Raw genomic sequence first — 60,948 nt, 5'->3', positions numbered from 1 at the left:
TATATATAAAATTTAACATAGTTAGATGTAAATAAAAGAATCTTTCTGATATAGACAGCCTGATGCATTTCCTTTATTGAGGGGACTAACTGTACAGATGCTTCTATAACCAGAGATCATACATCAGTAATTCTTTTATCACTAGTCAGAAAAGTGCTAAAGCATCATAGTGCAAAAGAAGTCAGGGTTCTTGTGGGGATTTTGATTCTCAGCAGAAAAAATATATATATGGATGGTAAAACTTCAATGTAAAATGGTAGGCTTCATGCCCACAACTGCTTCACGGGGTCAACAGATTTATGACACCAAGTCAGAGTCTTTGAAAAATGAACTAAAAAACTTGTTCTCCATCTCACATAACATGTTTCTGAAGACTTAAAGGGATAGTTCACTCAGAGAAAGAAAAAAAAAAGTCCTTTACTGACCCTCATGTTGTTCCAAACCCATATGACTGTCTTTGTTCAGTGGAACACAAAAGGAGATGTATAAGAATGACAGCCTCAGTCACCATTCACTTTCATTATAGCCTATAGAGGGGGGAAAAGGATGAAAGTGAATGATGACTAAGGCTGCCAGTCCCTAATATTATAACATCTCTTATTTTAGAAAATAAGTCAGGTTTAAAATAACAGATAACAGGATTTTTTTTTTTTTTTTTAATTTTGAGAAATATCTATTTAAAAGCCAGATAAACGCAATTAACTTTCATAATTTATTTCATAAATAAAAATAATTTTTCCTCTACGGCCAAAAAAATGGATTCATGACAAACTGCATTAAAGTAGAGGTAATAGTATAGCTATAGTGACCCAAATCTCCAAACAGACGCGACGATATCAAATAACGCAGGCTTAATTTTCAAACTACTTTCGCATCCCTTAATGTTCATGATCCCTCTCAGTCACCGCGCTATGTGACAGCCAATCAGCGGCTCTGTCGCTTAGACCGCACGAGAGAGAGAGAGAGAGAGAGAGAGAGAGAGAGAGAGAGAGATGATCCACACAGTGGAGGGGAGAGGGAGACACAGGCAGTCCTGAGTGCACACAGTAGTGTCTTCACAGCGCTCAGAGGATACACATCGAAACCAGGACTACTGTCGACTCCTCAGCACTGAGGTGAGTGGAGGAAATTAACTGTAGCCTACTTACCTCTTTTTGCGTTTAATGTAACGGCTCTGCATTTAACATGCACGCGCTGTGTGACCTCAACAGTTAGACCTTTGCTTATGCCGTAGACTGACTTTCATGGATGCGCGTGGATGATGATGATGATGGCTGTCAAAATTTGCCGGGATACTTTTTTTTTTTTTTTGGAAACTACTAAGCTACTTATAAGTGATTTGTATCGCAGCGTGATATGTATCATAGCATCAAAACATTTGTACCATATTATTTCCTGGTCATTTTATTTCCAATTTCCTGTTTTTTGTTTTACACGCCCAGATATAATAGGCTACTGCACGCGATAGTTGTTGTCAGGGCCCGGACACTCATGTGCGAGGAGTTCTTTTGGAACTGCTGTTTATTTACTATTGTTTAATTTAAATGATTTAAATAACTTAATATTCTAATGGAAAATTCCAATATGATCTATTGAGGAAAGTTCGGACTATTGTAGTCTATAAGCTACAACCTACTGTAAAAATGTTGTCATCTTTGTTTCCATCTGTCCATTTAATTTGTCAAAATAATAACTTTTTCATAATTTTTAAGTAGCCTAGTTAAATTCAAAGTGGGGAAAGGTGCAATGAACGTATCACTGCATATTGTGACCTGATGCTTTTACTTAACAATTTAGCTATTAAACTTAATTTGTCAGTTTTAGTGGGTTGACATTTTGTACAGTTTATTCAGTGTCCATCTGTTGTGTGGCATGTCAGAAAGTAATGTCATTGGTTATTTTCGTGTCAATGCCTTTTTTTCAGAGGTGATAACTCCAAACAATAAGTATTTATTTGTAACCCTGTTCCAGCATTCATCGCATTTCAGTGTCAGGCCTGTTAAAACTGAGTTATTAATTTTGTTTTTTCAGTGTCAGGCCTGTTAAAACTGAGTTATTAATTTTGTTTTATTTGAAAATTGTAATTACAAGTCATATATATATATATATATATATATATATATATATATATATATATATATATATATATATATATATATATATATATACATTACTCTTTGCTAGTACAATCTCTATACACTTATTTTATAATCCTCATCCAGTAATTATGAATGACTGAAAAAGTAATGGAGAAGTCATGGGAATTCAATGATCAAAAGGTATGGGAACATGTTCAGACTGCAGCACTGTTCAAGGCCTTTTATGTCAGGCACCTGTAGATTTTTGGGTGGATTGATTAAAGTTGTTCTATATTATGTAAATTATTCATAAATTCCAGGACTTCTTCATATTTTATTCTGAGGAAGAACCACAGTAGTTTCAAAAATGTCTCTAAAATGTGTCAGATTTTTTATTTTTTTTGGCCAATGTTATTATTTTGTTGTACTTGTACAAAAATATATTAAGATTTGTGCTTTCCAGTCATTACAACTGACTGGAACAAGTGTTTTTTTTTTTTACACAACAACTGTGGTCTTCAGAAGATATGGTTGCTTCTAGGGTGTTCTACTCATACTTTGGTTTAATTTTAGGCCATTGTTGTACGTAACAAACAGCAGACCTCTAAAATATGAGAATTTTTGAGAAAGAATAAGGAAACTGATATGGGTTTATTCAAGTTGATGTTAGTTAATAGCATACCAGATGCAAAGATGTGCAAGTTTCAGTTCAGGTTTCCTTTTCCTTTTTTCGCTTTTTTTTTATTTTTTTTATTTTTTTATGTTAAACATGGGTCTTTTAAGAGATAATGGAAAACAATGTATACTTGCCTACAACATACAGAACAATAGCTTTTAAAAATACAAAGGTATCATTTGAATGTTGGCATATTGAGAAAGATGTCACTAATCAAAGTGTTCTGTTTGGGTTCATATATATTGCTAAATTGTAGATAGATAGTAAGGCCATATGACCTTTGACTTGCTGAAATTCTTTGACAACAAGCCACATTACAACTGGATGGAGAATCAAGTGCATATTAGTTGTTGTTTTTATCATGGCCATTTTAATTAAATCTGAGAGGTTTTTATTTATTTATTTAAAAACACAAAACAATAAAAGCATTTTAATGGCAATTGTCACAGTTGTCATGCTACATTCAAACAAACAGATTTTAAAATATGATGTTCTAACAAACGATAGAATTTCTTTTTTGATCAAAAGTTTCACACTTTGACAGTCTTAATAGTTTGAGAGTTGTGCGTTCTCAGATTGTGAGGAAGCCTGTATGCAAATGTTTCAGGAGTCTCTGTATGATAATTAGATCAGAGCTATCTGTCACCTGACATGACAATGGCCCAGTAAAAGCTGTGTTTGCGCGCAGGAGATGAAGCAGGATAACATTGATTAGCACATGCACATGATTAATTTCACCCAAGAGTGATTTATGAACCCCCATCATGCTTCTACCTCAATAATGGAATACCACATAAATACCTCCAAAAATTATACTTTCAGACAATTGAACTGAAGAAAAGAATGACTGGAGTTTAAGCCTATTTTTCCAAGATATGGGTAATTTGCTGTTCTGATGTGTAGAACACTTCCAAAATCAATAGAACAGTGTTTATCTACAGCCGCTTTAGTCCAATACGAGGCGATTGATTTTCTTTACCAATTCATCGTCCGCTATCTGTTTTCAGTTTCCTGGCTTGTTGTTTGCTAATTTGAACGGATGGGAACGGAGGGCCGGGCGACTGAAACCGTGTCTCAAGTGAATCTTTAAATGGGCCCGCAAAGGAAAATATTCTTCAACATTTTTGTCTATGATAATAAGTTTGCATCTTCCAGCAGGGTGTTGTTATTTTCTTTCATCCACATATCCCTATAGGAAATTGGGATATGAAAGCTCTGGACGTCCTCCATAGATAACTCAACACATCAGTCAGTGTGTAAGATGACAGGGCAGATCACAGAGAGTGCGAGTTGGAGGGAATTTGGGGGGGAAAAATAGCATTGATGATGAAAAACAAACTTGAAACAGAATTCGCTATGCACAATGAATATTTCTGCCATTCATGCTGGTGCTTAAGAATAAATAAGGATCGCTTGCTTGCTTTCTTTGTGCTGAGTGCAGTGTGAAATAAGAATGCAGATGACAGAGACACCATGCTGGCGGTCCTGCCATGGCTGCGTCTATGTAAGATGATTTATTCGGTCAGCGCATGACTGCTCTGAATGTGACCTGTGACTCTCCCCATCTTTATCACAGTGACCCTGGTGAATTAGCTAAACTTCAGTTCTGAATATGAAAGTGTGTGTACGGTTAATCAGAAGGTGGGGCGCTTTTTGAATTAAACGTTTGTATGTATCCTTCAGTCATCGACGTTAAGATTTCGAGATGGTTGCTTTGATAAAGTGGTATTAGTAGTTCAGCGCAAATTTGGTTTTGCGAGTCTGGAGATCCTTTAATAGTAAATCCTCCTCAAAGTTTTTTATTCGTGTTTGAAGTGACTTGATTCATGTTCGCAGTGACTTGCTCAGCTCGGCTGTCTCCGCTGATGTGATCTGCTCTGGCTGGTACATGTCGAAGCGGAGTTCTCCACCCATGTATGCAGAGAAACATGAGTCCGCTATATCAATTTTTTATAGTCATATACAAGACATCTCTAACTGTCTCCATATGTCCACCATTTTACACTAGGAGGGAACAAGTCCCATGTGCATGGAAATTTGCGTGTGGCTATTCATCTGGTGGCTGGTGTTTGAAATACAGCCCATTGAACTCTATAGCGCTCACTGTGTAGCGATACAGTACATCTCCTTCAGCATAGCTTGTAACACAGTCTAGATTTGCATAACTGAGAAGCTTCCTCCCTTTGGAAGTTGAAACTGTGTCCACAAAATGTGGCGGCACCTAATTACTCACCAGAGCTGAGTTGTCAAAAATAGGCTATCTGCGCAGGCAGCATCCAATCATGTAGTCCACTTTCAGGCACAATAATAGGCCTAATGTCATTAATGTTCTTCTCAGTTGTCATGGTTCTTTCAATTGATTGCTTTCTCTTATTACGTGCGAGTCAGTCCAAAATGAGGCAGAATGTATTACAGCTCTCCAATTTTCAAACCTGCCCTGGACGTGTGTGAAATGAATTACACCAGCACCCGAAAATGTCCATTCTGTTGAGGAATCACAGTTGTCTCAAACCTAGATTGGTCAGACAATCTAGCCTGGATATTTTCTGCCGGTGACATCTCACACCGAAACTGCGATACTGATATATTTACCCTTGGAAAAACAAACTGTCATACAAGCAGCATGGCCCAAAAGCAAATAGTTATTAACTGGAAGACGACACAGTCAGAGTGTGGTCACGGAAAGGGCACAGGACCCAAGAGCAAAGAGCAAGAAATACAAGCTAAGCTACATACAGATTGTATTGTATGTATTTAGTGGCAAATGAGGTACAATCTGTTATTGGAAGAATAAACTAAAATATCTAATCAGTGAAATGAGTGGATTTACAATTTATTTCTAGTATTCTATAATGAATTGGAAATCATAGTTTTCAAAAAAAAAAAAAAGGTATTTATGTTACAGGCAATATCTGTATTTGGTGTCAGAGAGGTGACTGAGGGCCTGATCCATTTCAAGAATACATTAACAGTGCTTGCTCATTTAGCCCGGCTTCCAGGGAATAAATATGTATTTGCTTTGTAATTAATTAATTTGATGATAGAACCAAACTAGCCAGGATTCATAATACAAGACAACTATATGTCTAAAGTCCTGCTGAGTGTCTAAGCTGGCTTCTGCTGAGGAAACTGCAAACTCTTCTTTTGAAGATTGCATCTTCTGACTCTTGGACTTCATTCATCATATCTGGGTCTGTAGCAGTAAAATCCCCTATATCAGTTATCGGCTCATTTTTATTTTATTTTATTTTTTGAATTATGAGCTTAGCAGTTACTTTTAAATGTATCGTTGTGTATGATATTTAATTGTGCATCTCCTATTTTCTTGTATACATTACATTTGGTCACTTGAAGTAATATTTAACAAATCTGTAAATGTATATAATTTTTTTTATAATTATTGTAATACACAATATTAACGAATTAACTTAAATTATATATATATATTATATTTTGTAGAATTTTCATATCCAATATTTATTGTTTATTGTCCATAACAAAAAAAATGATAGGCTTATCAGTTTGTTTTAAACTGGTTGCTATTGGATATTTAATTGTGCATACTAATTTCTCATATTTCTTCATTTAGATTACCTTTGCCATCATTTAACACTAACTTAAAGTTAACATTTAAAATGACTGTTAAATGTAACATTTCTCAAAATGTTTTAAAGACAGTTTGTTTTAATGTTTTAATGACATTTGTCATAGTAATTATAATATACAATATAACAATATTCACTTGTAGCACCTAGCAATAAAACACATTTTATGTTTTACTTATCTAGACTATAGTAGCATTTTTATATCAGTAATTTATTGTTTATTGTCCATACTAGCATACAAATCTTATTGTACAAGGCTTATCGTAACAGTATTGACAAATCCAGGGCCGGCAGAGTACAGCTTTTCCACCGTTAGCTTGTTCCAAAGAAAGAAAGTATTAAAGAAAAGAAGTCAGTTTAATCAACAGCCTTTAACCTTTGCTCTCTGCTTGCCTTCGGCATATATGGTGGCTTTTAATTCAAAGAATTTTCCAGTTGTCACTCACTGGGTTTATTTATTTGTGGTCACAGAGCATTGAGATTTTCAATTGTAGTGTTGCGCTTGTTAATGTCAATAAATGTCATTATTGATTATTTCTGTTGATATATATATTTTTCTTTCCTTGTCGTGTGGGGCCTGAACTATATCAACAAAGATGCAGAATCAAATGTCAAAGTATGTTGTGATTGCAATCACGATGACTTCTTGTGACCTTTTGAAATGGAAGCATTGTTACCTTGATTGTAAAAATCCTGTCTTTAAAACTTCTTCCTCAAAGCAAGGGTTAAAGGCATACAACAACACAATGAATTACGACCTAGTCAGGAACGGTTCCATTTAGATACCTTCATGAAAATCACGGCCATAAATTGAAACACAGTCTGGGGGTTAAACAACCACGTCTCAGTGTGTCTGAAACACAAGTCTCTTGTGTTTACCAAGGTAAAGGTGCCGCACTTACAAGATGTTGTGAGTCTGAGGATGAGTTAATGGCATTGTCAAGTTGTAAAAGGGCCTTCAGGGTAGAACACACAATAAATATAAACTATGATCCGAGAAAGAGTCTGTTTGACTTTGACAGCCTTTGCAACAAACTCTATTAGCACCATGTTTGTGATTTGCGTATTTGTCAGTCATGGAAGTGACAAGTAAACAAGCACGCATGTAAACGCGCACGCACAAAACAACCAGACGCGGATACATTTGCATTGCAATGGGAGCTGCATTCCAGGGCCGAATCACAATGCTGAAGGGAGGCTTCTGTCTCGTAGGCTCCCGCGGAGTTCTTTACGTACGCCGTAAAACTGCTGTTCCCACGGCTTCTCCTCTGCCTCATGAGGGGAACCCTAAACAAACACCCCACAATGCTGTTATGGGATTACAGGGAAACCTTTCCAGCTCCACTGTAAACGCCAGGGCCACACTGACACAAAGGTTAACAGGTGTTTTGTGCTATCTATTTGAACAGTCTGCACGAATTGACAAAGGAAGGACAAGCTGCAGTCTATCACGCGACGCTCTCGTGAGCAAATGAATGTTATGCGGCTAAATGGGGATTTGAGGCGCATTTGATTTTAGCAGGTTTGGCTAAATTGCTTTAATTCAGCCCAGAGTACGGTCTGCTCCAGGCAATTTGTGCCGCAAAAACACACGCTTTCACCGTCTTTATGGCCGACCAGGAAAAGCAGATTCTAAGTCAGTGGCACAACATTGCTTCCAGATCACATTATGGCCTCTCTCGTTACGTAATTAAGAGGACCCATCTGGTATGGGCAGCGCTCCCTGACACTAATTGTGTTGGTGTGCACATGGCCATCCCATTGAGCAAAAAAAGACCTCCAACATTTGAATCCATTATCTCCTACTGTTCAGATTAGGGCGCACATGTTTCCAGGGAGATTACGGTGGAGGCTCGGGGGACGCTTGTGTCTTGTAGGGTCGAGACTTGAGGATTAAGTCTATGGTGTGGTAGCCCTGTTGGTTAAGCACTTCCAGCAATCTAGTCACAAGTCATGCCGGGAGTATGTTACAATGTGCTGTTATATCAAGTGACTCCTTTTATGTGTGTGTACTAGAGATAATCGGTTTTGGCCGATGTTCATACTTTTCATACTATTTAACTTAATCAGTTAGGCGGTTCTTTAAATTCCCCCGGTGGTGAAAATCAAGCTTTTAATGTTGTTTATATGTCTATGTGGTGTTTTTAATATGCTTTAAAAACCATGTGCAAATTCATAAGTCAGCACCATTGCTGAGTATTTTCTCTTTAAAACTGCAGTGATCTAAAGACAGTCTCAAAAGCGCAGTTTGAAATCACTGACGTCACAAACTACCTTGTAACCAATTACGTCAACGTGTGATCGTCACGGGGCAAATTTGCATATTCATAGAACTGCGTATACTAAATGAGTCAAGGATGTAGAGTTACATTCAAGCTATTTTCAAGTATGACGTTTTTTATTTCCCAGGGGGAAATGTAATTTTGGTGATCAAATAGTTTTAAATTATTGACTACAGGGGGACTTTAGTATTGGGTTTCTTTGGCAAGTTTTCAAAGAATGGCACCCAACAATAGGTAATTTTATGTAAAATTTTATTTGGATAATGATTAATAATAATAATAATTATTATTAGTAGTAGTAGTAGCAGTAGTAATATTACAGCAAAAATATGACATTTCAGTTTTTTCATTATAATAATAACAATTATTATTATCATTATTATTTTTGTACTGTTATAGCTAAATAGTGTGCATTATATATTTTTATTAATATAACAATCATTCTTATTGCAAATTATAATGGAAATAAAAAAGTGATTAATAATAATTTATTTAATATTATTGTTATAATTAACGGCAAAATAGTCTGAATAATATTTTTACCATGATAATAAAAAAATAATAATGCATAGTTTTAGTTCATCTGCGTCAAATAGTACAAATACAATTGGCTATTTCAAATTTAGTTTGGAATATCGGTAATTGGATACTTAATTCTAAACATTAAAAAATCCATCAGTATCGATCATAAAAACAGTATATCAGTTGATTGTGTGTTGTGATATGATACGCACGCCAGTCCCTTTGGTTGTATCAGCTGCAAAAACAGCACAGTATATTTATCTGCTTACTATCACTGATTTATTTCACATCTTAGCCTTTTTGCCATCAGGTAAACGTGTTATTGCATTTAAACCTCAAGTGATGTGTATAAATAGCCCTGGCAAATGTAGGGTAGGTCAGATATGGGGAAAAAACGTATGTCTAAAATGAATAAATCAATCATCGCTTACAGCCGAGCTAGAGTGTTGCAGGATAAGTGATACCTTAGCATTCGAAAACCCAGCTGTCTAGACAGCCCTTTCTCCCCCCCCCCCCCCCCCCCCCCCCCCCCAAACAGACAAATCAATATATATTGATTACCCGCTATGCCCTGGGGAATGACACGGATACGCTGCTTGGCAGGCAAGTGCACCGAGCGGACCGAAGAGGAGCTCGAATCTGTTTAAGTGTGCCACCCTGACTGAATTTGTGTTCACCTGATCTCGACTTTGCCTCTCATGCACTGTTGCTCAGTGGTAGGAAGAGAACCACAATCAAACATGGCACATGTCTCCTACCATTTGCTCGAGAGAGATGAGTACTAGCTGGAGAGTTTTCTCTTAGTGTTTTCACTAAGATGTGATGTAGCCAGAAGCTACGTGAGAATTTCTTTGCAGAGGCCAAAAAAATAAAAATAAAATAAAAAATAACAGATTTGCACAGCTCAGAGAAATCAAACATGTATGCCACCGCTATCATGAGACGCTATATCATGTACCTTGGCTATGCAAACAAGAATGACCTATTTAAAAACCGTGGCGTCTAGTCTTTCTAGTTAATGGCTGGTGGTCCGGTGACTTATTCATTTTAATAGAGAGCCTGGAGACAGTGTGTGGCATTAGCTAGCTCTGTTTCTCTCTGCTCTGCTGGTCTGTGTTCCTGCGGCAAGAATTGTTACCTGTCGCCTCCCTTCTCGCTGCCCGTAGCTGACATTCTCCTTCTCTCACTCCTAATTGCCCCTGTGGGACTTATCAGGACTGCTGTGGCTGTCTGCAGCGTGGCAGAGCTTTCAGCGAGGGCCGCGCGAGGGCCCCCGCCTCTCTCTTTCTTTCTCTCTGGCACTTCCTGCCGCCTGACCGACTCCCCGCGTCCTCCACAGGTGTCGCCGGTCTTCCTCTTCCTCCCTCACCTGTCAGCCCCCACTTCGCTCGCGTTCCCAAAGGGCCTCTGAGGGTACGGTGTCTTTGAAAGAAAAATATAAAAAAAAAACATAGAAAAAAAATAGGACATGTGATGTCTCAAGGTCAGACTGCATGGTAAATTGCCTGATCTGAAAACAAAAGCAGATAACGTTCAGGCAGACGCGACTGAGGTGCCATTGAGGTTAATTTGTTTTGTCTGTGTTTTGGATAGCAGACAACCGTGGCGCAGTTTATGGCAGGCACCCCGAGAGTTAATTACTTTATCGTTGCATTAATTGAAACATGAAAAATGTAAACATGCTAGTGTAACGGAGTCAGTTTAAAGGTGATGTGTGTAATTTATTCCATGTGGTCTGATTTCTCAGAAAAGTGTGAAGTTGAACTGGTAACATCTGCATGGTTTTGAGATTCCACACCAGTTTGACACTGCAACATTGGCTTAACCAATTGCGTGAGTTTGGGGCGGGACTATTTGGTTTGCGACCAATAGCTGACAGGGGGAGCGTTTGTATAAACTGTTATTATTTTTGCAGTTCGATTTAGTGATGCAGTTTGATTTAGTGATGCTAGTCACACAAAAATATACACTACAGCTTTAAGTTAATTGTTAGTTTACTAAAATAATATATTATAATTTTATTTGGGCTTTGATAGTCATGTAATAATAATAATAGTATGACAGGGGCAACCAACATAGTTTTCTAAATCCATTAAACGATAATGACGATAATGACCTTGGTTTGGAACAACATTTGGGTAAATACTGTAGATGATGACTGTAGATTGTTTTAATTTTTGTGTGTATTATTCTTTTAAGGTACTCAATCATGACTTTCACAGTATAAGACTGATATATAGAGTCTGTAGTGATTGTAGTGACACATTGGTGAGGCTGTAAAATTAAGTGCTGTGTGAGACACTATGGTAAACCATAGTGTCCCATTGAGTTGTCTTAGGTTTGTGCTTATATTTAAAGACAGCAGGGGAATTTTCATCCTTCACTATCCATCTCCCTCCCAGCAGGATGGACTTGTAAATGAACGAGCAGACATTTTGTGCTGGAAACTGTGTCTGTTCACTCTGACACACCATGTAACAAAACCGCTTTAGATCCAGCTGAGTTCCCCCGGCAGGACTGTGTCAAGGGATTTGCCAGGTCACAGAGCTGAGCAAAATGGCTGCCTGAGTTTGACTAATGTGCTCCAGGAGCCCGTTCTCTTTGCCCAGGAGTTTTGGGTGGCTGAAATTCATTAAAGAGCACCATCCGTAAACTACAATTGTTGGACATAACAGCGCCCACATCTCCCATTTTGCATCCCTGTTTGTACTGAAATGCACTCATAGAATCATGCACACACAATACAGTATGTTTATACATACGACGAGACCCCATAATAATTTCTAGCTCATTGACTTTGACAGTAAATCAATATCCTGTGCTATCTATTGTTACCTAATTCAATTAGGCCAATTCATAAAGCAGAACATAATGGAGGTAATGGAAAATGCTATTAGGGGAATAGCTGCACCGTTTAAGTCATACACGGAACTATGAAAGTCAATTCGGCATCGCAATTGTGCATTTCCATCTGAATCGCTGGCCCTCAACAGTCGCTCTTCCCGGATGAAGGGTGATGTTGACCTGATGCATTTTTACACTGACGGAGAGAGGTGCGCCAATGTCGCAAGCAATATTGTAAATCAAAAAAAGCAGAGGTACTTAAATGCGATTCATTGAGAGGCCCACGTCTCCCCTTCACCACTTTGCGCAATCACATTTGCAATCTGCTTGATAAAGTGCGAGAGGGAGCGAGGGCAGGCGTTCAGTCGCAGACAAAGCCTCAGATTGATGTGGAAACAGGAAACGTGCTGATTGCTGATTATTATGTGGTGGCAGGAAGCTTTTGTCTATCAGACTGTCATTCCAGCAGGTCAGTTTAGAGCCAGCAGGCTATTGTGACCATGCATGCTGATAAAACCCAACACACATTGGTTGCTGTTGTTGTTGTTGTTTTTTTCCGAAGAAACTCTGAATTAATAGCGCTGTGAGTGGTTAGATCTTTAAAGCAGGGCATTTAGAGAGCATGCGTATTGATTCATTGATTACAGATTTGTGAGATCTCGCCCATTGGCCTGCTTTGCAGTATTTTAAAAGTCAGGGGTTAATGGCTAGGTGGGGGAAAAAGCCTTTCTGCCTTTTATCATTATGGCTGCAGCACTTCGAATGGCCTCTGCTTTTATACTTGGTGAATGTGGGACGCCAATTATATAGATATCAGAGCCTCGGCCACAAGACTTGCAGTGGAATTGGTATCTTATGGAGAATGTTTCAAAGATTTCTTTAATAAGGGGATGGCTGTCGTATGATACAGGAGCTGAAGTTGCCTTTAATTAGGAAGGGAAGCATTCCCAGCAGCCCTAGGATAACACTCTGAGACTTTGCCCAATACTGATTGTTTTTCAATTTCTTTCTATCTCTTATTACAGGTACTGTGTGGCTCGCTGGCAGCAGGAAGGACTATGAGGGTGGCTGCCGCCTGCACTGCAGAGCTCTGTAACTTTGGCAGATAGGATCATTATCCCCCTGTAAGACACCCTAAGAGCGGGAAAGATGAGGACTTGGATTGTACTTCTTCTGTGGGCATGTGCACATAAAACTGTGAATGCAGTTGCCCTTTCAAGAGGGCCGGTTCGAAGGAAAACCAAAGAAATTGAAGGACAGCAAGACAAAGAGTTGCTCAGACGTTCAAAGAGAGGATGGATGTGGAGACAGTTTTTTCTGCAAGAGGAATACACAGGAACGGAACACCAATATATTGGCAAGGTAAGAGATCATGTTTCTATTTCAGAGTATAAATGTGGTCTGAGCGATGCTGGAGTAATGCTGATAGAGTCGATTGCAGAGATAGATTTGGTTTCATCACTCTTTCTAATTCTGTCTTCTGAGGTTAATAAACAGAGAATGATCAAAACTGTGGCCAAGTCGTATGTAGGGATCTCCAGCATAGAGCCTGCTGGATTTGAGATAAGGAGCTGGGTGAAATCTGACCTCCCTGGTACCTCACACTTCATCTGAAGCTCAGAGCTGTAGAGGATCAAAGATTAAAATAAAGTATAACAGCTTGCTACTGTTTCTTATTGCAGAAGATCTCAAACTGTGGCCCTCAGGTGGTAGACGACACACCTCAGGATTTACACTAAATAAGGTTGTTAGTTTAACCTGTTAATCCATTAAAAAGTTCCTTTAAAAATAATTTAATTGCAAACAGAACATGTGGGTGCAAGACGCATCATATTTTTGTGGCAGTGTTTCGAATTTATATGAAATATCACACCAGTGTTCAAAATCTGAAGATATAATAAGTGGATCACATTTTTTCATTTTATGGCTGAAAACTGATAAATAGCCAATTAAAGCTCTGTACTACCATATCTAAATAAATAAAAATTAAAAGATGCAAAATGTTACAACGTTGTTACAGCTAAAAATGTACAACATGAAAAATGTATAATACATTTAACAGTGTTATTAAATTATTAGATTTATTAAAGATGATAAGATGATGTAAAGATAAAAGATGATCTAAATGTAATCTCAATGTAAAAATAGGGGAAATTAACATGTACAATTACATCAAATAATTGCCAAAAAAACATACAGTATACTGGCAAATATTTTATGTAATTGTATATGTTAATAGTACCGATACATTGTGCATCCCTAAATATACACTATCATTCAAAGGTTTGGGGTTAGTAAGATTTTTATATAATTCCCTTGTTCAGCAAGTACACACATTAAATTGATCAAAAGTGACAGTAAAGACATTTTACAAAAGATTTATATTTCAAAGTAATGCAGTTTTTTTTATACTCCTGAAAAAAATGGTATCATGTTTCCACAAAAATACAAAGCTGTTTTTAACATTGATAATAATACGAAATGGGATTTCTGAAGGATCTTGTTGAACTGAAGACTAAAGAAATGACTGCTGAAAATTCTGTTATTTTAAATTATAATAATATTTCACTATTACTGTTTTCACTGTATTTTTCATACATGAGACTTCTTTCAAAACATTTAAAAATCTTACCAACCCCAAACCTCTAAATGGTAGTGTATGCTATACAATATTTAATATTTATTAGTTTGAATTTGATTGTAAAATATGCATATTAACAAGTGCAATAGCATGTTATGCCGTGCTGTGTGTTTGTAGAGGCTGTTCTGCATGAGGCCAGTCAAGGAACTGATAGTGGTCTTTACATAAAAGATATCAACTTAAACTTGCACTGCAGAGAGGTGAATTAACTCGGTGGTTCTTGGATGTTCTGATTTGATCAGGTGGTACTTGGCCTGAAAAGTCTGAGAACCACTGGTTCAGAGACTCGAAAGCCTTACAAAGGATCACCAACCAGTGGATTATTCATGCGGGATGTTGCAAGCCTAGAATTCACAAAGCTCTCATTGTTGTTATGGACATTATGTGCCTGGATCATGTAGCAGTCAGTGTGGAGTAGAAGCAGCCATTTCTATAATGTTCAGAGGGAAAAATCATGTAGAGCATAAGAGCCATTGTGTTTGAATGGCCTTTTGTATTGTACTACCCTATTTTACTGTAACAAAGCGGCTTATTCAAGTGGAAAGAAGTGTCAAATCATTCTCTCGCTCCTCTATCAGATGTAATTGTCAAAGCTAATCACATCACACCTTCAGCTCTAAAATGTGTGGTTCCTATCAATCAATTGAATCATTATGTAACAATAGTGTATAACATAAATTCAAAAACTGCTTTATACACACATCAAATAGGGACGAGAAGTAAAAAAGTTTGATTACCTCATAAATATCTGACAAAAGTGGTTGCACCAAAAGATACCATGCAGCAGCGTCACTGTTCATAATAGACAGGCATTCACCTTGATTGCACATTCAGGGTGTTGTACTTTCATCTGATTTGCCATCAGAATTCAATTCCACAAGGACTCGTTTTCACATATTTGCCATGGAGTACCTGTCTATTGCTACATTCCCCCTGTAGTATTTCGTTATTGTTTTATTCCCTCAAAATCAACGGACATTGAATACATTCAGGATATCGAATGCAATACATATTCATGAGCCATATCAACGGCAGAATGAGCGGAGGTGCTGATGAAATGCTTGAATTGCTTCCTCTCAACAGCTTCACTCAGATATGGATAAAGGAGACGGCACAGTGATGTACGTTCTCTCAGGTGAAGGTGCGGGGACGATCTTTGTGATAGATGCCAACTCAGGAGATCTGCATGCTACCAGGAGCCTGGACAGAGAGGAGAAACCTCTCTACTCGCTCCGAGCTCAGGCTGTCAACAAGAAGACCGGCGTCCCACTGGAGCCAGAGACCGAGTTTATTGTGAAACTACACGACATCAATGACAATGAGCCCAAGTTTGACAAGGAGGTTTATACAGCGTCCGTACCTGAGAGGTCACACATTGGTAAGATTCGGCAGCTTCAAAAACAACCACTGAAAGTCTTGTGGGTGCATATGAAGTATAGCAATATTGTAGAAATAGGCTATTACAAAGCAATATATTGCTTAGTATAGTAATATAAAACAATATTTTAACTTGTCATATTTTATTATATATCTTCAATTTAAGTCTTATTATTTACTCTCCCACATCTGGCTCCAAACCTGTGTGAGTTTCTTTCATCTGTGAACACTTAAGGAGATATTTTGAAGAATGTGCAGGTCACTATTTTCCAGGCAGTTTAATAAATGGTGACTACAGCTTTCAAGCTTTAAAAAGGATCCAAATTTAGTCATTTTAGTCTTTATTCACTGATAATCTTCCCCTGGAGGACTATTAACTGCTGAAACTGGATCACTGAATCAGTAAGTTGAACTTGGGAACCAAAACAGCCCGATTCGTGAATGAGAAATTAAATTCCTTAGTCATTGACACGAGTGACAGGCACATTCTTCCTATGTGCCCTTCCTTTCCACAAAAGGACGAAAGTCATAACAAACATCATGAGAGCAAGTTCATAATGACTATAGGTGAACTCTTTCTTGAACTAATTTCTTGTTTTTCAGGCACCTATGTCACTCAAGTTACCGCCCAGGATGCAGACGATGAAATGTTTGGCCACAGTGCAAAGCTAGCCTACAGCATCAGCCAGGGTCATCCATACTTCTCAGTAGAGCCAAACACAGGTCAGTCCACGTTGAACTGTTATATCATAGACAGAAATGGCGAAATGGAAAGAGAGACTGTGTATCTGTATGATTTGAAATGGGGCAAGGGTTGCACTGCAGCTCTGTCGTTCAAGCAATTTAGCCGGGCAAATTCGCCCAGCGAGTTTAATCATTGCTAATGTGTGCCCTGGAACATTTCCCGCAGAGGTCTTTGTTTAAACAAAAGAGAAATAGAAACACAAAAGCTCCCATGGCAGATTAGTGTCCAGCTTAACACTGATATGCTTTAGCCCAGATGGGACACGAACGATGATGTCCATGAGCACATGAAATCCTGAGACTGAAAAAAAAGGGATATTCATTAGAGGTGGGGGTTAATCTGAGAACATTTGTGCCATTCAAAGAAGCAGCAGGGCTTGGATTCTTCTTTACGTGAATTACTGGATTTGTCTTTTGCCTTTTTTTTTGATCTAACCAGGACATCAGGCATACTTATGTTCAAAGTCAACGTGAATCATTGTTTGCAAGCTATTTTTCTTCTGCTATGTGATGTAACAGGAGGTTCAATAAGAAAAAAATGTAGGATGGGTCATGATAAGTGGGCGTTACATATCAGAAAGTTAGTTTGCTAATCAATCCCATTAAAGCTATTTGGCTATTGACTATAACATTATCCAGTAGCTTGCATTTCCTAACTGACATCAGAGGAAAAGTTGTTACTTTGATTAAAGAATATGAAGACAATAAAAAAATTATATATAAATATATATATATATGTATTAATTTTTATGCCTGGTTAACACTGAATTATGATTACTTGCTGTTAAAAATATATACATTTTATTTATTTCAAATGTTTACGTTTGCATACTTGTACATTATGTCTTGTATTATTTTAGAAGTCTTACTGTGAATATAAAATAATTATTGCAAAAAAATGACTGGTCCAACACTGTCAAGCAAATCCAACAGTGTCTTACTCTGAAATTGCTTGTCACCAAATTGGTTTAGCTTGTAAAACACCGGTTTTAATAATCCAAGGTCTTGTTTTTTCAGAACCTGCAGCGATCTCTCAATCAGCAGCTGCTGCCTGTAATAATCTCTGCGGCAAAATGTCAGTCTCAGTGCATGTACGCAATTAGTTCTGCACTGTTCAAACACAACAAAGACTCAGCTGCAACTGCGGTCTGGTGTCGTCCATCTCCTAGAGTAAGGAACTGGGCTGGGTTGGATGTTAACGAACTAAGTCATCTTTCCCTCAGGTATAATCCGGACAGCTTTGGGACCTTCCGATATGGACAGAGAGCAGAGGGAGCACTACCAGGTGGTGATCGAAGCCAAGGACATGGCCGGCCAGAAGGGGGGCTTAATAGGCAGCACCACAGTAAACATCAGCCTCACCGATGTCAACGACAACCCCCCTTATTTCACACAGAGTAAGCATGCATTTAATAGATAGAAATGATATATGTAAATTCGTAAATATCAACAAATTGATATTTGCACTAGACATTTGTTCCATAATTCCAATGATTCTTTGGGTGCCAATGAGTATCATAGTTGGAATAAACAACAAATACAATACACAAATTTAAAAAAACAAAACAAAGACAAAAAAATGTTTTTGTCATTGTGCGAAGGAAAATGGTTTGTGGCAAAGCTTTAGAAACTGCGTGAGGTCTGTGTGTTAATCCTGATTAAATGGACAGAGTGGGCTCAGCTCACTTACTCTTTTGTGTTTCTCTTAAAATAATCTATTCTTTTAGCCTGCATGCAAATAGAAAATGCTTGGAATTTCTGTCAAGTTAATTAGAGGAATGCAGGCTATCAGCACAAAGCGGATTTAATGCAGGCAGCAAAATATCGGTCACGTTCGCCATTTTTTACAGTAAAGAGAACACCAAGAGTAGGTGAAAAAGCTTTAAAAAGCACTTTAATTGGCTACAGTGTTAGAAACAGGGATCGGATATGTAGATTTACAAATGCAAATTGTCAAATGAGATTTGTTCCTCCAAACTCTTCTTTTATGTTCTCTTGAACACGTAAATGGTCTCTTGTTGCACTATATAGTGTAGATATAGAGAAGAGAATTCACAGATTTAAGCACAAACCCTGACATTATTTTCCCCAGGTATATATCAGTTCAGCGTTCCAGAGCTCACCAACATAGGATCATCAGTTGGCAGGATCGAGGCTGTGGATGCCGACGTCGGCAGAAATGCAGAGATGGACTACACCGTTGTTGGCGGAGACGGTCTGGATGTGTTCGACGTCAGCACTGACAGGAACACCCAAGAAGGCGTACTTAGCGTTAAGAAGGTACAAAGAAACTTTCTTTCGTGCTTTGAGTTTGAAAACAAAATTTTCACTAATTCACAAAAAAAAATTGTATTATTAAAATAGTTACACTTGATGGTTTGTGAATAAAATGGGGGGCTGAAAATTCGACTCGGAGATGGTTGTTTATTCCTGTGAATGTGTTTCTGTTGCAGCCTCTGGACTACGAGAAGAAGAAATCATACTTGCTTCAGATCAAGGTCCAAAACAAGCATCCAGACCCACGATTTCTGAGCCTGGACGCTAAGGACATAGCAACTGTCAGGGTCAGCATTGAGGATGTGGATGAACCCCCACAATTTGAGAAAATCAGCTATATTTTGGAGGTGAAAGAGGACGCGGCTGTGGGCACAGTGATAGGATCGGTCAGTGCCATGGATCCTGACATACGCCGCAGTCCGGTCAAGTAAGGGCTTTGCATTAATATCATCCCATCACATTGTTTTCATCATCTAGATTTACAAGATCACCGTAAATCTCTTTAAAATGTACATTGCCCAACACACAATAGCCTGACAGTAGCTTGCAAGCCTCTTAAACCTCTGCCCGTTTCTTCCCGTGACCTTTTGACATCTGCAAAACCCGGAATAATCTGTCTGAAGCTATGGCAATATGAGCTTAGATGGACTGCTTCCTCGAAGCGTGTTTATTAAATTCACATTTAATTCAAGAGGTCCTTCAGTCGCAGCATCTTTATGAGATAATTGTAATAAACTACAATTATGAGAATAAATGAGGATATTATCACTGTCCAAAGCGCCCTAATGATAAATCTGACGCGGAAGGCTCAGGAGGACAATAAATGGATGTTTTTCCCTCCGGAGAACACAGTAAATAAGAACGCAGAATGGAAGCGCAATTAAAAAGCCCTCTGCAGCAGAGAACAGGACTTCAGGGCTGGTAATTATCAGGGACATCAGAAGCACGGGCAACACTGTCGCTCTGAACATCAGGAGGCTAATTAGGAAATTGAACAATCCCACTGATTGATTACATTTGAAAGGGCAATATTGTGATCTTCTGGTGAAAGAAGAACAAATGGGAACTGGGCATGTGTGGGCTCAGGGCACTGGGATTTCATGCAGTTAAAGCTGTGGTGTGCATCAAGCGTCCTCATGTGTCTCCTGCTCTAAAGGTTCAGTTGTCTTAACGGTTTTGTAAACCAGTGTTGGGGAAGCTGTTTTGCCAAGTTACAGGCTAAATTATCATTTAAAGTAAACTACTTTTTCAAAAGGGTGCATTTACTAGTTTGACAAACTAGTAAAAATGCACCCTTTTGAAAAAGTATTTACTTTACAAGATAGAGCTCACTACAGGAAAAGATGGTGCAATATCTTTTGAAATGTATACAGTATATATTTTTTTTCAACAAGCTTCAATTAAGTTTTAGTGTCACTATAGAGATTTCTATGACTTTTTATGTTTTACTTAAACTTTAATTACAGCTAAAATCTATATTTAGTTACTAAATAGTTTTTGTTGAAATAAAATAACAAAGACCTAAAATGCCACCAAGGATTTTTGCACAGGGACAAATAGTTTCAATTACTGATACTCACTAGAATGAATTAGACTTTCCAACGCTACATATGAGAATGAAAGGGACAAGTATGGGAGAAGTGGGGATCTGATTATTCTTCCCTACAAAACGATGATTATGACAACACTGACAAAACAGTCTTGCATTTTTCCCTGAATTTTTAATGATTTTCACACTCCATTTCCTCTGAGCACAATTGAGCCAAACCGATTTGTCACAGGTCACATCATAGTTTAACTACTCTACACTATCTTGAAAAGAACACTGTTGCAAACACATTGGACCTGGTGACAATTGAGCTGAATGGTTTGACTTGCAGGTATTCAATTGATCGGCACACAGATGTGGACCGGGTTTTTGGTGTCTATGCTGGGAATGGATCTATATTCCTGCAGAGGCCTCTGGACCGAGAGGAATTCGCTTGGCACAACATTTCAGTGATCGCAACCGAGTTCAGTAAGTAACTCCACGCGGCTCACAGCCGCAGTTCATTTGGAATGAATTTAGGTTGCTAAGCTCAAGTCATCCAGCATTAAATTTCTCCAGTAAGATTTCCGCATTTTCATTTACCATGACAGCTTATATTGACTAAATATATTAGTTTACTTTTTTAAATTAGAAATCCAGTTTCCTCCCGTGGCTCCAATAATGTGAGCTTCTATCATCTCAAGTAGTCAACCATCATCTGCCACATCTTTTTAAGGACACTTAGACAACCCAGAGCAGACCAGCCGAGTGCCTGTGTACATCCGCATACTGGATGTCAACGATAACCCCCCTATGCTGGCATCCTTCTACGAGACCTTCGTCTGTGAAAACGCCAAAGTCGGACAGGTAAAGAGCATTTTAGTATACGTTTCCCATTTATCTGCCACATTGTCAATTTCGATGTAAGATAAGGAGGAATAAGTCCACTTCTCCCTGTTCGGCCGGTCGGATGGATGTGTTGATTTAAAGCAGGGGCGTCTGTTAAACAGTGTGTGACCTCTACAGAACTCACACCTCCAGAGCGAGATAGAGATCAGTGATGAGTATTTCTCCTTCATGGATTAGACGGCAGAGCCTTTTTCTGTCAGGCTTGATGAGATTATGTGTCATGGTGGATGACAGGGGCTGTCACATATCACAGGCACTTCATAATAACTGTCCACCTCTCCTCCATTTCCTGACTCTTCTTGTATCCCTCGTTGTCCGTCATCACCCACCTCAATGACCCGCCCACCTCAGCGCCTGGCAGAATTGTTCAACCTGATGTTTGCCATGGTTTAGTTGTTGGGTACAAAAAGAATAGAAATAGTTTGGTCTTTTTCCAGTAAAAATATCGAAACATCTTTCTTGAGAAGCAAAATTACATAAAATACTATTGACATCTTTTCCCCCCCTATTTAGTGAGGTATATATTAGTATATTAATATTTTAGTTTATATTCAAAACAAGAACAATTTAACTATTTTTTTTTTTTTTTACACAAATTATTTAGCATATGCTATCAACTACATCTATAAAAAAAATTATAATAATTGTAATAATTCCATTTAATTCCATTTAAGTAAAGGAGACTGTGGCAATTATGTTACTTGCATGATGAAACCAAACAATCATCAATTAGTATTGTGTTTATTAGCTATATTTCAGCAACGGCAGTGTGAGATAAGGCTGGGGTTTTGATTCTATTCAGCAGTTATATTCTAACAGACTGAAGTAAAGCCCAGAGGAAAGGGAAGCCAGCCAGCAACACGCAAGCAAGAAATCTGGCCAGTGCGTAAGCCTGGTAGAGAAAAAAATCATGAAGCACACAATGGATGATTACATTTTTGTCACAGCATGTTGCCAGTGCACCCTTGAGAGATGCATTTAAACTAAAATTGCCCTTGGTGACAACTAAAGATAACCATGCGCCTCTATCACTGAGCCAACATCTTTCCTTGCTGTAAACATGCTTATAGTGTTTACATGTAAACACTTGTAAGGTCTGAAAGATGACATTGTGAATAGGTCATTCCTGTAATGCGGTACCTTTCCAGCTCTGTAACTTAAATAAAAATGAATGATTATGTTTATTAAGTAGTTACTTACAAGAATATGTGACTGTCAAGCTCATGCAATTAAATGTTATTAATTAACTTCACACAATTTACATAATGTCAAGATAATTAACAGGAGGCTTAGCAGGATAGTGATATGGAGCAAAAGTTAGCCATTGCTAACGTTATCTATATTCAGACTACAAAAATATTTAAATTATAAAGGATATAAATTGTTTGCTACATTTAATAAAACGTAATCATGGAACTAAACTGCTCATGTAATTTATTATTTGTATTTGTTTATTTTTGTTTAATGCATTTGAAAAAGATAATAGGAAAAATTAGATTTTTTGTTTGATCTATGCATATCATTATTTGAGTGTGAGTAAAGTATAATTTTTATAGCACATTTAAACACAGCTCACACTGACCAAAGTGCTGTACATAGCACAATAACCACATAATAAAAATAAAATAAAATAAATACACCTACAGATCAGTGATTTAAGCTAAGACAACATCAAGAGACAAACAAGATTAATTGAAATGAAAAACGAAGAAAAAACACAAATACTTCTTTAGAAAATGCCAGGTTTTGATATTAAAAGTTGACAAAAAGGGCAACATCTTCTTAAACCAAATTTGTTTAATGATTTTAATTTCAAATATAATTTATAAAATACATTTATAATGTGGACTTTCTATAAAACGAACCAAACACAGTTTGTAACGTATGTCCTATGAATTTTGGTAAATATGTGATTTTCATAATTTGCTTCTTTTCCACAGAAAATCCAGACAATAAGTGCAGTGGATCAAGATGACCCAGTCGGTGGACATCGCTTCTTGTTCTCCTTGGCAGCAGAGAGCACAGTGCGAGCAAACTTCTCAGTCCGAGATAATGGAGGTGGGTGCCCTCTCACATCGTCTGGCCCTCTAACTAGCTCACTGTCTCTCTTCATGACAACACAGACCAATCAAACAGGAGAAATCTTTAGGACACATGGCCTTTTCGCATCTAGCTGTTTAAACTGAGCCATGTTGTTTTCCAGTAGCCATAACTTTAGGTCTTTCTAGGACTGTTGTGGTCTGCAGAGAGAGTGCCCCTATTATGCTATTTTAAAGGTTCCTAATTTTGTTTTAGAGGTCTCCTACATCAAGTTTACATGCATAAAAGGTCAAAAAACACTTTCATTTTCTCATAATATACATTGCATATCACCACATTTTTCAAAGATTCTCAAACGACTCGTTCGAAGATTCAGTCTCTCTAAACCCTCCTTTCCCGAGAGCCTACTCTGCTCTGATTGGCCAGATGGCCCAGTCTGTTGTGATCGGTCTACTGCTCACAGCATGTGTCATAAACAAAAAGCCCATTACTATAACTGAATTTCAGCTCCGAAGGATTCCGTCGATTTCCCATATCAATCCGAGCGCAAGTCCAATTATGAAACACTGGAAGAACTAGTTATTCAACCCGAACCTCCATCACAAGGACGACTTGAGCAAGACGTTTCTCAGTGATAAGCTACTCAAATTTTGATGTACATTATGAAATGTTGCAACTGTAATTCCTCACCACCAGCATCAGCATTAACATGTGCATGTCCATCAACAAACCGATGTGTATATTTAATGCGGTGCACACGTGGGAACTGTATCATTAACTGTATCAATAATAACGGTGCATACTTTAGCTGAGCACTAAAATTTATACAAAAGATCTTGCTCCATCCTTTATCATTACTCAAAGTAGTGAGAACAACAGACAATCGGCATTAGTGAACACAATTTTAGGTAAAAACGGCCCACAGCTGATTAACAAAACTATTTCAGTAAGACATTAATAATAATGTGAGTTAGCCGGTTAGTCGGAGACCTACACAATATAAAAGACAAAACGACGTATTTTAAACACCCGGGAGAAAATATATACATCAATAATTAATCATACTTGCGGCTGTGATTCTGAGGAGCAAGTTGGTCCAAATAAAGTGGGTACTGTCCCATCTTTAATGGATAAGCGTTTTGTAAATCCCATTTAGACCTCACAGAGATTTGAGAAGGTTATACTGCTGTTGTATCACTGGTCATTTTAACCACTGCCTCTTTACATCCTTATCCGTTGGAAGTGTTTACGAAGAGAATTTGCTTTTGCAGTGCAGAAAACAGCATCTTCTCGACATGTACACACACAAACCAACTACAGTTTTTGAGGGCGTGTCAAATTAGACGTTGTTCCATGCAGCCAATAAAGAACTTAATGGGCATTATGCAAATGTGTTACATTGTTACGTAAGTTACGGAAGTAAGACTGGAATTACTGACGACTCGTTTGAGCAGTTCAGATATTCACATATCTGTGTCTTGCGATCTTTAACTGCCGCAATTGTATACAACTCTCCTGAAAAACAATTACAAAAAAAGTTAATTAAAGGTACAATATTTAAGAATTTTGTAATAAAATATTCCAAAAATCACTTGCACTGTGTGATATGTTTCCTGCAGTTGTGTACTAACAATATCCCCAAAGTTCCTAAAGATTTTTAATTTCAGAAAATTCCAATTTTACATAATTGGCCGTCCTGGAAAACCTGTTCACTTGTCGCCTGTCACTGACGTAATATCCGCATTATCCCTGGTTTCCGCTTAAGTACTGCCATAGTAACCATGGCGACAGACGTGGACAACTGTGTAGTGCATAAAAAAGGAGAACTAAAATGAGGATCAATATCAGCGTGGCGTTTTCGAGATGCCAAGAGCTACACGTCCGCGACTAACTTAGACTTGACAGAGCATGCGCAGCTCTTGGGTGTACTTTATTAGACAGGTGAGCAAATGTACATAAAACTAATCAATGTTATATAGCTCAACATGATGAAATGTTATAATATGATCTGTATGTTATTCTAATGTTGATCTAGCTCACTGCTAGTCTCATATAGCCAACAAACGAACACATAGAATAACATTATAACTTTCAACACACTCAAATGCAGTTTAGTGTGATAGTGTAGACCAAGTGAAACAGTGCTGCGTTACCTCACGTTTAATTTGTCTAATAAACTGACCTGTATGAGTATTATTCAGCACTTGCGGGTAGTTCGGTAGAATTAAATGCCCTTATTCCTTTATATCCGCTAGGCTCGCGGGACTCGTGTGTGTGCGCTGATATCTGTCTCTCATTAGCAATCGCGCCCTGCTTCATAGCAGTCATGATAAAAGCATCAATGTATTCACTCATCCATAAACATTATTAGATCCATCGGCTTGACGACAAGTTCCATAATTCCGCAGGAAATTTTGCATCATCAACGTACGCCTTTGTTATTGTAAGAGGTTAGCGACCCCTAGCGGCGAAAACAAATTACATATTGTATCTTTAAAGCATGTTTCGTTACCTTTTAACTTGGAAGGGTTCGATTTGAGCAGATGCTTTTTACTATCATCACTGTCATTGTCAGCGCTCATTTCCCCAGTTCATTCGGCTTCTGGCTCAAATTTGCGATCTCAACCATATTCTCAAAAATAATTTTCAACGTCTTCGAAACTGGCAGCTTCCCCACCAGATCCACCATCAAGTGTCAGTGACACTAATTGATTGCGTACAGAACTTGATCTGAAATAAATTAATAAGCCATTTAAAGTTTGGATGATTATATTTGTGTATTCTTTTGTTGTATGTCTGCGGTTATTATGAGTGAAACATCACGTCATCACTGTGTGTGCATCAAACATTGCCACCTTGAGGAAAAAAGGTGAATTGCACGTATTGGGTCATCAGAGATTCAATTGATACACAGAAAAAAATGTACTTACATTATTACATACCTCGGGCCCCTGTACATTTTTTTACAAAAATGAATTAGAAAACAGACATTCTTTTATTTTAAAAAAATTATTATTGTTACATTGTTTATAATGAATCGAAAAAAATGAATGCGGGGAGGGTAGTGAATGACGTCCCGGGTCGAAAAAGACCAGAGGCATTCGTTTAAGGGTTAATAAACTAAGCGCTCAACTCTCCACAGATAACACAGCTGGAATCTTTACACGACGCGCCGGATTTGGCCGAATGCACAAGAGCACCCATCTAGTGGCGGTGGTGATCTCAGATGGAACCTTTCCCATGCAGAGCAGCACGGGCACGCTCACAGTCCGGGTGTGCACGTGTGACCGAGATGGCAACATGGAGATGTGCAATGCAGAGGCTCTGACCAGCTCTGCGGGGCTCAGCACAGGGGCGCTGGTGGCCATCCTGCTCTGCATCCTCATCCTGCTCTGTAAGTAGCCTTCAGTTCTCTCCTTTGACAATCAGATCACTTCTCATACGTCCATCTGTCTGATGCCCGCTTGCCCCATCTGGAAATCCATCTGACTGTTCATCTTTCAAGCTCTTTGTTAGTGAGACTTTTCAGTTCATTTTCCCACCTGTCTTCCTGTCAGTTAGCACTTTTGTCTGCGCTGCCATTTGATTAATTACAATTCCAGTGGTTTGAAGTGTGTACGCCTGATCTGCATGTAAAATAATTTGCGATTAGGGGAAAAAAGAAAATAAAGGAAACAGTTTCTGACATCCTCAGATGGCTGAACCGATAAAACTTGTTGGTTATTTAATCAGGAAACTGAATAACAAGGGCTACATTTCAATTAAATGAAAATTAATCCAGTCTTGTTTTAATTCAACCAAAAATGGAATATCACATTTGAGTTCTAGGCTTAATTTTAATTGAAACACTTGTCATGTAACTAACATGCATGTGTAATTGATCAATTTACTCTTTTTTTTTGACAGTGCATTTGAATTGCTATAGAAAAGCTTGCTTAATAGAGTTCCGCTATAGTTAACATCAGCTACTCGTAGTTCTCACCTGTGAACTGTGTGCAGTATCTTAACGACCTGACACCTGCAGTAGGTGTCCCCCACAGGGTGATGCATCATGTATGAAACTCTTCCTACTCCATTGCAGTGAAAGATCACTGATAAAAGCAACCAAATGGTACTAAGGGGGGATTTACTGAAAAATGAATTGCTCCCACTGATGGTGTGGTTAATTACCACATGCTATCTGAATCACCTCTTCAAAAAGTCGAAAGCATACATTACTACACAACACATCTGAAAATATGGCTGTTTATAATGCTTTATAATAGAAGACTACATCATTTGATGAAAATCTGCTGCAAAGATCAAAGGGAAATTGACACAATGTACACATTTTTAAATTACATTTTGTTTACCATCTGCTTTATGTAGGTGGTTATAGCTACATAATAGAGTTTTTGTGAACAAAGCACAATATAGCATAAGCCTAATTTATTTTTGACCACATTTCTACCAGATCTGATTTTTTGGTATATTTGAGGGCGGGGAATCGATAAAAAAATGTTTTGCTAATTAATTGTGCAATTTGCTGTAATTAATTGCAATTAATCGCATTTCCCCAAAGCTTGTAATCATCCATATTTAAAAGTAGAATCACCTAATTAAATTAAACAGAAAAAAAGGAACTGAAAATAGCCCTATATTCAAATAATATTAAACATCAATATATTATCCTTCATTCAGTTATGCTACATACTCAGATTTAACAGTATTTTTTTTTTTTTTTTTACTAATTATCAAAATAAGTATAGTCCTACAAAGCTATTATTAGAGCATGTGATCAGAGCAGGTCATTTGACCATTGTTGCCCAGCATGGCTATACCTGCTCAGTAGGGCTATTTCAAACAGAACTGAGACAAACTTCTACTACTGAGAAATTTCACGTTATTTAAACGGACTTTGCTTTTCCAGTGCGTGATCATTACATGTTTGGAACGGAACACACACACGGAACGGAGAGCGCGGCGCACACACGGAGCGGAACCTGATCACCGAACACGGAGGGGCGGGGCGGGGCAACATATATTCGGCTTATATTTTCCATATTTTCTGCCTTTTTTTCTCTTTCGGCCAAAAAAACGAAAATGCCATTTTCGGCCGATAATTTTCGGCGGCCGCAAATTCGGTGCATCCAGCTTCTATGGTATTTGAATTCAGCTTTGCTCATTGTACACAGCTTTGTTTTGTCAAACGCGCCATCAGGCAACTTTTTTAAATGCAAACATTCCTCCTAAAACTCCATCATTGTTCGTCTCCATCATGACAGGGTTCGGCACAACCAAGCAGTACAATAGCACAATAGCAGCCGGAACAGGAAGTCATTAAAACCAGGCAAAAAAAGTGCTGCAATTGTGTTATTTTTTTTAATGCGTTAAACATCTCAAATTAATCGCAAAGTTGAACGCGTTAATTCCCCCAGCATTCCCCCAGCATATATTATATATATATGAAAATTTGTTGAAGACAGTATATCTTATTGTAAAACCACACCAGAAGGAAGTTGGTGTAATTCTATATTATCTAACACTCACCAAGGTTTTTTTTTTTTTTTTTTTTTTTTTAGAAATACAGTAAAAACAGTAATATGGTGAAAAATTATTACTATTTAAAATAACAATTTTGTATTTCAATATCTTTAAAAAGTTGTCAGTGCTGGTTGCAAACACGATTAAATAAAAGGCTGGATTTAATTGCAAGCAGTGAATGTTTAATGAAAACAAACTCAAAATAACACTTCAGAATACTGGATACAAAAACATGTAGAACTGAACCACCAACATAATATTGACGAGAACGGACAATGAACTCAGGGTTTAAGTAACAAGTCAAACTAATCAATGAAATAAGGAACACTTGCAGATCGTAATTAGTCCGTGAAAAACCAAGGAAACCAAACTCAACCACAGGACACTAAACTGCAAAGCTGAATCATTACTCCAGGCTTCAGTGTCACATAATCCTTCAGAAATCATTATAATATGCTGATTTGCTGCTCAAGTAACATTTTCTTATTATTATCAATGTTGAAAACAGTTGTGCACTTGTGCTGCTTACTATTTTTGTGGAAAACTTGAAACAGTTTTTACAGGACTCTTGATGAATAGAAAGTTCGAAAGAACAGCCGTTTTTATTCATTTTAATGCATCCTTGCTGAATAATAGTATGAATTTATTTTTTAAAAATCTAACTGACAAACCTTTGATACATTTATGAGTATACATAATAGCAGTCAATCTTTTTCATTCTTGTGCATCACTAATATTTACAGTTTTTTTCTCTTGTTCTGTAGTGATTGTAGTGCTGTTTGCTGCCCTGAAACGTCAGAAGAAGAAAGAGCCCCTGATCATCTCCAAGGAGGACGTGAGGGACAATGTCGTCAGCTACAATGATGAGGGTGGCGGCGAGGAGGACACGCAGGCCTTTGACATCGGAGCGCTTCGGCATCCGGAAGCAATGGAGGACAGCAAAATGCGTCGGGACATCCTGCCCTCCGAGTCACTCTACCCCCCGCCGCCGCTCCGCAGGACCATTGTGCCGTCCCGAGAGAACACAGACGTGCTGGACTTTATCAACCAGCGCGTGCAGGAAAATGACGACAACCCCACGGCTCCTCCTTATGACTCGTTGGCCACCTACGCGTACGAAGGTAACGGATCGGTGGCCGAGTCGCTCAGCTCACTGGGGTCCGTGTCCTCGGAGGGGGCGCAGGACTATAACTACCTCAGTGAGTGGGGGCCACGCTTCAGGAAGCTAGCAGACATGTACGGCGGGGAGGACAGCGACTGGGACTCCTAATGGACAGACTGCAGAACAAGACTCATTTGCTGATCTGCCTCTACATGAAGACTGGACTGGCAGAATGAGGCAGCCTAATTTCTTTTACAAAGTGCCCTTTTATCCTTCTCTTCGTCCTACAATCAGGCAGCCGGTTTCTCTGTCGTGATTGGCTGTGCGTTTTCTCAAAAGAGGAGACGAACTTAACGCTCCGCCAGGAGGACGTATCTGTCTGCGGACTTCTCATCAGAAAGATCATCTGCGGTGACATCTTTCTGCGTAATCCCAGATTGTTCTGGAAATGTCTACGGTTTTTCATATCTGTAACCGTCACTGAAAAGCCAAGCATCTGATGCGGAAGCGCTGTTCAAATACTGCTGCAAAGAACAGTTTATCAGTTGACTGTGAGCCTGTGAAACACTTGAAGTGAACATGAGCAGGTCATTGACTAAAAGGCCAAGGCCGAGAACTTTATGAAAGGAACGAAACCACCGCAAAACTCGGGCCTGTGAATTCACCATCAGACCTCTATGTGTTGCGGGCGGCTTAGAATCAAACAGTTCAACATCATAGGAGTTGTCAAATAACTGGGAGGAATTTTCAAACTCTTACTATTAACCATTTGCATAATTTTATTAATCTACTTACGCACTCAAGAAAATATGTGTTGTCCTGTAACCCGGAATCAAGACTGGTTGTGTGAAACCCATCTAGAAAATGGGTCAGAAGATGTTTCATGGTTGGCACTGGTTTTCATCATCCACATGAAAAAAAAAAAAAAATGCCAGAGGCTTACAATTATCTGCTATGTCATTGGACCTAAATGTGTTTTTTCTTCTTTTCGCAGTCTGACTAACGTTCGGTTGATCTCAGAACTGCTTAGTATGACTTTCTTCTTGTGAGAGACACACTTCCACACGGTCCCTTAATGACATGCTGCAAACGAATAGCCAGGGAAGTAATAAAAGCTCAACTGATTTATTCCTCGGCTGAATGTTAACCACAACAGTGTTGTATTGAGGTGTGAGTCAAATCTAAAGTAAATCACTCCGCAATGATTGCGCCCTCTCTTCAAACCAGAAAATGAGCCTTGAGATTGCCTTCACCTCTTCGCTTAGGAGGGGGTGAGTCAGCTCTGAACGGTGCTCGAGCTGGTAAATATTTGTGTTTTAGAAGCAGAATTTCCATTCTTTGTCATTGATATGCTGTAAAAAAAAAAGAAAAAAAGAAAAAGATGGTTACCCATGCTGTAAAAACTTGGTTTAATGAACAGTGCTTTGTACCAGTGGCTTGGGAGAGTAGATTATGTCCATGTACTACTTTACTTTATATCTTGTGAAATTTTGTACCAAATATTTATATACCACAATGATGACTAAATATTCTTGAAATATGTACATTCGCTATTATTGTTCCCGTGTTTTGAACGTGTTCAACTATAAATGTGAGCCGGTTGCAGTTCATTTGATGATGTGCAAATGGAATCAAACTTTCATTCAAATAAATGTTCTCTTTTACAGGAAACCTTTGCAATTCTTTGCACACCCAGAAAACACTTACAAATGCATTGCGTTAAGCTTTTGACTTATCACAAGCCGTTTGTATTTATTTATTTATTTTGCAAATTACAGTTGGTCTGCTGCCCATTTTGTGAGTTAAGATAAGTTCAATCAACCTAAAATAAATGTATTTTATATATATATACATATATATATATATATATATATATATATATATATAAGAGAGAGAGAGAGAGAGAGAGAGCGAGAGAGAGAATATATTAGTATTATACAATAGGATTTATTTTTAGTATATCTTTAATGCTGAATATATGGGCATGACTTTAACATGATTCTCAGAGGCCGAATGTCATGATCGTTATCAGAAAATGTCCAGTGTGTGCCCAAGACCGTCAGCTCATTAGGCCAATCTATAATGAAGATCTCAAAGCTCGCTACTGGATTTGGAGGGAGAGGAAACAGTATTCATTTTAAATTGATTGGGGATGAGCTGTTGTGAGGCAGATGGTGACATTTCAAACAATGCCGATGTTAACTCAATCACCCTGCCATCCAGCGCTCTCTGCAAATATGTACGTAGACACTAGTCTCATCTGGTCTCTCTGTGTGTCTACAAGGCCATTAAGGGCTTAAGCAACACTCCAGGATTCAGGTGCGCTAACCTCATTTAGAAGGGTCAGAATGCATGTCTTGGAAAAAAAAGATGGAAAATTGTACTCTAGCAGAAGGGCTTTTGCTTATAAGAGAAATTGGTTGAGGTTTATGCACTACTGAAAAAAGCAGAAGCGCAGATAAATCTGAAAACTAAATAAAGGATTCTAAGTTCAAAGGAATAGTTTGGCCCCACGTAAATCATTTTAATATTTCAATTTACATTTACCTCCCATATGCTGCTTTAATACAATAAAAATAATTTAATGATAATAAATCATATAAAGTAATACAAATTTGAACACTATTGTCTGTTGTTTGTCTTTAGTCAATAAAAAAGATGAGGGAAAATGTTTTTATTTTGTAAGGTTTTCTATAAATTTAATTTGCATTTAAGGCCCCATAAAACTTATCCATATAGAAGCAATATTCCAAACCTTCTGAAGCTATGATATACATGTAGCTATAAATGAACAACTGACCCACATCTCAGTTAATAGCAGTGATAATGGTTCTGTGTTGTTTTTATATTGATTTGTTGTTGTTGTCCCACTGCGGTCACTACGAACTGTTGTTGTATGGGAAACAAATCTATGGGAAAATGATATGTTCCATGTTCAAAAGAAACAACAGCTTACAGGTTTGAATGACATGAGGGTGAGTAAATAATGGGTCAACTATTCGTTAACGTAGCCTAATACAGTACATGATCAGTCATAAGGCACAGCTTTTTAGTATAATGGAGCCTGTGCAAAACCTAACCGCTTTTACCTGATATTCATAAGACATTAAGTTATGTTGCAAACTCTAAAGACGTCTCTCTAGACTTGAGTTCATTACAAGCGTATATCTCGAATCAAATACGGCTGGTAATCGTAGGATAAGCCCCGAAGACAAGATTACATGAAATACGCAGTAATGAAAGCAAGGGCGGCACGAAGCAGAAGAAAAATGTACACTCAAGTGTGTTTTAATCTCTGTAACATTAAGCCGACTAAAGGTTAGTTGCGCTTCAGGCCCGCTCTGGATGTACGCTGGGGATCCGCGGCGGTCGTGGCCGACTCCGTGAAGGATTCGCCTGAATCAAGGGCAGGCAACATGTCACCGCAGCCGTGCTGCTGCTGAGGGTTGTAACTCATCATGGCCGAGGCTTAAAACGCTGCGTCGCTTCCCATTAGCCTCGCCTGTCTCTTTAGCCTTAATCTTTAATGGGCATGTCATGTTAGGGGAAATGCTAAACACCAATCTACCTCATCTTGGGCTTTGATTTTCTTCTCTTTCTACCCCACGCTTTCATGGGGTGCCGTATCCTCCGCTGTTGCCGTCATCGCTGACAGGCTAAGTTTTCATTGTTATTCACAAAAAGATGTAAAATTTTCGGATTAAACTTTACTCGAGAGAGTTCTAAAGCACCGTTCCCGCTTTCTTTTGTGCCAAAAATGATGTTTATATTCAATCTGTCAAGCTGCAAATGTTGTGAAGAGCACTGAAAGGTCTGTTGTCTGTGTTATCTAAGAGCTCCTGATGTTGTTTTGAATGCGTTGTGTCATGGCCTATTTTCCAGTCATTCACCGAATGAGTCCCATTCACTTGTACACTCATTTCGGTTACTTGTAGTTCTGACTCATTTAACAAGCAATAGGCTGTTTATTTGCCATACAAAAGACATTTAGCTATGGCTCAAAATAATCTCCCGAACAGCATGTTTAGTGATACTTACACCATCGTTCAACAGTTTAAGCAACAGTGACGGTTAAAACTTTACGTAGCCATCATTAGACTCTGATACAGTGAGTGCTTTTGATGGATTATTCTAATTAATATATGGATTCATCCGCTTTTCTTGGAATGGTACTGATGGGAAGTCTCTTATCTCGGAGTCCAACACATCTCGTGTTTCAAAAGTGTCCAAACTTCCTGAACTTTTCAGTCTAATATGCATTGATAGAAAACTCTTTGAATCTCTGAAGAAAAAAATCTTGTCAGCATTAATGCAACATGATTTTTTTTTTGGTATCTGAAAGCCTCCATAAAATTTATGAAAAAAGCGTATGGGGGAAACTACAAGAAACTGTATGTGTAAAATTTAAATCATTTAGAAAATGTACTGTGTAATGAAAATATGAAAGGTGTTGTATGGCTTTTGGGCTATGAATTGCCAGTGGTGGGAATGAAGTAATTTTACTTAGCCTTGAAAAAGTGTATTTTCAAGCAGGATATCTTTACTTTATTACTTTTATCACTAATTAAAAATCTTACTTTTTACTCATGACATTTCACAAAAAAAAAGTTAATGCTTAATTCAAGTTTATTGTAAATGAAATCATTGGTTATACAACTGTAAGTTATATGTGAACTAAATCTGCTGTAAATGCAAGAGCTATTTGCGTTCATTGTGTGAAATACTTGAATTTTGAGGACTACTTTTCTAATAACAATCATTTATAATTATTCCAGACTGATCTAAAAGCTTTTAACCTCTGTCCTCTCAGTGAGTTTAGGACATTAGTCCTCTCTCCTTAAAATACACACTTAAAAATAAAGCTTCCAAAAAGGTGTTTTTTGCAGAGATGCCATAGAAGAACCCATTTCTGCTCCCCAAAGAACCTTTTAGTGAAAACCATTTTTTTCTTAATGTAAGGAAACATTTTAATAATCAAAAGAACCCTTTTCTACTATAAAGAACCTTTTGTGGAATGGATGTGTTTCATAGATATTAAATGCCAATAAAGAACCTTTTTACAGATTTTAAGCCGTTTGCAATTAATAAATCAAACTAAAATAACTGAAATAGCTCAACACAACAAATGTTTCAAGAGGTTTCGCCCAAATTCAACTGAAAATGCAACTTTTAATGACTTCTGCAGTCTTAAAATCATTCAACCCCTGAATATAATCCTTTACAACAGCACAAATCTGCAAAGCATGTGTTGTCTCAAGCACACCTGATGCAACTAATCAAGGGTTTCATTAGTTGCACCAGGTGTGTTTGAGCTAGAACACATGACATATCGGAACTGGCTAGGTTTGTTGAGTGTCACGTTTGACTGCATGTCATTCAATACTGTATGGCTAAGTCAAAAGAATGGTCCAAAAAGCTAAGATAAGATTTCATAGACCTTCACAAACAAGGAACCGGATACAAAAAGATGGTGAAGGCACTACATGTTCCTAGAGACACTGTTGGAAGCATAGTTTGCAAGTTCTCAGTTAAAGTTACACTACCTGGATGGGGCAGAAAAACGAAGATTTCAACGGCTGCAACTAGATTTTCTGAGAAGGCAGGTTCAAACGGTTTCCATGCCAGAACTCCAAGACGTACACCACTGCTCACCCAAAAGCACAGGAAAAGTGATCAAAATCATATCAAATCAAATCAGCCACAGAAGTTTTGTGATTCTGTTCTGTGGATGTCCGATGGATTAGCGGTTTGTCTGGAGGAAGAAGAATGAAGCATATGCTGAAAAGAACACTCTGCCTACAGTTAAACATGGTGTGGCTTGGTGATGCTCTGGGGCTGCTTTGCATCCTCTGGCACTGGAAACCTTTAGCGTGTGGAAGGTAAGATTGATTCATTGAAGTATCAGGAAGTTCTAGGAGAATCATCATGCCGTCAGTGAGGAAGCTGAAGCTTGGGCGTCATTGGACCTTCCAACAGGACAATTATCTCAAGCATACCTCAAATTCCACCAAGGCTTGGTAGCAGAAGAAGTCCTGGAAGATTCTACAGTGGCCATCACAGTCCTGACTTGATCCCCATGGGTGGGATTTGAAGAAGGCGGTTGCAGCACGCAAACCCAAGAATATTTAAACTGGAGGCCAATTGTTCATGAGAAATGGGCTAAGATTCCTCAGAAAAGCTGCCAGAAGCTGGTGTCTGGTTATACATCTCATTTGCAGCAGGTCATAACACCAAAAGGGTGTTCTACTAAATACTAAAGATGCTTGCCATGAAGTGGTTCAATAATTTTGAGACTGCTGAAGTAATTAAAAGTTGCATTTTCAGTTGAATTTGGGGAAACCACTTGAAACATTTGTTGTGTTGAGCTAATTCATTTACTTTTGTTTGATTTGTTCATTACAAACAGTTGAAAGTCTGTACATGTTGCCAATAAACCTGATTTGGGGGGGGGGGGGGGGGGGTAAATCATTTCGATTACAACTATATATATATATATATATATATATATATATATATATATATATATATATATATATATATAACATTAATATATTTAGGGTATCAGTACTTTAACTCAAGTGCGTGATTTGTTTACTTTGTCAACCACTGTAAATTCCAAACCAAAAGTCCTAATACTAGATGACATCACACTAGTCCAGACACAGGGCCTTAAAAAAAAAAAAAAAAAAAGTGTCCTTTCACCCTGCTTATCTGGATACATGACAGGTATTTGGTAATCACTGTCTGCCCATCAGAACAACACAGCACGTTGAAGAGTGAGCGGTCTGGAAGACAGCTGATGTCAAAAAGGCCAGCAAAAATTCATTAGAGCTTGAAATATTGAACCTGTAAGGCGCCAAGTAACAATCTCCCACTAGGTTTCATGTCTAGTTTTTTCATGTCTGTAGCAAATGTGAAGCCATGCGAGGATCCAGATCTATACGGACACCCCTATTTTGTGTGCGTAAGGAGTCACGGCGCTATTCTTTTGAACTTCTGAACCTTTGCAGCCACATTAGGCAAACGCTGTTTCCTGCTAGAGAGGACGTGAAGGTTCGCTTCAAAACAATGCACACCTGAGGTGCTAACATCTCTCTCCAATGGGCCGGAAAATGCAGCCTTTACCGCACACCAGTGGAAGCAAGGAACATTTATTGGCCACACAATGTCCGTCATCACGGGCCAATACGAGAAAGCAAAGAAGGCATTAAATTTTTACCCCAAATTCCCATTTTCCCACAGCTTAGCGCTTACCTGCCCCGCTGCGGCTCCAAAAAGCACGGCTATTGCTTTGTCATCAGGTGGTGGATTATCGGCAGAAATGTGAAGCTGTTGTCAAATTGAGATTTTCCAATATGCCTCTATCTGCCAAGTCTATGACTTTATGTTTACTCGGAGGGGGGATGGAGGGGTCCGAAGGAGAAGAAATGAGAGATCATCGGGTCTGCCGCATCTCATCCGCTTTTCTACATTTCATTTCACCCTCAGTATTCATTTTCCTGCCCCTAAAATGATCAGAATAATTCATGTGCTCCAGCGTTGCCTGTAGAATGTGATTTCCACTTCTCGGCCCTCTCAGCTGAACAACCCCACAGAGGCATTGGACTTTGAGGTCACTCGGCTCCAGCATAGATGATGCCCATATCTATAATTCAATGGACAGGAAAAAAGGGATGAGTACAGATCACAGACTACTTAGAAGACATACGGTGGTGTGGAATCTCCCTCGTGTCCACAAGATTGGACCCGCATTCCGATGGGGGCATCTAAAAGCAAAGTCCATTAGCAGGAACCTTTTCTTTAAAATATTCCTGCCCTCTGAAATGTTTGTTTTGGCCCTTTTAACTGAACTTTTAGTTTTAGTCTATTTTAGGGTCTTGTGCATTTGTAGATGTTTCTTTTTTTCAAATGTAAGTGTATCTCCGTTTTCAATTCGATCGCCCGAATGTCACTGAATTCACTTTAGTGGCTAACACATGGCAATATGAAAATGGTTCCATTTTCGTCTTAGATGCACTTTACCAAGTCTAAGACTTCAGTGTACTAAACAGGCTTTTTGCTCAGAAATGGGAGATATAAAAATTGCACTAGTTCAAACAGGATTACAGACCTTTTCATGTTGAGTGCTAGTCCTTTCAAGTTCGATCACAAGTGGCCATTAGGTCTTCTTGCATAGCTTCCTTCTCAAGCACTTCATTGATTTAGCTGAAGAGCCTCTCTTAACCAGTCCAGTTACCTATTAATAATCATTGTTGCGAACGGAGAACGACGCAAGCGCTTCTGCTGAGTATAACTCATTGTAAAGACATTTTTAGGACAAGATTGTAACGAAACTGACAAAACAGAGACAATTAAATACTGGCTTTTACAGATCATCTCTTGCCTTGCGATGAGAATGCAGAATTTAAATAACTACAGAAAAACTTTACTGAATAGATATGCTTTCAAACTACAATTGATACTGTGCTTCATCATCGTGTATCGGAGTTCTTGATTCGATCTATGCGCTTTGACTATTTGGCTTAACAAACCAATAACAAACCAATTTTCTTCAATTTGCATGCGCATGATGCATATAAAATGGCAATAAAATGGTTAATAATGAAGCAGAGTGAACCAGTAAAGCATTTTCTTGGTCACATCACAGTCATTGTGATGTCTTTTTCTGGAACGATGCACCACCACATTGAGAACTGCTTTCAGAAAAGCATATTTTTTATGGATTTTCTACAAATTTTAGAGTCAAATACATTTGTATGTAATGGTTAACGGCTTGGATGTGTTTGTTACTACTGTAAGTAGCCTATCTACTGTTTTTTTAAGATTTATAAATAAGCATTTAAAGGATTACTTTTTGGTATTCTCCAATCATTAAAAATGGATAGAAGTCACACACTTTCACCATACAGAATTACATTAATAATCACTTCAGGACAAGATACCCAAAACATCCTCCAATTAAAACTTTTTAAAAAACTGAAAATGGACCTGGTGCTGTTTTACTTCCTAACACTTAAACACGTTTGAAGACTGAACAATGTGCAAGCATTGAAATGTTGACCGTCACCATAAAAAAAAAAAAAAAAAAAAAAAAAAAATCTAATTTCAGGCATTTAGAGTTTCTGTCCCAGATTTCAAGCAACTGCCGTCTTGCATTTAGATCTATGGTTCATTTCAAGCATGAGTGATCTAATCACTGACGCTCTCCACACTCACCTTCATTCATGATTATTTCAGATATTGAGGGCCCTCTAAATCATCTATGGTACTTCAGACACTTCTGCTTTGGTCTGATCTTCTCCACACCTCTTATTCTCTGAGGCTCCAAGGCGCTCTTAGACATGGGGCCGACGGCTCCACCTGCATCACTTCAAATGAGACCATACTTTGTCTTAAGGGCTTTTAAGAAAGAAAGAGAACATTTTTGCTCTGTATTCATTGAGTGCCGACTAAATCGTATTGTTTCAAGGGTAAATCACACGGGTAGAGACTATTCTCTGAATGATTATCCAGATTGTTAAGAATCTATGTTTGTCAAATTAATAATATATCAGGTTTTTTGTTTAATAAAAATGCTTTCGTTTGACAGCAATGACATACGTAATAAAGTAATATGCTTCATATCACATCCCACTGGGAAAGGCCATAAGTGGAAAATACATTTAAATTGGCTGCCATAAAGCACGGCTGTCCCACTTTCTTGGGCACATTGTGTTAGGCTCCACATTTGAATTTTCAACTCTCAAAAGACACACACCTCATTAGGCATGCTGTGATGCCAAGAAAAGGAATGAATGGAATAAGTCCGCTAATACATGAAAACTCCCCTGATAAAACATCGTCATTAGATAGCTTACAAAAATACTTTATTTTAGAGGATTGTTTGATTATTTAAGAGAGCAAACAGTAGTGCATTTTCAATACTGTGGATTTGCCTGATGGAAACAAACAAAAGAGCTCCACCGGTTGTATATTGATCATTGTGCTCTGGACTGGAGAACACGTACATCCATCTGAACAGGCTGGACAGACTGGCATGTGCTGTTAACCTAGCTATCTGTGGGGGAAAGAACAGATTCTCCGTTTCAGAGTGGTTTTGTATCATAAATTCAAGGTAAATGATAAAATCCAAGCTGTTTTGAGGAGTTGATGTACTGCTAAAAGACAGCTTAAGCCCTGAAGGAAAATCAGTCTAAAATCAAGTTTACCTGCTTCTAGTTACTGTAAATCAAGGACAATCTATGAAGCTGTCAGCAATGTGACATTCAAAAGGCGCGCATGCCATGTCTGTAGTTTCAGAATGCATTTAAACCAACTAAACATGGGTAAAAAATGCATCAGATCAGTAGTGTGTTCAGTTTTATTTAAATCAGACAAGCCTACTTGATCATGTCTGCATGTGGATGTTGTATGAATCAGGCATGTGAGCAGCTAAGGACAAATAAGGAAGAAAAACATTCAATATTACTAACAACCAATTTTTTCATTAATATGAAAGTTAAAGTACATATATACATACATATATGTGACCCTAGATCACCAAACCAGTCACAAGTCACACGGGTATATTTGTGGCAATAGCCAACAATACATTGTATGGGTCAAAACTCTAAATTATAGATTTTTCTTTTAAGCCACAAATCATTAGGATATTAAGTAAAGATCATGTTCCATGAAGATATTTTGTAAATTTCCTACCGTAAAGATATAAAACATTTATTTTTGTGAGTGATTGCAGCACAATCACGAACATAAATGGACAACTATAAAGGTGATTTTCTGAATGTTTAGATTTTTTTTTGAGCACTCAGATTCCAGATTTTCAAATAGTTGTATTTCGGCCAAATATTGTCCTATCCCAAATCATACATCAATGGAAAGCTTACGTATTCAGCTTTCAGATGATGTATCAATCTCAATTTTAAAAAATGTATCCAATTGACTGGTTTTGTGGCCCAGGGTCTTATATGGTAGCACATATGTTTAATTAGTTAACAGTAGTTAACTACTTTAGTTAACAAACTTCAGCATATTTCTACAACCTTTATTAATCTTAGTTCATGTTAATTCCAAAATGTACCAATACATTATTGAAAACCAAAAGTTGAATTTGTTAACATGCATTGTGAAGTGTGAACTAACATGAACCATCAATGAACGACTGTATTTTTATTAACTAACATTAACAAAGATTAATAAATACTGTAACAAATTTATTGATCATTGTTAGTTCATGTTAGTTAGTTAATGTTAACAAATGAGACCATATATATATATATATATATATATATATATATATATATATATATATATATATATATATATATATATATTAATTTAAATAAAAAAATATTATTTTAAAAATTAGTATTACCATGAGAATGATATATCAAAATATACATTTTTATTATTTAAATTATAAGGATTAAACATCAATAAAGAAATATAATACTATTGCGAAATACTATTGTACTGTAAAATAAAAAATGTGTATTTAATAATAATAGTACTCAATACAATAAAGTATTATTATTACTTTTATATCCCCAAATATAATATTTTTGTTTTTTATTATTATTAATTAAATTATACAAATTAAATCAATAAAGAAGTATTATTGCAATAATATTATTGTACTGTATTATTCTTTTTTAATTGTTATTAACACAAAGAGACCGACACTGTCTCTCATGTATTCTGCATACCGCAGTCATAATCTAATAGTATTGCTAACCATATAGGCCTCAAAGCAATGAAACTGATATATAGGCCCATATTAAATGTAACAGTATGACAAGGCCAAAAAATATGAGAAGAAACATAAAGTGCCTGTTACAGTAATATAGAAATTGGATGGATATTGATATTAATGTCACTATATTGCTATGGAAATTAAGCCTGATGCTTATATGCTATGATGAAATGAAAATATTTGAGTGAAAACATGTCCATTCTTCACCCATCTACATGCACTCCCTTTCAAATAAATGTACACGGTATTGCCTGAGCTTTATTTACATCCTCACTGCCATCATTGAATTCAATTTGAGGTCGGATACTAGTAACGGATAGCTTAATAAACCTGCTCCTCTCCCGGCGCATCGCTGCAATGGGTCCGTACGAGCAAGAAGAGGGGAATGAGGAAAAAAATCCTCTCTCTCTCTATTACCCCGGAGGACCACTTAAAACATCTCCTATAGAAGAGGAAATAAATGAGGGCACCAATCTCTCATCTCCACAAAAGCTCAATGCACAGGCATGGCTACGGAGCCTGGGGTAATGGGGGGTGGGTGAGGTGGAGGCTCAAAGAGAGCAGAGGAGCACCTATCAATCTACTCTGACAACCTGTCCTGTTTTCTTCCTTTATGCCAAGCCAGAGAGCATCCCTCATCCATGTCCACTCCACCCCGGCTCCAATACTTTTGCTCCCCTCCTCTATGCCGTTCAATCTCTTTCTCTCACCCAGAAGGGATTCTGTCATCTACTATCGGCTCTGTCGTTAACAAGAAGGGAACACATCAAAGTGAGGCGGAATCCTCAGGAGGGGAGAGATCAAAGTTTGGCTCTAATCTCATCAGGAATGAAGCAGATTGATGAAGATTTGAGGAAGGGTGGTGGTCTGCTCAAAGACAGGAGTGCGCTGGGAGGAGGCAGAGGGGACCGCGGGGTGGGGAACCCGAAATCTGTCTTGCAATCAGGCAGATGCTTTATATGGACACCTAAGACTGTCAGGAAACGAGACTGTGTCCTGAAGTTTTCCTGCTCTTTGATTATTTTATTACCATTTCAAAAGAAGGTATGAATGACTGCAGGTGAACGGAGAAGCAAAAAAGTCAAATTAACCCGCATCACCTTTTATATCACAATCTTTATACTCCTCCAGAAGCCTCAATCTAGTTTTCCATCTTCTTTGCCAAACAGTTTCCTGACATTTGTGAGGGTTAGCACAGCTCAGTTGTGACTACGCCGCTCTCTGAAAGCATTTGCTTGCCTCTTTTGCTGCAATCAACTCGCTGATATCTCTCTATGATTGTAGCACACTCTGCTGGTTACTGCAGCAACGTGTTGACACACAAGCTTGAGATATAAATAAATCAACCGCCTTAAAACTAGATAGATGGAACTAGAATACATGTCAATGCAGAATATGCAGATCTTGGGCTGCATATATTTCTTATACGTCACAGATATTTCAAATGTTACTAACCATGACGGCATATGACATTTTGTCATAAGCAGTCTTATTCATGAGTCTTCCCATGTCACTTCTCTAAAGCTGTCTAAAAGTCAACATAGGGTCGCTGAAGTGTAAAAAAGGGGTTAACGTAATGTCAGGGGTGAAGGGTTTGTGCCAGCAGGCAAATTTAAAGGTTTCTTGTTGGTGTAGCAACAGATACAAAACCTCAAATTGAACTGACATTTATTTTCAGTCCACTCATTAAAATACAGGAATATCAAATATGCCGTTCTCAATGAACACTGCTCCTGTAGGCCTACATCATGAACAGAAATCTGGAAAAGAATGATCATATTGTGATCGATGACATTGAAAACTATTGTGCAAAAAGATTGCTTGTATTCAACTGAATTTCTAATTTGAATAATTTTTTATTCAGACTTTATATATTTTCATGAACGTATACCCTTGGTTTCTGTAGCTCCACTGATCGTGCACCGTACAAGGTCATGGGTTCAATTCACAGTAAACACGTAGCATGCATGTAGAATGTACCGTAAGTCACTTTGGTTAAAAGAGTTACATACTGTACATGTTTGAATGTTTATTGTACATGATGTTTTCAATTCCTCTGAATGATGCTTGGCATAAAAATACAATTACAGCAGTTGTTCTGTTAATGTTTTCCATGACGCTCATGACATAACCAAATACATTTTTTCTTAAAACTGGAGATTCTGAATGTTCACTTTCAGACAATAATGTTTTTTATAACTTATTGAGAATATTTGGTTTAAAAACAAAAAAAACATAATTGTTTGCTGGAATATAGTTTATGGGTAAATCATTATTAAAAATCACTAAAACACTAAAAACTTAAATCAATCATTTAAATGCTACAAGTGAAATAGGCATCAAAGCATTTTACAGTTTCTAACATTAATATTTTATATATTAATTTTGAGATTTACTAAGCATATATTTATCAGTAATATTTTGAAATATTAAATGAGCATTAGATGGCAGTAAATGTAATCTAAATGTAAAAACAAGGGGAAATTATCATGAAAAAAAAATTATGCATTTAATTGATAAGGGGCTGATATTTTATGCATCCCTAATGTGTTTGCAATGTTTTAATTTCTAGTCTACTTCCAGTTATTGACAAGTATAATAAGAAACCGATCACAGGCTGTCAATATAACACAGCCCTCAATATAAGGCTTGACTTTTGGGATTAGATAACCATGGGTGGTCACCCGCAGATGCACAGACCATGGCAAACACTCCTTGTTTATTTTTCTTTGTACAATGCTACCTGAACCTGCTGTGGCTCACATCTCCCCCTCCATCACTGTCCTGATGTTGGTCCACCCCCTAAGCCTCATCCATCAGGACCCTCTCATATCCTCCTCCCCTCTCATTTGTGTACGGCCTCTATGGGGCTAAATGCGCTCTTGGCATCATGCTCGCATTATTTTATCATCCCCACTATCTATCATCAGCAGCCCAGTACAGTTCAGATGCCCTCTGTTCTTGTTAGGATTAAGCAAGGCTTGGATAAAAGGATGTGCAGCGCTTTGGGACAGACACATAGACTGAGTCACCCATCAGCTGGATTCATGTATCCACTCTGGGTTGGTGAAACAAGATAAAGTGTGTCCATACTGGATAGCCTTGAGTGACTAAACAACATCTTTCAATAAGAAAACTCCCATCAAATAAACAACTCATAGAGCCATTGAACGATGAAGCGAAGTTTAATATGCCCACTCAATGGCACACACAAAAGGCAGAAGTCTATTGCAGAGTTCATTCCTAAATTGAGCGGGTTTGCAAAGAAAAAATATATAACTGTGCTGCTGCAGATTGCCACGGGTGATCCACGCAAAGGCTAAACAGCTGTTTGAAAGGCCACGGCCCCTATAATCTTACCCAAGGCATTTCAGAGCAATATTGCAAATATCACCACTGCCATATGGGGCATCATTCTTCCGCAATTGTGGGCTTACACAATCCTTATTACCTCTGACATTAACATTCATCCAAAAGCATTTACTAGTCTCGATTTTTCCACAACATGACTCTTCTAGTTTCTAATAACCCCATTATAAAAGAACGTAATTTCTATCGTTTGTTTTAATGGCATTTTGACTTATGTAGGTCAGCAGCATGGTGCGAGTCAGTCAAATTTGAACCGCAGAGTTTATGTAATCAGAAATTAGTCTTGCACATTAAAAGGGCAAATGAAGTGAAAGGAAATAATTTACCAAAGGGTGGTATTTGGAATTTGAGATGAAAGCATTGAGGGCTTCTACAGGGCATGGTGCACACAGCCTCTTTAACATGGCATCATGTTCCAACACTTTTCTGCATTAAAACACTGAGGGGATCCGAGTTAAAATAGTTTTAGTTTGGCTGTTTGAATGCTCAAGCGGTTAATTGAACTGACCCTGCGGCTTTATTTCTTTAATGTTTTAGAAAGTACAGGGATCATAATTAGGCCTTCACTTCAATATACTGAACAGAATTTTTCTGAGGTTGAGTTCCATGTTGTCTCCTCCAAAACTAGATGAGAATTTTCATGAATATATGAGTGCAAGTATAGGTGCATCCATCTTAGGTCATATGGTTTGGTCACTCACTTTTAATGGGGCAATAAGCCTCATTATGCAGTGTATATAACGTCAGCGCTAAAATCTTAAATTAACAGTTATATTTAGGACATTGCAGCACTGTGAAAACGTTTGGCTATTTGTCAATTATAAGTTCAACTTTAAGTCATATACTATTACAGTATATCCCTTTTCTGTCAGAAATACTAGAAAAGGCAGTATCCACACAACTATGTTCCGGAAATGGTATCTGTGAGGATTTCCAGTCAGGATTTAGACTGTATCATAGACTGCTCTCATTAGACTAACAAATGCTCTTATCTTCCAGTCGTGGTTGCATCTCTCTATTAGTGTTACTGCTGCATTTGATAGTATCGACCACAACATTATTTTGAATAGCATTAGTGTTCAAATTATACTTATCTGACTGTTATCAATTTGTAGCTGTAAATTAAGAGGTATCATACTGATCACACGTTCAGTATAGAGAACCGCAAGGCTCAGTGCTAGGACCGTTGCTCTTCACCCTTGGGAGATCATTAGAAAACATTGCATTCAGTTTTCATTGTTACGCTGATGGTACTCAGCTCTATATTTCTCTGCGGCCTGATGAAACATTAATTCACAAAACTAATGGAATGCATTTGATATAGAAACTAGATGACTAGTCATTTTTTTACTACAAAATTCTGATATTTTAATTATTGGACAAAAAACATTTGCACGCAATAACAAGAATACTGAAACAAGTCTTGATATCTGCTCTTTCTTCGTCATCAGTTAAGGGCGTGTTATTTGACAGCAATTTTTCATGTGGAATCCATATTTATAGCATATGTAAAACTGAATTTTTTCATCTTAAAAATAAATATATATATATATATATATATATAAATTACAACATATGCTCAAAATGTCAAATGCAGAAAAGATAATTCATGCATTCATGACCTCAAGACTAGATTATTGTAATGCTTTACTGGGTGGTTGCCCTGCAGGCTCAATAAACAAACTCCAGCTGGTCCAAAATGCAGCAGCAAGCTTTCTTACTAGAACCAGGAAGTGTGATCATATTAGCCAGATTTTGTCAACACTGCACTGGCTCCCTTTTAACATCGCATACATTTTTAAATCTTGCTAATTACTTATAAAGCCCTGAATGGTTTAGCTCCTCAGTACGTTATAGTATCGCATTATAGTTCTTCATGTTCATTGTGATCTCAAAATTCTGTCCTGTTGATAATACAATGGCTAGTTGAATATTGACTGCTGGTGTTATATCCTTTTCCCATTTTTTCTTCCTAACCTTGTTCAGGAGGCAGACAAACTCTTTGCTTACACAAAACACACTATCACATTTTAATAATTCCCTTTAAAAAAACTTAAAGGATTGTTAGGCAACATAGATTACGTCAACTGGAACTGGGAACACTTCCCATAACATCCAATGTACTTTTTACATCGTAAGAGGAATGTTAACTACAGCGATATCGATTGAGTGGTAATCTAGGTTACAGTAGGCAGCCGGATCCTGTCCGTATCCAGACCAGATGATGGACCTGCACCTGCAGATGACCACAACTGCCCTAAATGTCAGAGGAGACCATGACAACTAGACGAGCCATAGAGACAGATCCCTTGCGAAAACCTCGTTGACTAGCCAGCCATCAGCACAGATCCTCAGCGAAGACCACGATAACAAGACAAGTCTTCTGCACAGACCCTATTTCCAGCTTCAACTGCCTCCCACCAAATGCTGGTGTAATGTATCCCAATCTTCAAGCAGAAGGAACTAAGTGAAATATTGTGAATGATATCAATCCACAATCTGACTTGTGATGCAGTCTGGAATTAAACCACGCCATGTTCGTTTGTCTGGCCAGAAGAGAACTGGCCCCCTGACTGAGCATGGTTTCTCCCAGGGTGAAATTTGGGTTCCACGCCACTGTTGCCTTTTAGCTTGCTTAGTTGGGGAGACTTAATATTCTGCAGTATTATTAATTTGTCTGCACTGACACTATCGGATGAGATCTGAACTGAGCTAGATGATGACATTACTGTTTTCTCCAGAGCATGCTTTATAGATTAATTGAACTCATCCCAAAATGTATTAACTAAACTGAGTCAACATTGAACTGAATTCAACTGAATAATGATCCCATTGTCTTTCTAGAATTATGTTTGCATCGTTGATCATTATTTACCGTGTTTAACAATGTGCTGCTTTAACAACAAACTGTATTAGATAAATAAAGGTAACTTTTAAACAAAGCCTTCCTTAAATAGTCCATATTTCTAACAAAACTGACATTTAACCAAAGAGAAATGAAAGAAGTTCAGCCAAAATTTCATAATTTCCCTTATGGTGTACAAAACCTGTATAACTTTCTTTCTTCTGTGAAAACCAAATGTTGTGGTTCCATTCAGGTCCAATGTTGTATGTACATAACAGTTGAAACATTCATCCAAATATCTTCTTTAGATGAATATGAAAAATAATAATAAATATGTGAGCTAATACATAAGGCATAAAATACCTAAATAGATGTCATATTTGATTGTATGCTAATAGAGATGAGCCTGTGAAGCATATCTCTGCAGCCCATTCAATTGTTTGTCAGCAGACTGCACATCAATCCTTCACAGCCTGGTTTTCCTTCTGGTTTTCAATTAAATATGGTTTCTATTCCCTGACTATTGTCTGTAGGTGGAAGTCTAGAGAGAGATAGAGATGAAAAATGTAACAGGTGTGCTATAAAGATGTTGAAGGAGGCTGTTTTATGTAGCCCTCTTCACTCTGCAGCTGCAGCTCTGAAAACGGATTTTTCAGTCTAAGAAAGTCGTTATTTATTTCAAATCATGTGTATATTTTTACCAACAAGTTTACTTAATGTTCATCCAGTGGTCCCTCTTTCACAGCAAATGTGGGAGAAGACTTCATTTACTGTGTGTCTAAATAAAATGTGCGTGACACACTGGTCACTGTGCATTCAAACTACTGTAAACATAAGCCTTAAAGAAAACTCAAGAGAGAGAAGATGTACAGAGCTGATTTTCAAGGAAATACAGTTAGAGAGACAAAATGATTGTTTGATTTCTTCATATGGGCGGATTCATTAATTAACTTGAGGAATTATACAGGTATAAGTAATTATTAACCCTGTGTAACGTCTGATCAGGCATCAGCCGTCACCAAGGGGGTAATACATCCGCCGGAAACTGAAGCCTCCCCGGGAGCCGCCATTGTAGCAGAACTTCACCTGGTGTTAGCATTCCATTGACTCCCATTCATTTTGGCATCACTTTGACAGCGAATAACTTTACATCTGAGGCGTCCAAAAACTCCATTTGTCCATTATTTATTTCTAAAGAAACTCGACAATGTATAAAAGGCTCCATTACCTTGTACCTTACGTTATGGCCCCGTAGAAGCCGTTTTTGTAAAAATAGGCTAACGATTGTGTCATATGGGCTTCATATTTCTCCGTTGAAATCTATGGGGTCGCTGTGTCCATCTTATATACTGTCTATGGCCGTCACCTGAAAATTTAACTCTGTCACTTCCTGTTCCTCCCACATCAGTTCCTGTCTTGCCATTTCCTGTCACCCTGTATTTAAGCCATTTGTTCCCACAGCAATATTGCTTAGCATATTTCCAAACAATATGACCATTGTTTTAGCTCTTTCGACCCACGTTTCTGGATTACTGGTTTGGATTTGTCTGCCTTTGGATTGTTTTGCCTTTTTTGTTTAGTTTTTTTTTCATTCCATTTACTGAACACTGCATGAACATTATTGTTTATAAATTAGCCTTTTAAAAAAAATTTTTGTAGTCAAGAGTTTAAATGCCAACAGAATTATGAGACGAAGTTATGAATAAATACTGTAAATGTGCAAATATTAGAGGCCTTAGAAAGTCATGTTCTCAAATATAATACATATGGCTTTATAGGGTTAAAATTATGTACAATAATCCCACATCAAAATGCAGGCCCTGCTTGTTATGTACTTTTTTCACTACATCTTTCATGATGGATTCCCCTATTGGTCACGGGTCCATCTGCATTGCCTATTCTGCATTTACCCCGTATTTGTGTCCCTGAGGGCAAGCATGAGTGATGCTCCAATATTTCCCTTCACCTTCTCCTCAGAATGTTTCCACCTCATTGGTGCTCATCGGCTCTGACTTAGTGACAGTGAATTTAAAAGAGAACACAGGAACTGCACATTAAAAACCTTGCTCGCTATTCACTCTTTCAAACTAATTTCCTTATTTCTTTCATTTCCGAAACCTCAAAACCTGGATGACGCACCTCTCAAAATCACAGAAGTCCCTTTGGCTATTGCATTAGCTCCAGGGGTTCCTACCAGTGGTCCCTGAAGGTACTCCAGAGGGGCCATGGAGAAGATATCATTTTTAAAACTGTTGAATTTGTCATAGCATTTTGAACTTATGATCCTCTAAGCTTTATATAATGTAGTAATGGTAGTATATATTATGAATGAAAGTTATTATAAAGTGTTAGCAAATTCAGTTGGGTAAGGGGGGTCTTTGGATTTGTAAAAGTTGAAATCTCGTCCATTAGTCAGATGAATAACACACAGATTGAGGGCCTGTCTTAAAAAAAAAAAAGATAAAATATCATAACAATATTCAATACCAGGGTGGTAATCCTGTATTCTGGTCTTTTAATAGGAAGAGCTTAGAATGGCATACAAAGCCCCACCATCTGCTCAGCAATGGCGGGTGACTTCGCTAGACTATAATCCACAGATCAGCTGCACACAGAAATTAGGGACATAAAGCACAGTAGAATGGACTTCTCTCTCGCGCCGTTTGATGGAAATGAAGCTGAGAGCTTATCAGCTGTGGTGGCGTCTTAGGTGAAGATTGCAGTGAAGCAAAGCCGAGCGAAGTTCTCAGAGGAGTTCAGCAGTTCAGTCTGTGAGAGGGGAATCTTTTTAATTGGAGATCGGGAGATGGTGACCCCCCACCACGAAATCCATCGAGCCTTGACAAGATGATGAATATAGTATCGTGTATTCACACTGGTGGGCTTTGAAATGCGAATGAAGTCTGGGAAGGTACTGATGATGTCACAGTTTGAGTCTTCGAGAAGGCTTGACGGATCTCCTTTGTGTGCTCAAAATCAGCGGTGGAATTATCAGCTCTCCCGAGTCCTATAATGGCAGTGATTTTCCAATCTCTGCACAATAATATGGATTGTATGGGTGTTGTAATGTCATAATGATCACCATGGGAAACAGAGCTGAGGGGAAAATCAACATAATCACTTTCAGTGCTTTTGTACCTCATGCAAAATGCTCAAAAACCAGGTGTTGTTTTGAAGAGCGAGCTCTGTTGAATCCCATCATCGTCCAGACGGTTTCTTTCAAATCCCAACAGCATTCGTAAAAGCACAGCGAGACGCCGGCGCTCTGTTTAAGTGATCCAAGTGGGACGTTGATAGAGCGCAGTGTCGCTGTGGAGTGGTAATGTGGCCACTGCCTAGCCACTGAGCGATGGCTGCTCCTGTTGTCAGCGCTCCCTGCGCTGGCCTGATAGATGCGTTCTCGCAGGGCAAGAAGAAAGCCTTATCTGCACAGATAAAGCCTGCTTTCTCCGGGGGCTCTTAGTTTAAAGGTCGCATTACGTCGGCACCAGTAAGACCAGGGCCTTTGGAGTGTACGCAGCATATCCACAGTATCTGTATATGAGTCACAAGCGTGGCGGGAGATGGCAAAGGCACCCTTTGTGACTGGCCCTGAATAGCATTTCAATATCAACCTGTGCCTGCAGGCTGTGCTCAAACCCTTTGGTGTCAACAGAACATCATATTAGCTTATCAAGCCCGGTTGGGGGTCAGAGATGGAGAGACAGGTTGACACTGCTTGCTACTAAAACTGTTCCTCGCAGTCAGGGAGGATGACAAAAGTGTCAGGGAAGAGGGAGGCGGAAGGAGGGAGGTATCGGAACGCCACATCTCTACCTCGGTCACGGATGCGCGGGCCATAGTAAGCCACCGCTATCGGGAAAGGTATTCCAAGTCGCTTCTCCATAGGATGACTTTTCTGCTTATTATTCATAGAGGCTGAAGGTGGAGAGATAAAGTGTGCATTGCTGCCACTGTGTCCTGTTAGCATGGGTAGCTGCTATGAGGAAAGGCCATCTGTGGAGATGAATTTGAAAGAGCATGAGAATAAAGGTGGGCACGCACTCTCACGCTGGGTACGGCCATCGCTGCCAAATGCCAACTTGTTATGATACAAAATATGGTGGGCCACGGCCAACACAACCTGAAGGAAAAGGATTTTTTTGAAGCGAGCGGTGCTAACACCCGCTGGCGTGCACGGGAATGATTGATCTTATCGTCTGCTTCTTGAACAGATTGGAGTGTCGAGTAAGAGGTGTGATGCCTTTGTAAACCGATGTGACACAAATAAATAAATAAATATATAACGGGTTCTGTGCAAAGAATGTTAAGGCAGTGGTTGCGCCTTTTCCCATGTGCATTACGTTCCATCTGGTCCATACAGCCGACAGATGAAAGTGCTCTCGCAGCTCAGCTTGGGCCTCACCAAGCAGATGTTTCACCCTCTGTCTAGCTATAAACACAGTTAGCCAATGCACACAGAAACATTTTCTCTCTGGCCCACATAAACTTCTAGACTACTGAAGGCCAAGCGTAGCCTAAAGACTCCGAGGCTGCAGGAATGTGTCAGAGCGAGTGATGAGTAATGCTGGGACACCTCAGGGAACACTACTGCTTCCCTTTCCCTTTTACAAGGTTATTACAGTTCTGCATTTTCAATTTTGTGTTGATTTTTTTAAAGCTTTTTTCATTTTTGTTTTTCATATGTTTTAGTTTTGATTCATTATACTTATAGAACAATGCAGTAAGTTGATCATCCTTTCTATGTAATAACTGATTAACAATAAACAATACAATTTTGTTTAAAACACACTAAAATCAATAGTTTTGTCAATGTCAAACCAATTTTGTGATGCTTAAGTGAATTTAAGCATTATTATATACAGTATAAAATGTAGCTTTAAATGAAAAGGTCATTATAGGCTCTTCAAGAAATAGTTTATGCTTAAAGAGTCTCATATTTGTCATAAATTATCGCTATCCTTTTAGTTGAGAGCAAAAGGTTGTACAACACATTTAAAAACGCAACAAATTATATCAGTTATCCATGATTAAATATCCTAAATATATATATATATATATATATATATATATATATATATATATATATATATCAGCCGATTAAAAGATAATTAAAAAGGTGTTAATAATAGCAGAATAAATTAGCAGAATAGAATTACCTGTGTGTGTGTCGGAGATTACATCCAACCTGCACATGGCAATAAATGTGTGATGTGTACTGATACTGATGCATTGTTCGTCGCAGCTTTAGCCAAAAGGGATAGTTCACACCAGAATGAACATTCTGCCATCATTTACTCATCCATCCATCCATCCATCCATCCATCCATCCATCCATCCATCCAGCCATCCATCCATCCATCCATCCATCTATCTATCTATCTATCTATCTATCTATCTATCTATCTATCTATCTATCTATCTATCTATCTATCTATCTATCTATCTATCTATCTATCCTTGAGACTGAACTGTACACACAAACTGCACGGATATAGAGGCAAATTCTGAAACCATCAGAGGAGATTTGGAGTGAGTTGGACCACAGCATGCTCTCTCCTTGTGTGGTCGAACCCCCCTCTGTTTGAAGCTCTGTTGGAGAGCTCATTAAAAATATGATGGACACTGTCCTCTGCTGGTGAGACAGTGAAAGTCTGCTTTTATAGCAAATACACTACACTCTGATCTGTATGTGTGCTACAAAACCAAAAATAAGATCTGCCATATATCAGCTATAATCATCATGTGCATCGTCCCCAAAAACCATTTGGCAAATTAGTGTAACTAATCATGTAGCCTTGGACAACATGGTGAGTTTTAGAAAAGGCTACAAGCTTGGAGTAAAATTCAGCCCTCAGACACCCTTAGCTCTGAGAAACTTTACGATTGTCAAGTTATGAGTCTGTAACTGACATGCAATAAGTTTGATATATCCACCACCATCAAAGTTCAATGGATACACACAGAATCTAAGATAACAGCTTTATTAAATCTTGAACAGGAGAAGAAGGAAAACAGGCAAAGAAGATGTTCTTGAATTGAAATGGCCAAATCAGACAAATCAGTTAAGAAAACAATAACTGCCCTCAAACCACTTGTATTTCTGTACTCTTACATTTCTCATCATCCCTTACTTTCCTCTTCTTATTCATTTTAAGCTGATTTTTGCATTAAAAATGATTATTAATCTAGCCGTACATATGTTTTTATGCATATTGATACTGTAAAGGTATCAGTCAATTTTCTCCAAAGCTGACATTTTTTGAGAGATAACCATCAATAGATTTGTCAATTATGATTTGAAACATTATAAGATTAAGTTAAGACGTTGATCTGCAAGGTGGTCCGAGGTGTTTGTGAGGAATAAATGGGAATGAAATAATGGTCAGGCAGCCTCACTCCACCTTTATTTTTCATATGTCATCCACCCGCTCTACAAAGTGACATCTACCGCAAAACAATTTTATGATATCTATGCAATCAAGCATACATCACAATGACATATCAGCCAGTTACATATTTTTATACCTTCACATTTCAGATAGGTGGCATTATCAAACCAAAACAATAGAGCTATTTTTTTTTACAAAAATCCAACCGTCATTTCGATTTCTCCAGCAAAACAGATGGTTTCAGCAAGGATAGATATCAACCCGTCATGTCTTCTAGCAGCTGACTATGGGATTTCCAAATCTCTCAGCAACAAAAATATGAAAAGATCCTCTTTTGTAGTGGTATGAGATCTTCACATGATAAAGTTGTACAGCTGAATTATTCAGGCTCTCTGGGATGTCTCTGCCCCTATCTAAGCAGAAACTTGAGTGAGTACAAGCTAATACAGAGAAAGATAGGGAAAAGCACTAATCTTGGCATAAGATTTCCTTTTTAACAACTCTGCACTCAATAATATATTACTGCCAAGTCTGATTCTTTAGCATCTGAAACACAACGTGGATAAAAAATATGCCTATGTTGAGACTTATTTATCTTTTTTATGTATTATTTCTGTTTTGGGCTTTTCTGTCACTTTTATTTATATGGATTGGGGATGAAGGACAGCGGGCTTGAAATGATGGAGAGAAGAGGAAAATAAACGGAAAATGTTGCAAGCTGGAATCAAACTATAGCAGCGTTCACAGCTACAACACATCTCCGACAGCGCCGGCTAATCTCCGTGTTGTTCTTTCTCCTAAAGCAGTGGTACATTATGCACTGAAATACATCAAATCCAATAAGCTAGTTAGCATTAACCTCCATATACTATGCGCATTTGGGTGATGGGCTGCAGGAAGACAGATTTGACAGGGCTGCAGGTTACCATAGTGAAACATTCACAAGAATCACTGTGATTACAGTGTCTCGGGAAGAGAAAAAGTGTTGAAGCCCACTTCAAAAATTCTCTTGGACTCAGTTGTGGAGCCTCAGCATTTGAGCACAGTCTCGGTGCTGTCTGTCGCACTCCCTCCAGTCAAACCGCCACCCACTCACCTACACTGGACTCTTTGAAACTTCAGCCAATCAGGATGCCCCAGGAGGCATGTGTCCTCAGTGGTGGCGGATGTGACAGGGGCATTCATGCGATATGGGAAGAGCTGTAAAGCAGAAAATAGACAGAGGGAGAGGGAAAGAGAGAGAGAGAGAGAGAGAGAGACCGCATAAAAAAGAGAGGGAGAGATAGCATAAAAAGAAATAGCCAAAAAAGCAGTTAAAGAAGGGAGAGAGCATGGCTGTGAAAGAGGGAAAGATCATTGAAAAAAAGGAGGAAGGAGAAAAGGGGGAAGGGATGGGAGATAGACAGAGAGAAAGAATGGGAACATTCTTCCTTCAACACCTCGCTGTGTTTCTAAAAATAGAACAAACCTGCAAAGATTCTGGGACCTTCTTGACATTGATAAATTTTCCCTGCTCTTCAAAAGGGCACAATTTGCCCGTGCAGTGGGCCATGATGCAGTCTGCTACTCACAACGCATATAGTAACAGCCCATTAAAATGTACAAAATCTCGTTCTTTCATAAAACAAATCAAATGTGCTACGATTAACAGTAAGATCGATGAGACCAACAGACAACAGAATGCTCATAATGATTGTAAAATATAGCATGGGGGGAGTTTGCAATTGCGTTTGAACACAGCCAAAACGTTTCAATGGCGTTTTCAAACATTTAATTTAATATAAAGGTTAAATTATAAGTTAGCACATATTTTCAAATAGACGCAAAACATGAATATGTTCATATTGTATGAGGAGGTTACCATAGCAACAGCACACTGCTCCGGCAAATCAATTACAGTTGTAGCTTCTTACTTCATAATAGATTTACAAATCAGACAACCTTTAGGGTAGGACCTAAAAAGCTATTTGGGATGTTCAAGACAATGTGAACAGAATGTGACCGAAAAACAAACAGTGCAGTGCTTTTTTATTTTATTTTATTTTTTATTATTATTATTAAAGAGGTTTTACATAGGAATATTACAAATCTGACCAATAACAATAAGCTGATAATTATTTACATGTTATGACTGATAACCGATAAATGGACAATATTTAAATTCTGTGTCACTTTTGCGTAAAAATTAATTAATCAATATAAATTAAAATGTGAAATTATAAAAAAAAGTGCATTTAGGCATCACAACATAATGTATGAAAAATTTACATTCATTTTAATTTTGTTTTAATTGAAACGGTTAAATTATCAGTGTTCTTTAAAAATGACTTTTATGTGAAGGTAAGGAAATGAGAATGCATAATTATATCCAACATTGAACAATACTGATAAATTATCAAATCTATAATATCAGTGATAATCGCTGTAGTTGTGCATCCCTAGTTTTACAAAGAAAGAAATATGCTCACAATCATCTCAGAAACCCCCTGTTATTGCACTCTTTTGCAATAATGAATAGCACGTTTCTACAAAAGCATCGGTAACCGAATGTTTATTTTTGCATAATGCTACATCTATGCCACTAGGTGTCAGTTTAAGCCTAAGATGAATCAAGCAGAGCAACAAAAAAACAAACAAAAAAAAAGCATTACCAAGTACACCTTCCAACCGGTTGACCGCCCGGAAAGTCATTATCTTATACATTCTTCAGCAGAAGACGACACAATGTACATCGCAAATTGAAGCCTTTGGCAAGGCAACACAAAACAGGAAGATGATGGAAACCGCCTCAAGGACCAGCTCACATGCAATGCATAGAGAGAGAGAGAGAGAGAGAGAGAGAGAGAGAGAGAGAGAGAGAGAGAGAGAGAGAGAGAGAGAGAGAGAGAGAGAGAGAGAGAGAGAGAGAGAGAGAGAGAGAGAGAGATAAGAGAGAATAAGGGAGAGGCCAAGAGAGACAGCCGGAACGAACAGGAAGAGAACATGGAAATCCATCAGCCCATCATTATTTATTCAGCAGAGCCCTGACAGAGAGTCAGAGCTAATAATCCAGCTGAAGTGAATTGAGCACCGTGTGTCCTAAAGAGCAGCGAGCAGCACTGCACCGCTTCACTCGGCAAATCAGAGTGGCACAGATCATGGTGCTGAGTTGCACTGACTGACTGACTGACTGACTGCACAAAGTTTCCACCTTCTTCTCTCCACCTGCCTCACCTACTGTGAACTTCCAGGCAAAAGTTTGAGAGAAAGCCATATAACCCGAGGAATAATTCAACAAAAGAGCCCTCCGCAGCGCCTTCCACCCCAGTGTGAGCTTTCCACTAACAATACCCTCGGCAGCTGACGTGAACCCAGGGCCACCAGACGGGCTGCCCCCGGACATGGGGAGGGATGAGTGGCGGCGGGCCCAGCGTGCAAGACGTACGGCCTTCATCATTAGATTGGGTCAAAGCCAAAGGCCTCTCCATTAATCATGGAGGAGATTGAGCGCTGCATCTAGCAACACATGTGCGTCGATATATTCCAATGATGTGAACCCTACAGCATCTCTCACAGCTCCCAATTAGTCGGTTTGGTGCCGTACCATGTGATATATGTTGTACAAGCGCTAACAGGTTACATTCTAATTAACGAGTCAAGGCTATGCATCAGCGCTCATCAATAATTTCAATGAGAGCGAAGCTAACTTCCCCAACATGGTAGAGGAGACCAAACGTACATTAGTAACTGAGAGTATTAGAGTATAGGTTACAGCATTTGCAATTAAAAAAACAAAAACAAGGACAGCATTAAATTACATTTAAAATGTAAATTTTTACATTCTCGGAAGCAAAAAATGTCAGTGGTATCGCTATGGCCAGGGTGTTGCTATGGAGTCTACTGCGTTCTTAGTGCATTTATCATGTATAACTTTTTTTTGTATGCCAGACTTCTTCAGCCATTTAGTCCACTTAAACCCCGCCCCTTTCTTACAATCACAAACCTGCCATTATCCGATCACTACCCTACCTTTTTTCTTTTGCGATAATCCGTTTCCTTTGGATGTGCATCACAATATGAAAGATAAAATCTATTGTTGCTACTTTTGTTTCAAAGCGACTTTACGTGTTTGTCAACCAATTGGGATATTTGAAATGTATTTTGCAGAAAGGAGATGGCAAGGATATATAACATTAAAAGAAATTAGCATGAACCAATATGTGCACAGTGAGTCTATAATACACTTAAAGGACAATTCCGGCAAAAAATTAAGGAGTTATTAACACATGGTTACCGAGTCGATCGTTTTCTGGGATGTGTTTTCACGATAATCGAATGTAAAGAGTTTATCTCTAAAAACTGATTAACTTATAACGCTAGTATATGGGGCATCGAATGTAAAAAGAAATCGCTAGTTAATACCACTAAAAAGGCTCAAAATAGCCTCACATTAACACGGTAGCATAATGAGGGTCCCTACATGCAAACCGAAGCATTGAGAACTCTGTAAGTGTACAGACAGTTTAATAAGAAGATACTGTACTTAATAAAGACAGTACACGTCGCGTATACAGGGAGGAGCCATCTTTGAAAAACAGTCTCGACCAGTCGAGCCACGAACGCCGTGCTAAGTGAGCTGGTCTTGTTAGTGGTATTAACTAGCGATTTCTTTTTACTTATATTCAATGCCCCATATACTAGCGTTATAAGCTAATCAGTTTTTTAGAGATATAACTCTTTACATTCGATTATCATGAAAACACATCCCAGAGAACGATCGACTCGGTAACCATGTGTTATTAAACCCCTATAGGAGGCAATAACGGTGGGTTATTGTTCATTTTGCGCTGGGATTGTCCTTTTAAGGCAGGTTTTGTGAGCACATATTTGAACATTATGTGAAGGCCATGATAGTTATTTAATTAAACTGCTGTGCAAAATCGAAATACAGCATGATAAATGGTATGAGCAACAATCTCCAGTATTTCCAGAGGAGAAGAGCAGGAAAAAAACGAGCAAGTTTATTCAAAAACTTTGAGAAGCAGTTGAACCTTTCTTAACCTCTCCAACTGCATAAATTGCAGCCTTAACAACCTACCTATATTCCGCAGCAAAGGCTTTACATGAGCAGGTAACTACAGCAGACCACAGGGACACATGCTTTCCCCTCCTGTATTCACTTACGAATAACCGTGCTTCCTATAATGCATCAGTGAAATTGCTAAGAGTGAAATTTCAGATGAAGCCTCCCTGGACTTATCTCTGGGGTGATGATGCAATAGGACCAAGAGACTCGAGCAATGCAGCATTGGTAATTTACTTCTGCACACATCCCTTATCATTCCCCTCCCTGGAAATAAAAGATCACTCGTCAACAAGGCCACATACGTTTAAATTCCCGGGCATTATTAGTTCCAAAGCTCTCAAATGGTACAATAAACAACATTTCCATTGCCAAAAGAGAGAAAAGCAGGAAAGCACCTAAGAATATTTCCCCTAAGACACATTCATCCTCTTTAACAATATACCAAGAAAATCCATTAGCCTTATTACTCACTGTCTTTTACTGGGCTGTACCTGCCAATTCCAAGAGCAAACTGCAATGTATTCAGACCTACACCTCACGTACATTTCAGTAATGATCTGCAAGACTTTTAGGTTTGGAAGCATGCAGTCTAGATCATTGCTGAAGCCTTACACAATGCCACACACAAATACTTCCTCCAAAACAGTTCAGGCCAGTAAAAACTGAAACAGCGTGTCCCTGAACACTTTCTGACAATGTGGTTTATAGTGCACTCATGCCATGAGAGATTGAATTTTATTCATCACGGTAGCAAGAACAACCTCTCATATTGTGCGGGTCCTAATAACATGCTTTCAGTGACGAGAGCAAGCTTGTTAATGCTACAGAATTATGTGTAGTGCAGTCTAAAGCATGACCTTATCCGCAAGCAAGGTGTATCATATTAGGGGCATACACTTTCACGTAGTGTTTGAAAACACCAATTCTATACTTGTAAGAAATATATTCTCTTTAAGTACACATGTAGAATTTTATTTAATTCATATTATATAATCTACAAAGAACCGTTTTTTTTTTTTACTTTTTAAAGGGGTCATGACATGAGAAACCAAATTTGCCTTGATCTTTTGGTATATAAGAGGTCTTTGTACCATTAAAACGTCCTGCAAGTTTCATAGCTTAAGACGTCCTCCCCATTATAAACGAATCATTTATTTAATCAAGCTCTAAATACAGCTCGTTCTGGATCCATGGTAAGAAGTGACGTCACGGTACGAAGTGACGTACCAGCGTTTGCATACGACCGCCTCCAGGCACAAGACAACTACGCTTTAAGCGCAAGACAACTACGCTCATTTCGTATCGTTGTCGCGCCCGCGCGCCGCGCGCCTCTCAAGCGTTCAGTCGACGGACAGCGAGTGGGTCTGTGTGTACAGG

General features: G+C 38.3%; 1 protein-coding gene across 2 annotated transcripts; it reads left to right on the top strand.

The window, feature by feature from the left end:
* The first annotated feature begins 973 nt into the window (after positions 1–973).
* Positions 974–31,816, top strand: cdh6 (cadherin 6). 2 transcript variants are annotated; one of them, XM_079611857.1, is made up of 12 exons: positions 974–1,115; positions 13,033–13,369; positions 15,732–16,026; positions 16,629–16,748; positions 17,993–18,166; positions 18,862–19,049; positions 19,223–19,473; positions 20,927–21,063; positions 21,311–21,441; positions 23,424–23,541; positions 26,666–26,917; positions 29,811–31,816. In XM_079611857.1, exons 2-12 carry the CDS (start codon positions 13,157–13,159, stop codon positions 30,314–30,316), a joined length of 2,385 nt encoding a protein of 794 aa, XP_079467983.1. In that variant the 5' UTR covers positions 974–1,115; positions 13,033–13,156; the 3' UTR covers positions 30,317–31,816. The 2 variants fall into 2 exon arrangements, with proteins under 2 accessions (XP_079467983.1, XP_079467984.1); XM_079611858.1 differs by lacking the exons at positions 974–1,115; positions 13,033–13,369; positions 15,732–16,026; positions 16,629–16,748 and adding an exon at positions 17,834–17,860.
* Positions 31,817–60,948: the final 29,132 nt, after the last annotated feature.

This window comes from Phoxinus phoxinus (assembly GCF_949152265.1).
Source record: "Phoxinus phoxinus genome assembly, chromosome: 5".
Taxonomy (NCBI): domain Eukaryota; kingdom Metazoa; phylum Chordata; class Actinopteri; order Cypriniformes; family Leuciscidae; genus Phoxinus; species Phoxinus phoxinus.
The sequence above is the reverse complement of the archived record's forward strand: the minus strand, read 5'-3'. Positions and strand labels throughout refer to the sequence as shown.

Excerpts from the sequence above, each read along its gene's own strand:
- cdh6 (XM_079611857.1), top strand. The coding sequence starts at position 13,157 with ATGAGGACTTGGATTGTACTTCTTCTGTGGGCATGTGCACATAAAACT. Across the intron at positions 19,050-19,222 it reads GCGTACTTAGCGTTAAGAAG|CCTCTGGACTACGAGAAGAA; the intron begins GTACAAAGAAAC and ends TTTCTGTTGCAG. Across the intron at positions 21,064-21,310 it reads AGTGATCGCAACCGAGTTCA|GACACTTAGACAACCCAGAG; the intron begins GTAAGTAACTCC and ends CATCTTTTTAAG.